The 68,831-nt window shown below is 42.1% G+C and overlaps 3 protein-coding genes across 3 annotated transcripts in view; all 3 read right to left on the minus strand.

Moving 5' to 3' along the window:
* Positions 1-22,196: 22,196 nt before the first annotated feature.
* hace1 (HECT domain and ankyrin repeat containing E3 ubiquitin protein ligase 1) lies at positions 22,197-46,717 on the minus strand. Its single transcript, XM_071902616.2, has 25 exons — positions 46,448-46,717; positions 45,449-45,503; positions 45,217-45,306; positions 44,415-44,519; positions 41,873-41,948; positions 41,578-41,709; positions 40,704-40,786; positions 40,188-40,284; positions 39,958-40,059; positions 39,505-39,611; positions 38,820-38,970; positions 36,917-36,991; positions 33,843-34,153; positions 32,385-32,453; positions 32,105-32,192; positions 29,732-29,843; positions 28,929-29,026; positions 28,575-28,662; positions 28,073-28,222; positions 27,519-27,715; positions 26,613-26,744; positions 25,776-25,874; positions 25,028-25,098; positions 24,783-24,896; positions 22,197-24,212 (listed from the first exon to the last, which is right to left on the minus strand). The coding sequence occupies exons 1-25, from the start codon at positions 46,536-46,538 to the stop codon at positions 24,110-24,112; spliced, it is 2,796 nt and encodes a 931-aa protein (XP_071758717.1). The 5' UTR covers positions 46,539-46,717; the 3' UTR covers positions 22,197-24,109.
* Positions 46,718-47,724: 1,007 nt separating this feature from the next.
* Positions 47,725-59,949, minus strand: LOC139914332 (popeye domain-containing protein 1-like). The gene is made up of 12 exons (XM_071902621.2): positions 59,444-59,949; positions 58,797-58,905; positions 58,321-58,593; positions 58,202-58,205; positions 56,019-56,046; positions 55,178-55,425; positions 54,367-54,491; positions 53,704-53,891; positions 52,823-52,931; positions 52,350-52,517; positions 51,961-52,102; positions 47,725-48,336 (listed from the first exon to the last, which is right to left on the minus strand). Exons 1-12 carry the CDS (start codon positions 59,947-59,949, stop codon positions 48,203-48,205), a joined length of 2,034 nt encoding a protein of 677 aa, XP_071758722.1. The 3' UTR covers positions 47,725-48,202.
* An 8,351-nt stretch (positions 59,950-68,300) lies between these two features.
* Positions 68,301-68,831, minus strand: part of LOC139914333 (syntaxin-12-like) — a 5,337-nt gene continuing 4,806 nt past the window's right edge. Inside the window, exon 9 of the mRNA XM_071902622.1 lies at positions 68,301-68,410. Coding sequence (XP_071758723.1) covers positions 68,318-68,410 — 93 coding nt within the window. The 3' untranslated portion in view covers positions 68,301-68,317. The remainder of the gene's footprint in view (positions 68,411-68,831) is intronic.

Raw genomic sequence — 68,831 nt, forward strand, 5'->3', positions numbered from 1 at the left:
GATGAAGGGAAGGGAAAGGGAGGGTGGGTCGAGAGATCTGAGACAAACGGGGCAGGATGGGTTGACCGGTATAAGTAGGCTAGGCAGGTGATTAGAGGTGTGGCTGAGGCGTGGCCCTGCTCCCGAACCTAAGTTAATGAATTAACTTCATATAATAAACTGAAATGATTCACTAAATTGAAAATACCATTCAAATTAAAGCTAACCTTGGGACGCAGCACTGGAGGGAGAGAAGTAGTTAAAAGAGGATGAAGCCAAAAACAGCTAATAAGGAGGCCATCTTCCCCTTCAGAGAAATGAGAAATCAGCATTCCAGGAAAGGACACTGTGATACACTCGAACACATGATCCTGCATCTTCAGCCTGAGTGACCAAGCATCCTAAAATAACTTTGATCTTAGTCCGTTTAAATGTTTCAGACTGGCTTGGAGAGCCTGTATAAATCTTGGGAGTGTGTAAATTTGTCATGAAGCTGAGCAGTGGCCCGGTCAATATCACCATAAGATATTGGCCCCTAAAAGTGTTATGTCCACCCATAGGTCCATGCCCTCTTCATAATATATTCATTATATCTTTGCTTGGAGTCCATGATGGGGAAAGAGAGAAACGGAAGAAAGGGATGACATCTCGTCGTTACAACTTGGAAGTGTTCATGTGTTTAAACTCGTTGGAATGCCCACATCCAAAGTCATTTTTATTTATGAATTCAACATTACCCATGAATGAACTGCAGCAGATATTGCTCGCTTTAAGTAGAGTTTATTGTATTATTGTGAATATAACTGATAATTTGGATTTTGATCATCTTGTACTGCCGTCATCGGTGGATTTGTTTCCATGTGTCAAGCGTCATATCTCAGATCCACCAATCATATTTTGACAAAACTTCAGGGCATGATGCATCTCACCACTGTCATCCAGCATTTTCACAATTACACCGATTTGCCCAGGATGGGCGCAGCAATTACAAAATTGAAAATTGAAAACTTCAATAACCAGTCAGTCAAATGCATTTCTAAAGGTACAGTCCACTGAGTGACAGCCCCTCTTCCTGTCTTTCTGTCACACACAATAAACAACCACAAGGTGACATACTTGTTAGTGATTGTCTCAGAGGGGAACTGCATCTTTGGTGGGGGATGATATGGTTAGCGTTGCCTTGTTAGTATATAATATATACTATATCAAGAGGGTGGAATAAATATGGGAAACACCAAACAATACATGAATAAGAATCAAGTAGCTACATGCATCTGATAAGGATTAGGGCCGCCCACACAACCTCCTGTCCCCGCTGTCATACTGCATCCTGAACTGTGTGTGTAGTGGGATATTGGACATTTCTTTCTCCAGTCCTTTGTGGGTTGCAGGAGGGTGGAAACGGATTCAATGAGGTTCAATGAGGTTTAGAATTGGAGACTGGGGAGACCATGGATGGAGTTTGACTTCTACACTGAGGCCTATTCTGTACTGTACTGTGTTGTGCTGTTTCCCTCTGACTGCAGATGGTGCATGGTGAGTGTTCGTATGGAGGGTGGCCACCCCCTACACCCCCCCCCCCCCAGCTCTCCCTGTATCCCCGACCCCCCACCCCCCCACACCCCCACCCAGCCGTCTGCCTCCTCTGCCACCGCGGTACCAGGCCAGCGGGGTGGAAAATTGCGTCTTGTCATTTAATCCCCCCCCCAAAAAAAAAAAATCTTTGTTTTCACAGGATTAATCTTTCTGCTTTGCTCCACTTAAGTTGAAAGCTCAGCAGAATGAAGCAGGCTGTATCTATATCTGCAATCTGTGGGGACGAGTTTGAGAACCCACGGAAAGATGAATAATGATCAGCTGCCTTTTTTCGCCGGCGTGTTACCGTTTGCTCCGCATAAGCCATAAATTACCCCCGCCAAAGGCCTCAAGGTATTCCAGTGAAATGCATCATTATTAGGAGAATAACAACCTCATTTACTTCCAACAGGTGGACACTGTGCCATCATGTTACCATCAACTGTTTCATTAACCCAGACATAAGCTTTGTTAAACAAATTGCAAAGGAATCTTGTGTTGATTAAATATGTAATGATACCTGCTTCATGCCAGGTGCAAGTATGAGATGGATTTTTGTATGAGTTTACATGAGATGAATATCCAGGCTATGGTACATTGACAAGCATAGGGATGAACAGCTTTCAAACACACACACATGATGACACATTATGACACAAAGTGGCATATACAAGAATGTTTTTAGTGGTTTGTTTCCCATTCAACTCTATACCCATAATGACCAGGGATGTAGTGGAGGGTAAACCCAGCAAAACTCGGTTAACCCACCTTTTTATTTGCGGAAAAGTTTAGTTTAGAGTTTAGCCATCTCTCTGTTTCCAGAACAGAGTATGGGAAAGTGAGTTCTGAAAGCCAGCTAATGAAATAATTGTTGAGTCATTGGCACTGATCAACAACCCTATCAAGATGAACCGCCCGTCAAAAGTTTGAGGACACCTGAATGTTTTTCATGCTCTTAAAGCCATTTTGATCTAAAGGCTTACGTTGATGCCTATGTATGAATTTTTTTCCAAAGCCTTTGCCTTTCCATCAAGGCAAAGGGCGGCTACTTTAAAGAATCTAAAACATAAGATTGTTTTTATTTGTTTACTGCATAATTCCATGTGTGTTATTTCATAGTTTTGATGTCTTTACTACTTTATTATTCTAAAATGTGGAAAATAGTAAAAATAAAGAAAAATGTGGTGTCCCCAAACTTTTGGCAGGCAGCGTATATTATGGTCATTTTGTGCTTTAAAAATCTGACTTAATGCACCTCTCACAGGACTCACAGAGTTTACTGACCCTTACGACTACATCCCCAATAATGATTTATTCTATGTGGTGGCACCCAAAGCATCCCAGTGCATCACTGTTGAGTTTAACCCTTTCCCTATGTTTGACCGCTAATCTGAGTCTGCAGGGGACGGCGCAGGTTCAAAAGTGCAGTCAGAAGGCAGAGGACCGTCGCTGACCGACATATCACCCATTCAGTCCCCCCCCATAGCCTCATTAAAAGTATGTATTTGATCCGGTCCGATAAGCCTGCAAAGCCGAAGCAACAAGCTGATCATAGGATCGATCACTTTGTAAGAGCGCGGCGCGGCTCATAAAAGACGCGCATTTAATGAAAGTACAAATAGATGTGGATGGAAGAGGGAACGCGCCGAGGCGTGAGACGTAGATCAGATGGGCTCATGATTTAAGCCGGGGAGAGTCGGGGAAAAGAGGGTTATACTTATTAACCTTTCTGAAATGGCTCATGAGCTCAGGCTTTATTGATGACCTGGGTTATGAAGTCACTGATTTCTCCAGGAAGTTGAAATGAAAGGTTAAACTATTCACATTAATTGCTCTGCGAGGTCGCCTATCGACAGCCCCCTAAGCTCCGGCTACTGCGGTGAGGAGAGGAAAGATAGGAGAAAGAGAGAGAGAGAGAGGAGAGGATGAAGGTGGCCGGGTATTTGATGTTGGTGCGAGTTATGAACAAACTGTTTTTTGATAGCGCCATGCTTTCTAAAGGGGCTATGAATAACTCAGAAGGTAGGGGCTGACGACAGCCGTCACAAACCTCAAGGGGATTCGATTTTTCCCATGAATAAAATCACCGCGGGAATTCGCGCTGGCAAACACAATGCATTTGCACATAAATGTGTAGCTCTTACCCACGGCGTCCGCGGCAAAACCTGCCACTCCCGACAACCTGCTCTTTGTCTGACCCACTAAATTAAACACCGCACACCGCTCATGTGTATGTATGTACTAGCCATGTTGAAATGGCTCAGAACACGCGGTCACGAAGAGGGGAGGAGAGTGTGAGTTCTTGAAGCCAATACCAATGCTGATATTTTGGGATTGAAGCTCCTGGAGCTTCAGTATCCTTCAATTTGACCATTTTCATGCCCAAAAATACCCAAGTATTCAGTGTTAAAGCCAGAATTTAAATCTTGTCAGGGTGGAAAAGCCTCTGAAACAGCATTTAGAGCATCATGGGACACTAAAACTCTCCACTGAAACCCAGGATGATAATAGCAATAACAGTGATGATGACAAAACATTCATGCATGCTTATGTGCAATGTGATCAATGAGGTCTTCCCATAGACAACTAGAAGGGCACTCAGAGAGCGCAGACCTCCGCCAAGGTTCGTGCTATTATTGGTTGTTCGTGAGTCGGATCCGGATCCGCTACAAAATTTAATGGGTTCGTCCTTGGCCCATGCTACACCCTTCCACGAAGTTTCATGAAAATCGGGCCAGTAGTTGTTCCGTAATCCTGCTAACAGACAAACAAACAAACGGCACCGAAAACATAACCTCCTTGGCGGAGGTAACCAGTGTAGTATTGATCAATTCGACAATAAATATGTAATCAATCAAACTGCATCATATCCATCATATCAGAGGTGACTGGCTGATATCTGATTTTTAATAAAAGGCCAATATCGGCCCCATATATCAGTCTAACGCTAATGGAGAGTTAGATTGTGAGGAAGAAAGAGAGAGAGAGACAGAAAAGAGGGAGATAAAGTGCTCGCAATTCAACGTGACCTCCGGTGGTGTCAAGTCAAAAAGATAATGGTGATTGAGGTGGGGGAGGCAGGTGGGAGTTGTGCACGTGTGTGTGTGTGTGTGTGAGAGAGAGAGTGCGTATGTGTGTGTGTGTGTGTGTGCAGTGGGGAGCAGTGATAAAGGGAAGGTAGGGGTGATTTGTCAAAGGATCGTTTATCTGCTTAGTTGAACAAAGAGCTCAGTTGGACAGAGAGTTCATATCCGGGCTGGGCAAACACCAAGCGCCTGATAGCCTGTTCTGAACCTCTGACAGAGACGCAGCAACAGTGTTTGGCATCACCGCTGTTGCAACACTCATATCAGTATTTCGTTTATTCTCTGAGGCTACCGGAGAACTACGCCATAGGTGATATTTGTAGTTGATGGGATGCAAGTTCCAACTTTCCCTCTGGGGACAGGTGATTGTGGCCTATCTCATAAAACAAGTTCAGATTCTATACAGTCCCATGGTGCATTATGTAATTAATGAATTTCAGCACTCTGGCTCCCTAGTTGATCAGTGGCTATGGAGAATGTGAAATAGCCTACTGTTCCCCATGAAACAGCTAATGTTAGGTCAGTATTTTGTAACGGTAGTAGCTAGCTTAGCATTGAATGTTAGCAATTGTAAAAGTACAACTTTACATTTCTGATGTCTATAGCTCTGTTCGAAACCATTCCCTATTACAGAAATAGTGCAGTATATAGTGTGTCCGCCATTTTGTACTAGTGTCCAAATTCTACGGTTAATTTGATTCACTATAAAATTCACTATAAAATACCCACAATGCACTGCAAATTGTAGTGAACAGACGATGTACCCTACAATTTCCCCTGTATACCACAATGCAATGCAATCGTGTCTTGCAGAAGAAGAGTAGCTAGCTAGTCGCTAGCTTGTGAGCTACGAGCTTGTTTGTCAAACCAGAACAGCTTGCTACTGCATTAGGAGACAGCACCTTAGTTGACAAAACCACACTTGCACATGATTAGAATTTCAACAATTTATTTGTAATTTAACATTCAAAACTTCCTAAAATCAATACCTGAGTACATTTCAACCCACTGTCATGATGCTTGGTTTGTTTATGAGATGCTGGGTGCGCCCTGGTGCGTCACACGACTATCTGCCGCATTTTTTTGAAGCAATGATGTTTAATGCAGTGTCCAAAACTTTGTTTGGTCGTTGCCCATATAGTTCACTATATGACACTGCATAGGGAATAGTGAGTGAGTGAACGAGTGAACCATTCCGAACGCAGCTGTAACCATTTACCACACCGTGAGATTTAAGCTCATGCAACGCTGAAAATGAAACTTAAGTGTAGTAAGTGTAGAGGATAATAAACGGGTTAAAAGTAAGTATCGAGGTTGAGAAATCTTGCTTGAGTTTCCTACATGGAATTCCAGCTTGAAGAGTTGTTTCATTGCATTTTCCCTAGTATGTTCATTTTCCAGCATCTCTCTGAGCCTTACCAAGAACAGGCTGTTTTTGTTGCTGTGTCTTTAAGGCTCATTAATATTAACGACCCTCTGTTCTGATTGGCTAACCGTTTCAAGAGTGAAACATGAGACACCACAGCCTGGCAGCTACAGGTAGGGAAAACTCTCTCAGTAAATAACAATGACAACCACTCAACTGCTTTGAAAAAAGAACACTTTGTTAGTCTATTATTTCTTACAAAAATGATAATGAGCGACCCTTTGTCATGCCACAAATTTACGGAAGACCAAACGGCTCGTTTAGAGGCTCGGTTTTACACTATATGGGACCTTTAACAAGTCATTTAGTGTATTATTGAGTCCTAAAATCATAATTATTATTTTTTTTTTAATCTGCCAATGCGGTGACATAATTTCACTTGTTTCCAATGTAAATTAACTTGTTTCAAGAATTTTGTAGAATCAAGTGTCATTTTCATGATAGTAGTGCAGTGATCTGCCTTATTCTGACTTGTTTCAACATACTGACACTCATTTCTAGAAAATTCTTGAAACAAGTAAAGCTGCATTGCGAACAAGCATTATCTCACCTCATTGGCAGAATTTTTCTCTTATTTTAAGAAAAATAAGATTTGAAGGCTGAATATGAGACTAAATGACTTGTTAAGATGGACATTTTTTGCAGTGTGTGGTTGCTCTGGCTGAATTTGTCAGTTAAAGACCTCTTTAAATGCTCTGACCTGCTAATGAGCAACACCAGCTCAGTCAGGAAACTCAAGCAGGCTGCAGTCTTTGGACGGACTACTTAAACCATGGTGGCCCTCACCCAGTCTGCTGCTTACCCCACTGCTGTGATCTGTTGCAGTGCCATCTATTTGGCACTGCATCTATGACAATTTTGCTGTTTTTGGTCACCCACCCATCCCGGCTACCGCCTGCTTAGATCTACTTTTATGTACGGGGGGATATATATATACGGGTTTGACCGATATGGGCTTTTGAAGGCCGGTACCAATATTTTTAGACTGAAGTCAACAGTAGCCAGCGTTTGTGCTGATATTCATATTCAGATTTTAATTTAAAAAACATACAAGTATACAGCATTTCCCCCAGAATCGTATTCTTGTCAGTAGGCTTGGGCGATATCCAAAATTTTAAATTGCGATACTGGCACTGGCCATCTGCTATTGGCTGGTCTTTTTGCCAGGTGATGTCACCACCTGTTGTACTCTATAGAAGGTGACATCACCTGGCACAAAGACCAGCCAATAGCAGAAGGCCAATTCAGTAGCTTACTTTTCACCATTAGGTGTCAGGCTTCAGCACAGATTTGGGTGGGGTTTAATTCATTCTTTAATGAAATTCTTTTAGGGTTAGCAGCTCTTTAAGGCAGACTGACCCACCACACCTATTTAATGGTATGGAAACTCTGGCCAATATCGGCACAATAAATCAGTCTAATCCTAGTATCTTCCTGAGTGGTAGCAGATGCTTAGTGCATAGGGTGTACATAAAAGTAGATGTATTCCCTGACAAAACCTCAAGTTGTTTTGCATAAAATAAATAGTTGGATTCCAGAGTTGCCCTGACTGAAATGTTCTCATTTGGTAATGTATTACAATAGCTTGGCTTTGATCCAGTCTCGTGTTTTTCTCGCTCTCTGCTGTAAAGTGATGAAATACCGGAGGGTGGCGGACTGTTCAGCTAAATTTCTGTATTTGAATATATTCATCTGGTCTGATAGAATCCTCTGCTTCTCTCTCGCTCTCTCTCTCTCTCTCTCTCTCTCTCTCTCTCTCACACAGACACACACACACACACTTCCTCATCTCATCTCATCTCATCTCCCTGTTGCTGTCTCGCTCAGCACTCACCAGGTAAGGTAGAAGCATGTTTTCTTTATTCACACTCCTGTTTACCAGACCAATATTGCTTTCTCAGATGTAGTCATTCTGTTTTTGTTTTTTCTCTCTCAAGGACAAGAGGCTGTCTTCTCCTCCTCCTCCTCTTCCTCCCTGTCTCGGGCTGCTACAGAGGGACGCTCCTGTGTTTTCCTCTGTACCTAATCTCTGGTTTTGATTGTTAACAAGCGCAGGAGTCAGTCTGCGGGGTGAAACACAGCGTCTCTCGCGGCCCGACCTGCGCGGCATCATTACACATCAAATAACACTCTTCACCAAGCACCAGGCTGCATTCAAAACACTTTTTGTATTTCTTTTCTCCCCCCATTTCCTGACCACTGTCTCTAAATTCTAACAGTAGCTGCCCCGGACTTAAGTAGAGTCCATCTTGACAGCTAGCGAAACTACTAACAAAAGTTTTGTGTGTTGATTTTATTTATTTATTTATTGTTTTTTGTTCATTCATTCTTTCACCAATTTATTTGTTTTTTGTTGGTTCATGTATTTATCTGTTTGTCTATTTGTTACATTCGTTGTTTGTTTATCTATTTTCATGTATTCATCTGCTATTTCTTTTTGTATTTATTCATCTGTTCGTTCAGTTATTCATTCATCTAGTTATCCATTCTTTTATTCATTTGGTTATTCATTCGTTCATTCATTCTTTTATCTAGTTATTCATTCACTCATTCATCCATTCATCTAGTTATCCATTCATTCATCTAGTTATTCATTCATTCATCTAGTTCTCCATTCATTAATTCATCTAGTTCTCCATTCATCTAGTTATTAATTCATTCATTCATCTAGTTCTCCATTCATTCATTCATTCATTCATCTAGTTCTCCATTCATCCATTCATATAGTTATTCATTCATTCATTCCTCTAGTTATTCATTCATTCATTCATCTAGTTCTCCATTCATTCATCTATTTGTTTGTTCCTTCATTTAATAATCTCTTTATTTACCCTTTCATTCATCCATTCCTATTTTTATTTATTTCTTCAGTCATTTGTGTATTTTTTGACAACCACCCTCAGCAAAGACATTTCTCAAACGACAGTTATTTTCCTTTCTTCCGGAATTCTCTCAAACTCAACAACAAGAAGCTTTGCACTATTATTCCAGAGCCCAAAAGAAAGCAGAAAGCCAGTGTGCTACAATAGAAAGCCATTACAGCTGGTTCCTCCGAGCTGCTGCCGCGGCTGTTGTTTCTCGGCAGGGAGTAATGTCAGCACTCCTGCTGGGTGGCGGCCGGGGGCAGGTGATTAGGGCCGAGGCGCGGCACGTCAAATCAAATCAGCTCTGAAAGGTGGCATTATGCGGCCTTAATGGAGATTAAAAGCCCTCTCCGTCAGCGCCCGCGCTGCTTGGCTTTACCTGCGTTCACCTGCTCCGTTTTTTACCTCTGACCAGCAAAACGCTAAAAGCCTCCGACCGCTGTTCCACATCAAGGCTGCACTCTGAAGAAGGGTAATTTTACTTCTATTATAGCCATGGAGAACAGTACAGGCTTTTATACCGAGCCTGCGAATGCGTGTGTTTGTGTGCGTAAAATGACCACTTTGCCATTTCTTCTGGCTCTCCTAGGATACAAAAGGCAACAAATGCGATATCAGGAATAGTGTCAGACTCATCCAGGATAAGAAAGACTCTTGGCTGGTTTACTGTGAGACTGAGATCATTAATACAGCATCGCTAATAAGGCCTTGAGACAGCGCCGCTTTGATCCCCGGGACCTGCAATCCCTCTACACCGCATATCCTTCAATAGAGGGATTTAATGACCGGCCCGCTTGGCTAATTTCCCGAATGCAACATTGATGTAGGTATTATTTCTGTGTAAACTGTGAGGGTTAGATGTCAATCAGGGGTGGATGTGGGAGTGTGTGATCATTAGAGCGCTCTCTCTTCGGGACGCGTTCGGAGACTAATCAGAATAATCACTTTAATGATGCCGCTTTTCGAAAGCCACGCCGCGGAGCCCCGGGGAGCCTCTCGTCTTCCTGTGCGGTCCGGCTTTATTCTGCCATAATGAGATGAGGAGGACCGGATGAAGCCAAAATCAGCCAAAATACCCACCCGAAAAATCAGAGAGATATCATCCTTTAAGGTGCGTCAGCTTGATTAATACGTTTTTTTTTTATGTATTTGTGTGGATTTCTACGCATAAAAAACATAAATGAAGTTCTAAAAAACGTTGTAGCTGACTTTCATATTCACTAGGGTTCAACCAATTTAGAAGTAGGGACACTAAAACTCTCCACTCAAACCTAGGATACTAATAATACTGCTAATAAAACTACTACATATTCATGTGTACTTGTGTGGAATGCGATCAATTCAGGTTAAGGGCTTCCCATAGACAACCAGTGTAGTACTGATCAATTCTACAATAAATATGTAATCAATCAAACTGCATTATATCCATCATATCAGAGGTGGAGACACTGACTGGATCGGATTTTTAATAAAAACGACTTAATATATGCGCGATATGTATATTAGTCTAACCCCGGTCACTTCTCGTGTGTTGGTGCTCTGCAGTCATTACCCAGAATGCTTTGTCTGGAGGATAAGGGGCAGACGAGGCCTTTTAATTATCCAGTGGTGGCACGCATCAATCATGTGTCCTGGAGACCTTGCGAGCCACGGAACGGCAGATGAGGAAAATCCGTTTGACCTGTCCGGGACTAAATTAATTATCCAATTACTCCTCTCCGAGTGACTGTGCTGCCTAGATAACTTCAGAGCTATTTACAACTGACTGCCTCGCCAAGATAACAAAAGGGCCAGTCGCCGCGTAATCACTTCACATGGTAAACGATCGGCCGCGAAACTCCTGAGACTGCCAAAAACTCCTCAGACTTCCGAAAAAGTCATCAGCATATTTTCCCTTTCCCTCTCGGGGAAACGGATGATAAGGTAATGAGCAAAAATACCAAAAAAAAGTATGAAAATAAGATGAGCCTCCAGAGGTGATTTAACGCGACAAAATACACTTATTTAGTCACTTATTTACTTTCATTACTCATGTCCATCTTGAGTCCATCTTCGGGCTTTCGCAGCCAGCTCTTGCAGGATGTTTCATTACCATTGCAGCCATCAATTTTATCTTTATCTCGCACAAAGGCCCGCGGGAGGAAATGTGTGGCTGCGGCGGGAGCTCTGAGCGCTGTCGTTCACGTCTAAAGCCCAATTATACCCTCCGTCCACTCATCACCTGGGCGAGGGGAAGAGCGGTGATGTTTTAATCCGGAGTTTCGCCGCGGCCAAGGACAGCGGCCAGCAGGAAGATCTATCAGAGGTCTATAACAATCTCGATGGGTCAAAGAGCTCCGCCGGATATCGCCACTCGGCATGGGACAATACGTCTCTCCCCCCCCCCCCCCCCCCCCCTCACCGGGAGTAAGCATATTTCTCTCAGGAAAACAAGAAAGGGGGAAGCGGGAGAAAGCTCCATACATCTCTTTTTATTGCTTGGAAACAAGTGTCAAGGGCTGCTGTCTGTTATCTTTCTCCGAGTTGGGAGGCTCAATCACTTTCTTACATATGTTAATGGGAATCCATGTCCTTGCCGCCCGTCTCCCTGTGTCGTCTTTATTTCTCTTTCTCTCCCTCTCTCTCTCTCGCCCACATTTCAAAAGCGAACCAGCCTACCTCGAGTGACATTTAAACTGGAAAAGTTCCAATTTTGCCGGTGAAGAATCGCTAGGAAAAAAAAAAGCATGGGCTCTGCATACTAAAGACGGAAGTATTTTAGGCGAGAGAAACGGTGGAATGATGAAAGTAAAATAAGAGCCAAGCGGCCATCGCATCAAAGCTGGACTGATGCCAATCAAACGAGAGGAAGGAAAACTTAAAAAAAAATAAAATAAAATAGAGAAATGCAGTAGTGTATGGGCCCTCAAAGGTCTGCACAGTATGTGATTCGTTGACGTGAAAGTTAGAAAGAGGGAATGGTAGGATCAATATGGCATGTCAGTGGCCCAGAGGCCTAGCCGAAGACACCCTGGGGCCCGGCTCTGGAGATGGGTGGGTGGGGTGGTGGGGGGGGGGGGGGTGTGCAGAGCGTGGCGAAACAGCAACCCGGCGCGCTCGCAAGTGTTCAGCATCGGAGCCAATGTCAAACAGAGGTGGCGGGAGTTCAAACACAGAAACACGATTATTGCTTTGGCCCGCTGACCCCGCGACTCAAGTCTGGCACTGATGTGTATTCATGAATGTGAAGCAAAGAGAGGCAAGGCCAGGGTGTGGGAGAATCCTCCGCTCACACACCTACACACACGCACACACACATTATAGAGTAGTTAATCTGCTCTTTGATGGGCTGCCCCTTTCATGGCGCTCTTAGGAAGGGAAAAAAACACACACACAAAAAAAACCTCGACCCTGACCGTAACCCTGACCTCTCCTTTGAGACCAGAGGCATGGAGGGAGGTGGAGGGAGATACATGCATAAAAAACAACCCAAGGCATTAACTGCCCCTCTCTGCCCTCCAGCGTCCACATAATATCCTCTTCCTCGAGGTTGCCACCAGAAGAAACAGTGTATAACCACTGGTTGGCCTAAAGACCTTGTGTTTCATGGATTGGTGCACCAGCATTAACATATAGTATGCTGTGACTGACTATTCTGCTGAGGGCTTTGTTCAAGGTTTGTGTGGTGCCTGTTAAAGTAATAATCCATGACAGTGAATGAATGTCCGTTTTGCTCCTCTCTATCACCAATTGATATAAGACAATAGTGATTCAACCTAGCCAACCTAGCCAGTTCATGAAAGCTTTTGGATTTGCTGTTCTAAACACCTGGTTTGTTGGTCTGGTTGGTCTTGCCTGGGAAAAATCCTCTGGCGCACAGGAAGTGACGCGTTTTACGTTTCCGCTTTGTCTGGAATAAACAGAAGAAGAACTGTCACTGCCCGATGTGTCTGGTTGCCCGATCCGCATCACACCAGATAGATAGATATACTGAACAAAAATATAAACGCAACACTTTTGTTTTTGCTCCCATTTTTCATGAGTTGAAATAAAAGATCTAAGACTTTTTCTATGCACATAAAAGGCTTATTTCTCTCAAATTTTGTTCACAAATTTGTTTAAATCTGTGTTAGTGAGCACTTCTCCTTTGCCAAGATAATCCATCCACCTGACAGGTGTGGCATATCAAGATGCTGATTAAACAGCATGATTATTGCACAGGTGTGCCTTGGGCTGGTCACAATAAAAGGCCACTCTAAAATGTGCAGTTTTATCTTGAAAAAAATATATTTATTAGGCACTGAACTATGGATCTCACATGACTAGGGCTACAGATATGCATTTTTTGAAAACCAGTGACCACCATTTGCCTCATGCAGCGCGACACATCTCCTTCGCATAGAGTTGATCAGGTTGTTGATTGTGGCCTGTGGAGTGTCGGTCCACTCCTCTTCAATGGCTGTGAGAAGTTGCTGGACATTGGCAGGAATCGGAACACGCTGTCGTACACGCCGATCCAGAGCATCCCAAATATGCTCAATGGGTGACATGTCTGGTGAATATGCAAGCCATGCAAGAACTGGGATGTTTTCAGCTTCCAGGAATTGTGTACAGATCCTTGCAACATGGGGCTGTGCATTATCATGCTGCAACATGAAGTGATGGCGGTGGATGAATGGAACGACAATGGGCCTCAGGATCTCGTCACGGTATCTCTGTGCATACAAATTGCCATCAATAAAATGCACCTGTGTTCGTTGTCCGTAGCTTATGCCTGCCCATACCATAACCCCACCGCCACCATGGGGCACTCTGTTCACAACGTTGACATCAGCAAACCGCTCGCCCACACAATGCCTTACACGCTGTCTGCCATCTGCCCGGTACAGTGAAAACCGGGATTCATCTGTGAAGAGAACACTTCTCCAAAGTGCCAGACGCCATCGAAGGTGAGCATTTGCCCACTCAAGTCGGTTACGACGACGAACTGCAGTCAGGTCAAGACCCTGGTGAGGACGACGAGCACGCAGATGAGCTTCCCTGAGAGTTTCTGACAGTTTGTGCAGAAATTCTTTGGTTTTGCAAACCAACTGTTGCATCAGCTGTCCGGGTGGCTGGTCTCAGACGATCTCGCAGGTGAAGAAGCCGGATGTTGAGGTCCTGGGCTGGCGTGGTTACACGTGGTCTGCGGTTGTGAGGCCGGTTGGATGTACTGCCAAATTCTCGGAAACGACATTGGAGACGGCTTATGGTAGTGAAATGAACATTCAATTCACGGGCAACAGCTCTGGTGGACATTCCTGGACATTTTAGAGTGGTTACACGTGGTCTGCGGTTGTGAGGCCGGTTGGATGTACTGCTGGATGGGAATCGAGAACCGGTTCCAGTTGAGAACCGGTGCCAAATTGTCTGATCCATCGGAATCGTATGCCTCCGAGGTTATCAATTCCTTTTATCGATGCCGGCATGTTTTTGTGACAGTTGCGCATGCGCATTGCAAAAACTCATGCGTCATGACATCAAACTCTGCGTCTATGCTGCTGGAAACTTGCAACAAGGAGTCATGGCGGAAAGGAAGAAACAGTCCAAAGCGTGGCTTCATTTCACGAAGAAAGATGACAACAGTGCTACTTGTAACATCTGTAAAATTATGATTTCTGTGTTCACACATAGCGTTTTTTGATATGGAGAAATTGTGAGGAGAAATAAAAAGCGGATCACAGCAACGTCACCTGACTGAGCAGCTGCTAGCTCACTAACCAGCTGGTTAGCACTTCTAGCAGACGAAACAGTGTTGTGCAACAAGCAAAGGCTTACCAGATATTTCCAATACATGTCCAGTATAATCCATACTGCCTTTATGATCGCTGTTGCGGTAACGGAAATTCACTTATTACAACGTCCCATTTCTCCACCGGCACTTTCACTTTCTCCATATTTGTTGTTGCTATGGGAAACGGCCAGCGTCTCTGTCATCGCGATTGGTTGGCTGGGAAAAAGCAGTTCACGTCACCCGGCGCTTTCCTGAAAAGTTGAATATTTCTCAACTTTTGTTAAGGGTGGAAACACCAGCAATATGTTGAAACATCTTAGGGTAACCATCTAACCATCTTATTTGTTTTCCAAGTTATATCATTTTAAGAAAAGGAGCATTGTAATTTATTTTAACATGTTCAAATGTTATTAGGCAGACATTCTACACTGTGTTCAGACACAGACACATCAAGAGATAACAGCTGCGTTGACGCTGAAAACCTGTGTAGGCCTACTTTTTTTTCCACACAGAAAATTGATCGGGAATCAATAAGGGAATCGATAAGGAACCGGACCGATAAGCAGAATCGATAATGGCATTGGTATCAATAAAATCTGATCAATTCCCATCCCTATAGATAGATAGATATGAAATTCAAGGAAAAAGACGTCACAGTACTGGACACACTGCTTGATTGACAGGTGATCTCTGGGAAATGCAGTGCAGAAACACCACAGCAATGAGCACCAAAGATGGAGACAAAGTAACAAGGAACTCAAGGATAACAGGTGTAAGTAATGCTTCAAGTCTCATCAACAATGCAGGATGGATAGGAAGGGGACAGTCCTGTCAAGTCAGCATCAGAATGACTAAATAAGAGAGATTTTTCCCCCACAAAATGTCCCCATGTCACATCTTTAAATATAGATGTGAATAGTTAATGCATGTGGGTCAGAGGATTGGAGCGATATAGAGGAAAGTAATTGCGCAATCCATTTGGATGAAACGTTATGGGATTTTATGTTTAAATAATGGAGTCAGAGGCAGCATGCAATAAGGTTTGTACAGATAAACACCTACAAAACCAACCTGTATGGGAACTGATGTAGCCATAGAAAAATGGCAGATTGGAAGTTTTATCTATACAGAAGTTTCTCTGAGGCAGATAAACCTCAATGGGTGGAGCCAAACATTTTTGGCTAAGTAACGTTAGACTGAAGCCCAGTGAAAAAGGCAAGGGGTCGGCACGGTCACTTCTCATTGACATCAATTGAAAACCACACAAAGGACAAATAAAAACAATTCCTTACAGTTACGAATTGATTTCGCACTTCGCCTTCACACAGAGTTCAAATTTGGTGAAGTTTGACCTGCAAATTTGTGCTTGTTTGGCTGTGTTGACCTCTGAGGAAAAAAATTACATACAAACATAATATTATAATATACAGTTGATGTTACATTAATGGTTTTCCTGCTGTAATGTAGCCTACAGTTGATGTTAGCTTGCTAACCCACATAGCATAGCATCAGAGTCGTTTGGTTTCTGTTTAGCTACGTTAACTTGCTAACCAAATAGTATAGAATTGGAGTCGAATGATAGCTAGTTAGCTAACCAGCTACTAAATAATGAATAAAGATTGATGCAAGGTTGTTCACAAACTGCAATTTATTGTAGAAACCATGGTAGCTATATTCTAGCGATCTCCTCTGCTAAAGTTTGAAATGCCCACTTGACTCAAAGCTTACGTCACATGCTTTTTCGTCGTGATGAGCAAAGAGAAAACGCTGAGCGAATTCAGACGTGACCGCCCCTTAAGAGAGGAGGTAGCTAATATTATGAAGCCTAGCGCTCTTGCTACTAACTGAAAAAAAAATTATCTAGGTTAGCTAGTTAGCCTAGCTGACCTTCCAAGTTATCTATCTGCTGACCTTGCCATGGTCATCAATGAGAGAAAAAAAGAAGACATTGCCATTTGTATTTTTTATTTAGATTTTGACCACAGTTCCTTCTTTGCCATTCAAATTTGCCAGTTAGCTAACTTGCCTCAACTGTGGGTCTTTGGCTCTGCCCATTGAGGTTTAACTGAACCAGTGATATTATTTCTGCCTCTGGAGCAGCTCTGCCTCAGAGAAATGTTTGTAGAACTGAAGCTCCAATCTGCAGAAAAATAAAGTCTTTCTCAACTCTTGCACACAAAGAAGAGTGCCTTGGCTTCCTTTTAACAAGCATTCTTTTACCCTTGACTCCAATAAGCACCTTTTTTTCAGACAGACTTTAATGGTTTGGTGAAGCATAAAGCCAAGTCACGCTCAGGTTTCTTCTGTCAACCTGCAGCAACTGACTTCTCTAAACATCATGATTAAAAAAAAATGAAGGGAGAGAAAGAGACCGTGTTTATTATGGAGAGGTTAAAACAACAGTTTGGGCTCCTGGATGCCAACAGGAGACACACTCTGGTGAATGTGAACATACAGAGAGGCAAGTGCTATTCAGGCAAGCTGACAGATTCTGAATATTCAGTACCGTTGGAAATGCTGCGTTCTGGCAAGCCTTGTTCCTCTTGTTACCTTGTAGGGCTCCGACACCAGCCCCCTCCCCACCCAACCTCCCTACCCCCACCCCACACACACACACACACCCCTCATCTCCGTGGCCTGGTTGGCGCGGCTCTGAGTGAATTAATGAGTGAAAGCAGCTCCTGTAACGAGGATGCCAGAGCACGTTAAGGCTGCAGTCCAATCCCGGTAACCGGTGGTGAGAGCTGCAGTCTGCTTCGATGAGGAGCACTTGCAGGGGCCGCCGACCAGGGGAGCTGAGGAGGAAGACGGGGGGGAGGGAGGAGGGTGGCGGGTGGGTGAGGGGTTGGAAGGGATCAAGCCAATACATCTGCTGCAGACACACCATCTTTGCGCAAAGCATAACAGGGACTAAAGGACTTTGTGCACTCGTAACATAAAGGGTTCTGTATTGTACCAGAGAATGGGGCTCTAGGCTTGGACCATAGCAGCACTCTTAATGGTGCTACAGTATGAGGAACCCTTTTAGAAATGTTCTATACAGCTAGGGATCCCAAAATAGATGTACACTGGGCCCCATGGACCCCCAATTGATAAGATTTTGTCCCAGGAATTGTAGAATTGTAGAACTTTCTACACTGTGTACATGGTGAGGAAACAGAGTGAAACCTAGGATAGTCAACCTATACATTTTCTAATTGGGATAATTTCTAGTGAACTAAATTAAAGTGAAATTAAACTATTCTTTATTTTGCTGGGAAACCCCTGGGACCCCCTCAGGGTCCCCGTACCCAACTTTGAAAAACTTTACTTTATGGTACCAAATGGTTCTACATAGGGCCCTTATGGTGCTATAAAGAACCCTTTAAGAATGAATGAAATGCTCCGAATCATAATTATTAAAAGAGCTTTTTAAGAACCACACTAGCTGCTATTCTGATTTGCGAGTTTTTTTGTTTTAACAAATCAGAGAGTTCTTTGCGTCATATGGTTCTATACAGAACCTCTACTAATGTGAATGGGAGACCACTAAATCAAATTTGTAATACTCCAAAATGCGTTAACTGTTAGATGCAGCAATCTTTATTTTTCCTAACTGAAATGTATAGTATTTATGCCAATCCTGGAAATTGTATAGCACTGTATACTATATAAATTCTTGCTTTGTTCAGTGTACGCCTGTAGTGTAGCTACATACTGTTGCCATGGGATGACCCCGGCAATGACACCAGCCAGGTGACCATGATCAATGCATGCAAATTGAAATCAACGGTGAGCTTCCTGCTGACTTTCTAAGTGCATCTTAGCCTCCTAAATGCTTACTAAGCTCCCATGTATTCCCACAACGCACGCACCCCAGCGTCTTTCACCCATAATCCAATCAAAGGGACCAAAGGGACAAGGTGAGGTCTGATACTATTCTTTCACCCCCTAGCGCGGACTGAGCTTCCAGCAGCAGTAATTACTAGGGCAGGAAGGGTGCAATGGTCTGAGACTTGTGATACCATTATCAAACATGACCACCATCTTGGCTGGAGATCAAGACTCCAATGACTGCAGCTGTGCTCTAAAGTTACTGGAGTTTTTCACAGCGTTCTTGTCATAGTGTTCCCATGTCTTCTTATCAGGTTTATAATAATCGGAGACATTTTCATATAAATAAATGTCACTTTACCACTCTCTATCACCGATTGATGTAACGCAACAGTGATTCAACCTATATCCAGTTCATGAAAGCTTTTCCATTGTCTGTTCTAAACACCTGGTGTCTGGTAGCTCTTTCCTGGGAAAAATTCTCTGGCACACGGTTTGTTTTCAGTAAGTAGAAGAAGAACTGGGTAGTTAGCATGAGCAGCGATAGCCACCATGGCTGAACAGACAAAGAAAAGAGCGCCACCTACAGGAATGATGCAGGTTCCTCCCTGACCACAGCCATATAAAAACATTCTGTAAAACCTGCAATTAAATTTTAGTTTCTTTGCACATTTTATTGCAAGATTATATATTTTATATTCATTTAAAGGCCTAATGTATCCCAGGATTCCCTTACCATTGAATAGGTGTGGTGGGTCACCCTGCCTTAAAGAGCTGCTAACCCTAAAAGAATTTCTTTAGTCTGGGTTTCAATGGAGAGCTTTGGTGTCCCATGATGGTCCAAATGCTTTTTCAGAGGCTTTTCCACCCTGGTGATAATATATAATTCTGGGGGAAACACTGAATACTTGGAATTTTTTGTCCTGAAAAGGGTAACATTTAAAGATATTGAATATAGGCACAAAATATTGTCAGCAGCTAAAATCAGCAGCTTCAATACGAAAATATTGGTATCTGTTTCGGCCTTCAATACGGCACATGGGCCGACTCCTAGTTAACAGTGCTCTGTGTATGTGCTTATGTGAATTTTCAGCCGTTAGGTCATTGCCTTTGTGAAATATGCCTGAGTCTCGCCACTGGAACAAGGGAGTTACAACGTACATGACCACATTTTCAGCCTCATTGCGTTGTGCCATTCCAAGCGTAGGGGACATATGTGTGCAATGATTGTCTGGTGTGAGCGTGACTCTGAGCATGTGGGATGAATAGCGAGTACATATGTGTGTGTGAAAAAGAAGGGGGGGGGGGAGTGTGTAAAATTAAGTGTGTGTGTTGGGGAGCTGGGCAGAAAAAGACAAAGTCGGAAGATGGGAAACAAGGACGAAAACAGGAGGAGATATTGTAGAAATGAAACAGAGTGTTGTACAGGGAGCGCAGCAGGCCGAGTGTGTTTCTGTGTGTGTGAGAACGAGGCTGAACAGATGTAATCAGCGCGTGTGGATGCAGGGGTAATAACTCCACAGGGAAAGCCGGAGAAGTGAATCTATCTCTGTCATGAGGACACGGAGCAATCAGGAAAAACCTCAGCCAGCAGATGAAGAACCGGGAGTTCAAAGGTCGGGGCGCTACGCATTTCAGGAAGTGGATCACCTGCGTGGGATTCACAGTGGGAGGGCAGAGTGAGCAGTCACACATGATTAGATTGTGTATTGTTTAAAAAAATACACCAAGGATACACAAGAATATGGAAAATCCACAGCATTTTCATGTAAATAAATATCTGTTTTGCTGCTCTCTATGGCCAATTCATAGCGATTCAACCTATATCCAGTTCATGAAAGCTTTTACATTTGCTGTTCTAAACACCCGGTGTCTGGTAGGTCTTTCCTGGGAAAAATCCTCTGCTGCCAAGGAAGTGATGCGTTATATATTATATAGTTCCCAGTCGGAAATTCAATTCAAGATCCATTCCGGCCGAGTTCTCCGACATAAACACAGCTGACGCCGCAGCAGTATGGCAGCACACACGGTGAAAAGTAAACTGTATTCCCTTTGCATCAATTTGTACTCTTAACTTACAAATAATGTAATTTTTGTGTTATGAAAACGTGTTGTAACAACTTTGTAGTTTCCATTTGTAACGTAATTGGGTTTACTTGCTTCATTACTAGATAGAAGTCTTTGCTAGTACGAACTAGCCTGCTAAAATTACTAGAACATTGTCAGATAGCTAACGTTAACGTTGCATCCATGTTTTCCCGCGCAGACGCACTAGAACTAGACGCATTTCGATCAGAAGTCGGGAATACCAACTCGACACTATCGACTTCCGACTTCCAATGGATTGCAGCATTAACAAAATTAGCACTGACTAGTTAGCATGAGCAGCAATAGCCACCATGGCTGAACAGACAAAGAAAAGAGCGCCACCTACAGGAACTCAAACTGCATTAACAGAAAATCCAAGGAAAAAGACGTCACAGTACTGGACACACTGTTTGATTGGCAGGTGATCTCTGCAGTGCAGTGCAGAAACACCACAGCAATGATGAGGGGAAAAAAAAATGAGAAGCTCATGGAGTATCAGTTTGAGATATGATTGTGTTGATGGCTGGCTGTGACAAAGATAGAAATCCAGCCATAATCCTTAGACCTCGGTGAAAGCCTCACTTTTGTTCCCGTCTAACCCATTTTCTCTCTGCTTTCTGGCCTGCCAACAGGAAGCACGTAGCATTTCTAAAGCTGTGGCCATGGGAATACCAGATTACCAATGTTGTGAGGAAGTCGTTGCCATGGCAAGCATCTTGTGTTTAAAGGAGAGTGCTGTCCATTATTGGTGAGGAGGAAGCGTTGCCATGGGGACCAGGTAGTGTGTGGTAAAGAACAGGGCTAGACAGATATTTGCTTTTGCTAATATATTGGCCTTTCGGATATCGTCCAGTCAGATGATATGGAGGTTCCTCCCTGACCACAGCTTTTGCAGGTCAATATCTTGGTCTACTTTGTTTTTGGGCTATTTTTTTTTTTTAACAGATTCCACACAAGTGTTCATGAATACGTTTCATTATTATTTCCATTTCGGATGTCTGAGCAGAGAAAACGTTCAGTGTGGTGTGGGAGGATTTTACTGAACAGTCTGTAAAAGCTGCAGTGAAAGCTGCCTCACCCTGCCTTAAGGAGCTGCTAACCCACCTAAATTAATTTCATTAGTCTGGCTTTCAATGGAGAGTTTTAGTGTCTCATGATGGTCTAAACACTGTTTCAGAGGCTCAAAACTCTGGGGGGAAATCACTGAATCCTTGTAAGGTTTTGAAATTTTTGGGCATGAAAACAGTCAAATTTAAAGATTCTATATTGGTCTAGTAGTAGCGGTGAAGAATAAGGTGGACGTTGCAGACAGTGTATTATGCCGTTAGGACAGAGCTGCAGCAGATGTTGTGGTTGCGTGGATGCTGGTTAGGGGCCATTTAGCACCAGTAGACCTGCTGCTCTAAATTGGTGACCCAACACAGCACATGCTGAGGCCGCATATGTCTATCCAGGCAAGCACACAGCTCTTTATACATACACACCAGAGGGGCTGCACATGTGCTCGTACCTTCCCCTCGCTCATCGCTCACGTACAAACCTGCGTCGCTCTCACACATTTTCACACCGGCTCGTCGGCAATATTATTCACTCGGATTGTCAAAAACAGGTTTATTGGATAAAATCTCTAAGCACAACATATGATATTTATGGTAAAATACATAATTTTGATATTGAAGACATTTGCAGAAATATGTATAAAGGCTCTGTTTTCAATAAACATTAACATCTGATTACAAAAGCAAAACAGGCGAGGCATTCAAAACAATACTGATAGATAATATGAAATATGAATGATTATTTACAGTCCCGTTACAAAAGGAAAGAGGAGTCAATTAACTCAACGGTTAAGGTAGCATTTCCTTTGATACATTCGTGACATATGATCCCTGTCCCTTTTTTTTTAGAATAAAAACACACATTTTCAGCATGTTTGTGTAGGCGAATAATAAAAAAAAAAAAAGGTATTCAAAAGGAACCCAGCTATGCTTTTTGGCACCGCCGACCAAACGTTTGTCATGTAAATATGCGGTATTGCTCCTCCAGCCCTGAAAGTGTACTGAACAGGGAGAAAATACAACACGGGTATGAAAAGAATACCATCACTAGAGAGGATTGCTATTCATGACTACAAGGCCACAGACACAGAAGCACAGCAAGGACTCATCAGTTCAAAATATAACAGAGAAAATACAAAAAAAGCAGTGAAAGGCCAGAGAATCTCACACAAAGTAAACCACATGAGGCATGCATTTAACGCTGAGGTGGGAGGGGGGGGTGGGAGGGGGGGGTGGGGTGGGGGTGGGGGTGGGGGGGGGGTGGGGGGGTGGGGGGGTAGTGCTATGTAGCCAAATGTAAAACAGCATGGCCATATGTCCAAATACCTACATCAAAGCAATTTAGTCTACCGTTTCTTTTTGGACACACACGTGTACCAGCATACCTGGTTTTAAGTCACAGGAGGATGAAGACAAGAGTTCACACCCTCACATGCATTCATATGCACACACACACACACATACACACACACACATACACATCTTTTAGCACAGCTGAGCAGACTGGCATGGTTTAGCGGATCTTATGCCTTCAGTCTGTTGTTGATCAGTCGCGTTGGTCGGCCATGGCAACCTGTTTTGGCAGTTCAGACTAGAGTTAGACCGATATATGGAGCCAATAATGGCCTTTTATTAATATATTCATATGAAGGACGACAAGGCCTGTGAAAACCTCTGCTTGAGAGCTGGTCACAGAAACAACACGTAAATGTGCATCTTAAATTTAGGTAAAAACTAAATACCACACATTTAGAGTTCAAATAATATATCTGTTTGCTGATATATGCTGGGCTTTTATTAAAAATCAGATCTGGTCCAGTCAGTATCATCCACCTCTGATATGATGGATATGATGCAGTTTGATTTATTACATATTTATTGTAAAGCTGATCAACACTACACTGGTTATTTATGGGAAGCTGTTAACCTGAATTGATTCTAATGAAAACATTTTGATCGGATCCTATACAAGTATGCATGAATATATTTTGTTATCCTGGATTTCAATGTTGAGTTTTAGTGTCTTATGGTCTAAATGTTGCTAACGGCTTTCCCACCCAGACAAGAATAAAAGTCTGGGGGGAAACACTGAAGACTTATGACAAATTACTTCCATCGAAAAAACAATACTGGTATAATACTGGCACTGGTATCGGTCAAACCCTAGTTCAGAGTGGTCAGAGGCTGAGCCCACAACACAACCTGGCCGTCTCCTTCCCATCTGCTGTGCCTCTCCAGCAAAGTCTTTAAGAATTAATATTTCCCTCTACTGTCCATATGTTTCGTTCAGCAAAAGCAGCGCCTTATCGAAAAAAGGGGGAAGAGGGGTCTGTGGAGGAGGGAGTGTTGCATGAGTTCCCTGTTCTGACGAGTGATTCCCAACGGCGGCGAATGCAGAGACCTCCTCCCCCCCCCACCCCCGCCAATACACGAATCATGCTGAGCAGGAGCGAGAATTGAAATGATGGTCACGCCATGGTGTACCCGTAGCTCCCACAATGCAGTGCTACCAGCAGGCGGTCTCTCAGGACTTCCTGGCTGGGGTATTCTGGGAGTTTCAGCATGTTGATGCTGTGGAGGGAAGAAAGGGGGAGAGGGGGGGGGGACATGGTCAACACGGTGGAGCGCCGTGGTCGACAGCGGATTGATGCCGTGTTATGACAGCTCATATCCAGCTGATGAAGGAGTGCCGGCTTCCGCGGCGGTCTCATTGCTACCCAAAAGAAAGACCTGCTGTGATAAGAATTACCTGTCGCTCACTCCGCCATGCAGAGACCTCTCCCTGTTTTCAAAACTCTGCCCGCATCTAGCACTTCAGAGCACAGGAACGCCACCACCCAGCGGCGAGCGCACAGAGGAAACACACTGCCCTCTAGTGCTTTCTAATGTTTTTCACCTGAGAACTACTGGGTCTATGTGATGTGTGTGTGTATTCATCTCCAAATCTTTAGGGAAGATGACAGGGAGAAAGAAAGAGATTTTGATCGTTCGAATGTGTTTGGTTTCCTCTAAAGAATCGTTCTAGTATTTTGGCAATGCGGCTCATCTAGCATTCATGCCAGCACAGCAGGATGAACTGAACTGAGAGAAAGAGAGACAGAAAGAGAAAAGAAGGAGACAGAGAGAGAGTGTGTTCCTCACCAGGTACTGGAGGTAGGCAGTAAGTTGGAGGTGTATGGCACTGCAGCGATGGTGAACTTTTGTAACCCGCTGCCACCCATCAGATAGGCAAAGCCGCCATGGGGGACCCTGGAGCTGACAGAGAGGGAATACAGAGGAAGAAGTAAGCATTTACCGTGTTTTACCCAGATTAATGCCACAGTCACGGTCTGTGATGGCTACTAATGCATTTTGAAAAATGGAAAACCGCAATGAAGCAGACGAACCTTCCGGTGACAAACTGAAGCAGCAGAACGCGCTCCTCCTGGGTAAGGCTCTCCACCACCTCCCAGAACCACTACAAGACAACAGGAGAGATGTTGAACTGCTGAACTGAACTGTTGAACAGTTTTACAGTAAAAGAAGACCTGGGAATTAATGCGGTTGGGGAATCTTTGACCAAGTTCAGGCACACATCTTGCCATCTTCTTCATCATCGATGCCAGACAAGTTGGCTAGTTATTTTGAATCTTGCCGTGTTTTCCCCTTTAGTTGGGTTAGTTTTGGTCGTATGAGAACACAGCAATCACCTTCTGGTTTGGACCAAACCGATTGAACCAAGACCTTGTTGATTGGGCGGTTTCAAAACCAACTCTGAAGAGCTTTGTTTGGACTGAGAACATGCTCCAACCGTCATCCCACACTGCCAGAGGAGGAATTACGGGTTTAACATGCCATCAGTATGTGGCTAAGGAGGAGTTTTACCCAGAATAATCCGTTCCCGCACCAAATTTCTGACCAGTGAAGGAAATGAAGCTCCCACGTGGCTTGGGTTGGTACATCAAGGTTTGCTTGAAATTTTGCAGTGTGAAACGTAACCGAATGAACACGTAAATGCAACAAAGCAACAACTCCTCCCCTGATTCGTGTTTGAAAACACCCTTAGACAATCTGAAAGGCCAACAGCATCGATGTCTATTCGAAATGTGTCAATGACAGTTTCGTCCAGGTCTACGCGGTAGAAGGTCACCCCACCTGGATGACCGGTTCTTGAAGGTCATAGCCACTTGTGTACTCGGTGTTCTTGTTCCAGTCCTGCACATCAATCTCTGGCATCCCTGACAGCAGTAGCTCCTGCACACACACAACAAAAGGACAGACAAAGAATCGCTGTGAAAACCTTGACTTAAGAGTTGGACAATGAAAAGATTTCAAAAACATAAAAGGTGCGTCTTAAAATTAGGCACAACCCACACCCCATACATTTGGTTTGATATATTAGGCCGATATTGATCAAATTTACAGATATTGAACGTTGACACAAAATATTGGCTACGGACCTTTAAAAACATCGGTCCAACGATACACACATACACAGACCAGGAAAAAAACATACTAAAATTGAGAGGGAACTGGTCATGTTTTGTTCATGGTTATGTTTTTTTCCAAATTGAATGAACCGGGATGGGATACGCGTTTGTTGTACTGTAAAAACGCGGCTCTTCCCCACTCTGTGAGTCATCAGTTGGCATGCAATGACAGACCGAGGCATGTCCAACAAACCCAGGGTGGGATAATCGTCATGGTACACTATTGATCCAGACACAAGTGAGGACAAGGAATCTGCCGACATGCACAGAAAAAAAAATCCATCTGATGGAGCCGGAGAAGAGGGAGGGGCTTCAAGGTGACCCCGACATCCTGGTTCCACCCCTAGCCCAGACATGGCAAATCAATCCCTGCATCAGACCCAACCAGGCGGGCGCGGCGGGAGAGAACAAGGAGAATACAAACTGCAAAAAAGACGAGCGAGGATGAGAGAGAAAAATAAGGGAGAGGTCAGAAGAGGACGACAGAAGGGAGAGGACTAACCAATTCATATTCATCAAAAAGCTGGATGAGCGAGGGGGGGATGAAGGTGTGGAATCCATGCAAGAAGGCATTTATCTGAGGCTGGATGGCTCGTGTCATCCTCAGCTCCGTCACCAGCTGGACATACTCCGCCTGAGAGATGAGACCGAGAGAGAGAGATCAAAGTATTAAAGAAATATTGATAGACAAGGGAGGGCGGGAAAGAGAGAGAGGAAAAAAAAGAACAAGAGAAAGCGAGAGAGCTCATACATTAGTACCTTTTCTATTCGGTGAGCTAGTGTTTGGTCGGTCCAGCCCAGTTTGACCGGCTGACTCTTTCTACCTTATAAGACATTGCCATCTGCAGGGCAGTTGCAGTACTACACGCTCTAATTAAGGCTCTCAGTCAGAAACCTGGAGGAGAGAGATCAATCGCTCATCGGGGACCAACTATGGATGAATATACTAGAGAGGAACTTAAGCCAGTCATTACTACCTCATTCAGCCATATTGCTGCAGCATGACAAGACAAAAAATACTAGGGAACTTTTAGTATATCAACAACTGTGTGGGGCTCAACAAACATAACAAAACAAAAGTAATAAGAGTCATTTATTTTTGGATTGTAACTATAATATTACTGAAATTAAAAGAGCAATTTGTTACACTACTCATTACTGGGAAAAATAACATTACTGAAATGCTTTACCACCCAACACTCATCATTAAGCATTGTCTCTCCACCAACAAGTCCTTATATCATGCTGACAACTGGCGGCATAATTTTTATTTTTTATTTTATTTACTTTATTTAAGTGTACAACATAATAGTAAAAGAAGGAAAAAGATGCAGCAAACTCAGGTATCACACAAACAAAACATGAATACATTTCATATTTGCCTCTATATGCGATTCTATTGGCTGACCTTGTTGTCCTGGGTGACCAGGATGCTGGTGCCTCCAGGCTTGAGCGGCACTTCCTCCATCGCCCCGAACACGTCCGTCTCCACGGAGAAGGTGAGCTCCAGACCCAGATCGCTGATGTCGTTGTCCAGGATCCACTGGAGGTTCTTGGCATACTCTGGATCGATGGATGACACGTCCTGGTAGTTTACCGGGATCCCTGGAAGACACACACAAACGCATATGCAAATACAGAATGTAAATACAGATACACAGATACACAATGCTGGGGTCTCGTAAAAATAATGTGACCTGATCTTTAATTATTGGACTTATCAAGAACCCGTCCTTTACCTGAAGTGCCTTAAACTAGCCATGGCTCTCGATAGGGGAGGCAGGATTCATATGGGTTTGCATTTCAATATAATGTATCCGTATAAGTGGTTGTGCATTTCTACGCACAAAATACATAACTATAAATACATAACATATAAAAAAAACATTCGTAAGACAACTAGGGTTCGACCAATATCATCAGTCTAACCCTGATATTCACATATGCTTCTGTGCCTTATACCTAGTATGTGTTTGTAGAAGGAGCGGGTGAAGTAGATGTTGACCAGCTGTCGGTGGTACAACGCCAGACCCAGGATCTGACCAGCAAAGCGGAAGTAGTTGAGATGATCCGGGTTCACCGAAGAGTTGCTGTTTGGCTGAAATGTGGTACCTACACACCGCACACAAACAAAAACACAAACAAATGTGTTCTTAACTAGTATGAACACCTGAGAAGGTCAGTTGTTTTGAACGTTCTGACTCCCCCCACCAGCAAACTCTCTAACCTGGTGGCATGACACATTATCAAAACTCTGTCCAATAAATGAGCTACTTGGGAGTCCATGTGACTTTTGTTTACAAGCCCTGATTCATTTGTAATTGGACAATGTGTACCTATACAAACCAAATACAATAATACAACGAAGTAAACTTTTCCACTACGGTTCAGACAAAAGAATACAAACCGTAGGTGTGATTGCACCCTAATTCTACATGGTAAAGTTGTGATTAAAATACCGTACCATCAGCTGACTGAGTGAAGAGGGCGTAGTCTGGGTTGATGATCTCATTGGACAGGATGTCAAACCACTCCCGAACAACACCCTGGCCCTGCAACACCAAGTCAAAGTTCAACAGTAGTTGGAAACCTCTGGGCATGATGTGATGAAACGGCCCGCGACTTAAAGTTTTCCAAGCAGCAATAAAGCATCTGAAGCACATATCACCGCAACACAATTCTCTGCCATGGATAAAGAGCATGAGGCATGGAATTGGATTACTGTTGATCCATCGGCTGATAGCCGAGAGCGGCCAATGGAAAAGCGGTTCTGTTACTGAGAACTACTGCATTAGCGTTAGAAGAACGTGAAACCCACCATCCCTTCCTCGCCGTGGAACCGGACAGCGATGCCCTGTTTGAGCTTCTCATTGGTGGATTTGGAAACCATCTCACAGCTACTCCTAAATATGGAATCTGTTGATGAGATGGGCAAAATATATTGGATATACTGTATAACAAAGTAAGAGGAAAACACTGGCTTTATATGTTGAAGAACAAGGAGTAGAAGACGGACAGAGCTAGATGCATTCAGTTCTCTCTGGTATGGACAGAACATCAGGCCAAACTCCATTCAAAAATCTGTCACCTTGCTTATTGGCAAACATCCACACCTCACAGAACATGATGTTTTACGAATCACCACTTCAATTTGGCATACTAGCGCTCTACCAACACTTAATTTCAAGAAAATCTCAATAAATCGGAAAGATGGAGGTTCCTCCTTTCTTTACAGCTTGGGGTGTCAGTCTGTAAAACCTGCAATAAAACCTGCCTCACCCTGCCTTAAGGAGCTGCCAACCCACCTAAAAGAATTATCATTAGTCTGGCTTTGAGTTTTGAGGTCCCATGATGGTTTCAAGGTTTTTCCATCCCTGACAAGAATAAAATTCTGGGGAAACACAGAACACTTGTCATGTTTAATGATACTGAATATCAGCTTCAGCTTCCGGCAGCTTCAACTCAAGTATCGGCCTTAAGAAACTCATATCGATCCAATACTCTGTGTACGTTTGACAATAAGCAAGGCAACATTAAATGAACAGAGTTTTGAATGGACTTTGGCATGACGTTCTCTCCAAACAAGAGAAACGGGAGCCGAGATGAGGACAGAGCCGGTACCTCTGTGGATGAGCAGAATGTCGTTCTCGTTGACCGGACGATGAACCATGTCTGAATCCGGCTGCCCGGCCAGCAGATGCTCGTAGAACCACTCACAGCGGTCCTTGAAGGGCTGAAGGAGAAAACAAGACTTCCTCAACTCACCCAGCACAGCACTTTCCAAAACTAATTACTGCTTCGCTTCGCTTTCAACTTCTCAGACTGTGGATTTTTAAGTCTCAACCGACGGCTCCAAAAGCCTTCACTGTTGAAATACTCGCCTGTAATACAGAGATGAGGCTGGTGTCTATTTGCATAATATATGCCTTTGTTCTCTAAGCGATGTAGGTAGAGTGAAGGATGAGCGGAGAGAGAGAGCGTGGAAGAGAGAGAAAGGCTTTTTCCCTCAGGGCTCCGGGGCGTACCGAGAGAGGAATCAGGAGATGAAATCAAATTCACCAGGTTAAAGTCTGTAATTAAAACAAGGGCCTACTCCCAGGCGGGCCATAATCCACGGGTAACGAGGCTCGAACGCTGCAGCTCAAATATGAATACTGAAGAGTGAGTGAACACCACACAACTTGGAGCAGCACTTAAAATTTATGAAGCCATATAAACGGAACTTAAGACAAGTGTTATCGCCGTGGTTGTAACACTGTTAAATGATCCTGCGGCGGAGACACGGGCGTTTCAAAGTCACTTTCCGCAAAGTCCCCAAAGACAGAAATATAAAGAGAGCGAGGGAGCGACAGCAACTTGTCAAGTTGGAAGGCAATGCAGGAATGTCTTTTAACCTTTTAGTTATCCAGGAAAAGTCAACTGGACACATATGCTCATTTCCAGCAACCTCCTGCTTCACAATGATACAGCTACACTGGAAGACAACAACTACAGTCTTCTACTGGTGGCCACTGAGCAGCTCTACTGGAGCAGTTAGGGGTGCAATGCCTTGCTCAAGGGCATGTCAATGATAATTGTAGAGGAAGGGGAGAGCACTACTCATTCAGCTCCTTCACCCAGTCCAGGGATTCAAACCGGCGACCTTCCAATCACATGTCAGCCTCTCTAACCTCTAGTCCAGGTGTGTCAAACTCAAGGCCCGCAGGCCAAATACGGCCCGGCACCTCGTTTTATGTGGCCCGCGAGAGCTTGCAAAGAATATAATTTGCGCAATACAATTCTATGCTGCGTTAAGGAAGTACGGTGTCCATAAACTACATGTCCCAGAATGCATCCCGATTTTGTTATCCGCGCACTGAAGGCGTCTAGCTGCTAGCTGTGCTACCAAGCACAGATCACGCATCAGTGATGACAACCTCCACGCTGTTTTACGGATTGCTTCCGCAGAAGACCTAAAGCCAGACATCGACGGACTGAACTCAGGGAAACGGCATCAGTCATCTGGCCAGAAAACAAACAGGTAAGCATTTTAAAACCTTCACGTATACAATATCATGAAATGTATATCATTTTCAATCAAGCTAGGTACAATGTAATATGTGTGCATTCTAATGGTTGTGCTTGTGTTTTGTATGTTTTGTATTTGTTATTATGTGCAGGGATTGATCCATGGATTAGGATGGTGTGTGATATCCAGGCTGATCACTTGGAGAGATCTACTTGGTGTGTCCAGGCAGCATCACTCTCACATCCCACTTCGTCCACATCATGTCTGAGTAACCTGAACCAGAACCTGGTTACACAAACTGAAACAACCCTTATTGTTATTTTGACTTTATTACTTAGACTACTTTGTATATTTCATTTTTTAAAATAAATTGTATAATAGTTGTACACTTGAATGTCTATTTGCCATTATTTTTCCTAGAATTCTGCTTTCAGAGCTAGTTATTAATTATTAAGTTATTACTAAAACCAATAATAATCGAATGCAGAGGCAATTATGTAATATGATAACAAGTAGATACATTTATATAGTTTTACATTTACAACCGGCCCTTTGAGGGCAACCATAATGCTGATGTGGCCCGGGATGAAATTGAGTTTGACACCCCTGCTCTAGTCTACTGCCGCCCGCAAAATGTTGTCGCATAACCAGCACACATCTAACACATAAGAACTAAGGATTCAAATGTGAGAGTTGACCAGTGATGTATATTGTATTGTATAGTGTGCAGCTATTAGAGGAGTGATGTAGTTTGATAGTGTTCAGCTATAGAGGAGTGATGTAGTTTGATAGTGTTCAAGTATAGAGAATTGAAGTGTCTCAACGCTGAGTGATCTGAGTTGATGTCTTTAGACCATGATGTAATAAACAATGCATCTCCACTGTGCAGGGTCCAAATTTGCACTTCCATCTCTGATTTCACTATTCAGTCACTGCATAGATAAAAATAAAAAATAAAAAAATAAATAGACAATCCCGCATCTCACCTGGCCTTTGATGATATGCATGAAGCGCGACATCAACTCTGGACACTCCAAAAGGAAGTGGAAGTGGTTAAAGATGATCTTTGGATTCCTGAGAGAGGGAGATAGATAGATAGAGAGAGAGAAGAAAAGCGCAAGAGAAACAAGAGAGGGGAAGAGACAGAGAAGAAAAAGAGAAAATGAGAGAGAACAAATTGAGAGGAAAGGAGTTGCTGGATCAATAGAGAGTCTCTAGGTACTGTGTGAGGAGGCTGATATCTGGCAGAGGGCCATATTGACTTACCTGGTTACAAAACATTTCAGCACCTCGTCATGCTTGCAGACAAACTCAATGAAGCGAGGGGACGTCATTCTGGATGAGGGAAGAGAGGGGAGGTGAAGACCGAGGAAGACAGAGTGAGAAAGGGAAAAAAGGAGATGGGAGAGCAACAACAGCTCTGCTACAGCAGCTGTTTTCCAATGAGATGGCGCTTGCTGATTTATCTCTCGACCGACACAATTTCTACGCTAAACATTATGTCAGCTTATAATGGAAGACAATCACTTATCCGGAATGCTGATGAAAGCCAGGCCTGGAGAGGGGAAAGAACAACAAAAAAACAAGCCATCTAATTTCAGCTGGCATGCCAATAACAGGGCCTCTATTCGGTGTTAATTAAGGATCTCTTTAATGATCTAATTGCATGTAATTATGGACCTGGGAAAGGGGGTAGGGGAAGGTGGGGGGTTACACAAAGAGATGAATGTCTGAGCAAACAGGAGGTAGATGAGGCAGGGGTAGTCACAGTGGGAGCTGGCGGAGGAAAAGTTGCCTAAGTACTCTCAAACTAGATGATAAGCGAGCAATAGGGGGACTATGGAAACTAGGGTTAGACCGATATATCAGTTTGCCGATATTGGCAAATCAGCCAGTCAGACATCATGCAGTTTGATTGATTGCATATTTATGGTAGAATTGATCAATACTACAAAGGTTGTCTATAGGAAGCCCTTTACCTGAAATTATTCTGATGTGACATTTTGGTCGGATTCCATTCAAGAATGCAGGAAAATATTATTATTATTATCAGTAGTGGTAGTAATAGCAGTTAGTAGCAGTAGTAGTATTATCCTAGGAGCCAATGGAGAGTTTTAGTGTCTCATGGTCTAAATGCTGTTTCAGAGGCTTCTGACCTTGACAAGAATTACGTTCTGAATGAAACACTGAATTTTTTGTCATGAAAATGGCCAAACCTAAAGTGAAATTCAATGATAGTTTATTTTCTTTGCCCATTTTATATATTAATTTCAGTGCTTATTCATTTCATGGTTTCAGCAGAGAATTTTAAAGTCGTGGTCTGAATGCTGTTTCAGAGGCTTTTCCACCCTGCCAAGAATACAATTCCAGGGAAACACTGAATCCTTGTAATTTTTCAGATTTTTTGGCATGAAAATGGTAAAATTTAAATATTAGCTATTTGCAGCTTCAATCCAAATATATCTGCATTCATATCGGCCGAAACCTAGTGCGAACCAATTTCTTATGCAAGCTACCTATGAGTGCTGTCTCACTCCAGGGAACAACAAAATCATCAGTTCATGAAATATAAAAGATGGGATTTTACATTTGGAGGATTTTTAGTGGTATGCTTTGATTATTCCTTCATAGCTTATACTACTTAATGCCCTGTATTGTTAATGGTGCTTCTTTATTTTCTATACAATCGATGTTAGAGATCAGAAATGAAGGGTGAGGACGGACCCTTGTGGCATCTGACAGGAGCAGCACATGTAAAAGGCCTGGATCACAGCACTGAGGCGATTGGCTGTCATGGAGATGACGTCCTCCCCGTCGGCGTACACCTCTGGTGTTTCCATGACGACCTGCGGGTCCAGCGAGGAGGGGAGCATGGACGTGGAGGCGGACGGGTCGGCCTCCCGCTGTTTAAGGAGGAGGGAGGCGATCTCGCTGCCTGAGGAGGAAGGGGACGAGGGGTTCTTCCTGTTCCTGTCCAGCTCGGTGGAGATCAACACCAGCCACTCGTCCAGCGAGTGCCACAGCAGCTCCAGTGGCTGGAACGGTCAGTCAGAGGAAACGAAGGAAGAGGGAGGAACGGGAAGTGAGAGACAGAGAAAAAAAAGGGACTGATCCATGAAGGCTTAACAGAAGAGGAAACGTCTTTTGCCCTTCAGGGTATCTGCAGGTTTCCGAAAGCCAAATTTAAGACTTTTTAAGACCTTTTTAAATGTTATCTGGAATTTAATTGAAGGCCAATTTAACAGAAACAAAAATCTGCCAGAAACAGCCCATTTCCAATTGAACACAGCTTATGAAAGTTCTGAAACTACTGAACTTTTCAGGCTTTTCAAGGACCTGAGGATACCCTGTCCGCTGCATCAGCTCAGATGTAAGCTCTTAAGCAAGGGTCTATGTAGTACCAGAAAACGTCTCTTTAGGCTTATGCCATAGCAAACCCTGTATGGTGCTGTAAAGAACCCTTTTAGAAAGGCTCTCTATAATGGCTCTACATAGGCAGGGGTGGACAAATCAGTAGCCAGGATGCCCGGGATGTTCATACACACACACACAAAAAAACCTCTGAATTATTTCAAGCACATAACTACAATGACGCACAATGAAAAACTCTGTCTTGATTTGTTCTCCTGGCAGTGATTTGTGACTCTACTGATGAAGTCGTTTTTGATTGGCTCTGACAGAGCAGGAACCTTATGTCTATAACTCCCGCGGGGCACAGCAGGGTCTCGCATCGCGCGCACTTCACCTAGATTACACACACAGTAGTGAGAAACTATGGACACCAATAACAAGGCAGAAGCTGGATAAGGTTGGTCTTGTATGCTTAATGCCGCAAAGCAAGAATAAAGTTTAACACTGGCTGAACGTTGTTTCATCACAGCTTAATAACATCTACTCTATTACTAGATGGTAGCAGTTGACCCATCGTGAAGACCGGCAGTCTTATTAGTGCCACACTGGGAACACCGTTATTTTGTCATCCAAAAAATAAAAGCACATATTCAGAGCTTCCATGTTTAAGTTAGGCTACTAAATGATAAACGCACATACGGACAACATACTGGCGGTTGCCGCAAAAGGTGGCAACACCTCAAACTTAGTCATAGTCATAGTCATAGTCAATATAGTCATCTCCGATCACATCACCCTGCCATAGCAGGCAAAATGGGACCTGCGGAAAAAGGAGAGACGTTTAAAACTGTACAGCTGTGAGTAATTGTTGTATGAGAAATATTTTGATGAAATATAATGATAATTAAACCTTCAGTGTGGGTATTCTAGTGTTAAATAAGACCTGCTTGTTTGCAAATCACAGCTGTGACTCAGACTTTGATAGTGCTTAGACCGCCATCTAGTGGTGGAAGACTGATGTTACTGTATTAAGACTGATCATTTATTATCAGCATATTAAGATTATACGACCACAAACCTGGTCTGGGCTACCAGGTTTTAACTCTTGGTAGCCCAGTGGACTACCAACTAAATTTATGATTTGTTCACCCCTGATAGGACTTGAAGAATGCATGAAATGTTTCACATCAGTAGTATTAAAATAACTTTTTAAGAACAACAGTGGGGTCCTTATTCTGACTTGCCATTTTTACATTTTAACCGATCAGAGAGTTCTTTAAGTCCTTACAGTTCTATATAGAGGAGGGATGTGCAACCAAGTGCCAAGGAGGACCAAGAGTCTGCAGGTTTTCACTCCAACCAAACACTGCTGTTGCCGATTTCACCGATTAGGTCTTTCTCAATCAGCGTTCTAGTGCATTCTTGTGTCCTTCACGAAACACATGACGTAAGATCTAACAGCTGGAGTACGGTTCCAAAACAAAAGAATGCCGAGGACGGAGGACAAGTTTACTTGCCAACTAAGAATGCATTGGATGGTGACTTGACCAACGAGAACGAATGGGAAGCCCCAAGATTTATTCTGACAGTTACGCATCATGTCCAAACAGTGATACAGCCTGTAGCAAAAACCTGCCAGACACCAGCCCCTGAGGACTGGAATCGAGGACCGACAGTACCATCTAGGTACTTAATTATGACAGTGGGCAAAAAGAGTGGGGGAGAGTGGGAGAGTTTTGGGGTTGGTCTGGGTTGGTGAGAAGAGGAATGGGGAGTGTTCGTGGGCATGTGCACACGCTGATAGGCTGGGGTGGTAATTTTTTTTTTTTTTACCAAATGACGTGTCTTAGAGCTATTTTCCCTGAACACGGTTGGATCTCCAACTGAACACCAGCTTCTAATTTTAACCACTAGAAGGCAAACTAACCCCGGTTTAGTGAGATAAATACGGCAATGACACATTTGGGCTCAAATAACTACAATAACTCATAACTACATAGTACTAAATACCAGTTTACAACTCAAAAAAGTGCTGACTCTTGGCCCTCCATGGCACATGGACCAAAGAACCCTTAAAGAACCCTCCTTTTTCTGTCTGTACTGTTTCACTGACTCAGCTATTCATGCAAATCAAGCTGTCGCACAATCCCACCCCCAGGGAGACGAAAGCTCCGTCCACACCCACACAAACAGAGTTGACAGTACCGATCATTTTTCAAATGGTATTTGTTAGTATGTCAAAAAATATCATTAAGCAAATCATATATCAGATTCTCATTCAGTGCAAGATGAAATTTAATAGCCCAACTCCCTTGAAGATAATGAAAAAGATTTTTGAGCTTGCAGGTTACATAGATCATGTTTCCCAGATCACAACAACATTTTTTGTGACAGTGAAAGGTTTGTAATCAACTCCCTACAAATGTTAAATGTCCTATACAACTCACATCTAGGACACCAAAATCTCTGCAGCAACACTGGTCCTTCCGTGCCCTCTCCACATGCAGCTGTCCTGCACGCATCTGCATCCAATGGAGTGAATTCTTATTGGTATTGTTTTCGTTGGAAAGACAAGTGAGTTCAGTACAGTCCTAACAAGGTGCCAATGTTGGCAACTCTCTTCTAAGGAAAGCAGCTATTAGCTGCTCAAAATGTCGCCAGATGACATGTCATCCACTAATTTGCATATGTATGTATTTGCTACAGCCCCCAGCTCTTAGCAGTGGGAAAGGCTACGCTCTGTATGGGAAGTGCTGTGATCATCAGACCTCTAGGAATTAGACGAGCAAGTAACGTAAATTGGCATCAGCTGTACCAATTTGTCGCCAAATACTGGGAATCAACACATTAGTCATTTTTGAGAAATGCCAGGGGGGTCTGACGATACGCTAAATTTAGCAATAAAGTTGCCAAGTTGGCAACAGCATAAGGTGGTGTGCATTTTTCAAGTTTTTGGGTGTTGAAGTACAATTATTTAAAGGTGCTATGTGTAGCATTTTAGCATCAATAAATCATTACCACATTAATTTTAAGATGCGAGTACAATTACTGTAAACAAATGAGACTTGCTGAGAAGATTGGTGGCCTCTACTGGCTTCTACACAGTATTTTACATTGTGTGCCACCGAGTCAGATTTGGCAGGAAATCTGCTGGATTGCTTGGCACAAAGGATGATGATTTACGGCACAAAATAGGAAGAGGCCGCGGTTTTTCCAGCGGAAACAGAGCTAAAGCTTTCAAATAGTGCTGGGCAGTTTGCGTCTTTTTGGTGATTCATTCATTTCAAACCATTACCTCTATATGAATTGAACTTTCAAGTTGTTTCTTAGATTGAGATATCTGGTCAGTCTCCACCATGGTCTCATATGTTCACAGTAACTATACCATGGTATCACTATTAATTTGACAATGCCAAAGTTTAAAATGCTATACGTAGCACCTTTGACTATGTTTAGACCAAAAGATGTATCTTTCTATTGCACTATTCTACTGTTTCTAAAGAGCTCTGATGGTGTAGCATTTCTCTCACTGTAACAGAGTGAGGTTAGTGACATAAGCCTACATCATTCCCTTTTTTCTTTACCCTAATTTGACATCTGAACTCCCCATCTCACTCTATGCTCTTTGTTGGGGAAGCATGTCAATCAACCTGAATTATAATGAATTGTGCCATGGGCATATAGAGCCCCAAATATGACACAACAAAATAAATAAATGTGCCATAGTGATATATATATATGACTTTTATAAATAAGTATAGAAATACACATAAATGAGTAAAAAGGTTAATGATTAATGATCAAAGGTTAATAAAGGTTAATAATTACGTAATTAAATTAACTTTTTTTATCTCTAAATAATTAAATAATACCCAAATCATTATTAGGAAGGTTTATCCAATGATTATCATTTTTACAATTATGTGAGTATATTTAATATCGTTTTGATTTCATAATAACAGGTTTTATTTCTATATGGATTTTTGCTATGGCAATTTTCATTTCATGATACTTTTCCCAGTTGCTTCCTTTTTCACCTTTTCACTTTTTTGATTTTATTTTTTTATTTATTCATTTTTTAATGACACTGGTCACGATACCTGTCAATGAACATGAATGAAGAAGAATCAAGAGTTATATATTGCAGTACTTAAATTATTCTCCACATCTCAAGTGAAGAGATTAAGAACCAACACAGTCTACCATCCCAGTACCATCCTCACTGGTCCTTAAAACACAACATATCATCGACCCTGTAGTGGCATTACGACAAAAAACAATACCCCCATAATCCTAGTATACAGTATATAGACGTGCATTCCTATAAGTCTACACCAAGTTCCAACTAACCTTAAAGACCTGGCTGCGAGGAGTCTTGTTCCCGTTGTATCCCATGTCATTCCCGTTGTTAGGCGATGAAGGCCCCAGGCGGAAAACATGGCAGAAGATACGAACAATTCTGAGCAGACTCTTCATCTGAGCTTCATAGCTGCTGGAGAGGCTGAAGAAGGAAAGGAGAAAATGGTTGATCAAGTGTCAAACATGACTTAGTACTCCTGAGCTATTAGAAAGTATTATTATTTATCAAATTGTAAGGCAATCCTGGTGTATTTCTTGAAATTTAACAAAGTCAAAGAATAATGAGCTGCAAGGGGCACTCTAGATAAAATGAAGCTCAAATCAGGTATTCAGTATGGAATTGTAGAAAACCAAATTAAGTTATGATTTGCAGAGATACACATGTACTTCAGTGCATTAATTGAATATCAAGACATTTTGCTAAAATAAGATTAGGTGAAACTTTTATGACCCTCGTGGGGAAACTGGGTCATTGCAGCAGCAAATAGTATTGAAAATAGAGAGGTATTAGATATAGCACAACTGACAATTTCAACACTAGAACTTAACTAGAAATATAAGAATGAAAAGTATGAAATACATGGATTAGAGCATGTATGCAATACGTATTTTAAGAAAAATATACAAACTATATGACACATAGGCAGTTACAGAGATGTGAATCAAACACGTATACCTGAGGAGCTTGTGTCCATTGGTGGTTGCCACTTCAGCAAGACTGGTCAGGATCCTCTGGTAATGACTGTCGCTCTGCTGAGAAACATGCTCTAGAACCTGCCTGAGCTGCATACACACAAACACACACGTTTGCAGTACTATACTTGTGAGAAGAACCTTCCACTGATTACATTCATTCCCTATTCCTTAAATCTTTTCTAACCTAAAACTATCCCTAAATCGAATCTTATATCTAAATCAAGTCCTAATCCTAAAATCACCCCTTGTAGAAGTGAGGAGCGGCAAATTGACCTTACTTTGGGACAATTTTCCTCATCTTTCTATCCTTGTGAGGACATTTTGTCCTCATTAGGACAGAAGTACAAGAACACACACACGGCCATAATTTTAAGTGTATGAGCATGGCTTATAAACCACTGAACAGTAAGTGAAACAGACAAAATGGTCATACCATATTCTCTTTAATGTCATCATTCTGTGTCATCTGGATGAGAGTCTGGAACAGTCTACCGTGGTGCTGGATGAGAATCTCGCATGTCTCACCGTATCCACCCTGGACACAAACAGGAGGAATATTAATGACAGGAGTTCAACAAATAATGAACAAGACAGAGGAAAAAGGGCAAAGTGCATGAAAACTGAAAAGACAGTAAAATTGAATGGCCATTTAGTAATGCTCACTTGCACACAGAGATCAAGAGGAGTGACTCCATTCTTGTCAGCAAGGTACTTGGCACTTCGAGAAAGCAGGATCTGTGCCGTGTCTCTTTGGCCGTGACTGCAGAATGACACAAGTTTCAACACTGTGGTCACTACAAAGTCAAGGTAGTAGGGTAATAACAAGGCAATAAGGGCAAGTAGTGGTTCATTATGTCTGTAGTGCTAAATAAAGGTGCACTGATCTAGAGAATCGGGATTGGCGTTCCCAAGTACTAATCGAATCGAAGTTCATAGGCATAGCAACCTACCTATTCTGAATATGCCGTTTTATCTGTTAACCTATTCTGAATACGCTGCTTTACCTGCTAACTTATTCTGAATAAGCTTTTTTTATCTGTCGATTCTTACCAAATGGTATCAGTGCACCTCTAGTGCTCAACAATAAGAGGAAGTGTAAAAGAGGCGAGGGTAGCACAGAGTACAGTACGAATCACCGACATTCCGATTACATCGCTGAATGACTATGCTTGGCATCACCTGCAGGCAAAGTAGAGAGGCGTAGCTCCAGAGACGTTTGGCCGGTTGATGTCGGCTCCACTGTCCAGGAGACACAACACCGTCTGACCGGAGCAAAAACAGAATAAACACAAACTAAACTGACATACAAATATTTCATTGATGCACTGTATAAAGGGGGAACGAGCAGACGGCATAAATTTTCAACCACAAAGATTTTAATAATCACTTCTTATACAAGGTCTCCAAAACGTTTGCAATCATGGGGATAAGTAACACAGTGGTGAATGACACTGACAGGCCGATATTTATTAAAAAGCCAATATCGGCCTGATATATTGGCAAAAGCGATATATTCTTGAAACCCTAACAGACACCAAAATCATCCATGTGTCCCCTACTATCACTCAACATAGTGTATGCTAAAGTGTTAGCATGGAGCCTACTATCACTCAACATAGTGCATGCTAAAGTGGTAGCATGGAGCCTACTATCACTCAACATAGTGTATGCTAAAGTGTTAGCATGGAGCCTACTATCACTCAACATAGTGTATGCTAAAGTGTTAGCATGGAGCCTACTATCACTCAACATAGTGTACGCTGAAGTGTTAGCATGGAGCCTACTATCATTCAACATAGTGTACGCTGAAGTGTTAGCATGGAGCCCACTATCATTCAACATAGTGTACGCTAAAGTGTTAGCATGGAACAGCGGAGCAAATGATCTACCGGGGACACATGGATGATTTTGGTGTCTATGTTCTCATCACTTAACGGCTAAGAATGCGTTTGCGAACGTGTCTAGAAGTTGATGATGGCCAGCTATACGCAAAGCAAAAAATTAGGATTAAATGATATTTTTTCATTTGTATAGACATTTTCAATCAGCTTACAGTCTTGTGTCCATTCTGACAGGCTACATGTAAAGCGGTTTGCCCCATGGCATCCTCCACATCCACATTGGACACATGCTGGACCAGGTCATGGAGGAGCTCCGTCCGCCCGTTCACTGCCAACCAATGAATCTAGAGCAGAGGTATACATGTTTAGTCTACAAAGTCTAGCAAAGTCAAGTAGATAAAAAATCAATTAACTTGATTAGTAATGATGATTCTGGTATAATGACTGTGGCCATATTAGACATTCAATATGCCATTAACCCCAGCCAGAGGATTATAGGCTACTCACAGCAGTCAGTCCCTCATTGTTGCAGATGTTGACATCAGCGTTATATTCCAGTAGTCTGCCCATACACTTCTTCTGTCTGGAGTGGACAGTGAAGGGAAGCACTTAGTAAGTCGATGGAAAAAATGTCTATGGAAATTCCCGCACACACGGCATCATCTCTACATTCATTTTTTCCTTGCCAACTTTTTAGCTGTATGACTTTTTTCAAGACACATCGCCCACATAGTGACACAGTGCTTATACACAAGTGTCCACAAGTACAAAATTGCATGATCATTCATAACTGTGCCAAGGGTTACATCTGACGGCTCATAATGTATTGTACATTCAATAGGAAATCACTAATTCTGTCAAAATACATAATAAACCTAACCCATATATCATCACCATACAGTGTATTCTTTATTCTGACATTAAACTTGCTTTCAAACTAAGATCTGGCCAAACTAAAAGGCCCAACTTCATAGTAAACAGTAAGAGCATTCAGACATTGCCGAGGCAGAAAATATGTGCCTTCATGTTGAGCTTTGATAGAAGCTGGGCTTTTGAGTGTAGTAAGAACTTTATTTGAAAGCAAATTAAGTTTACTTTCTTCTATGGACGTGGAAGTTCAGGGTGACTAATTCCCTGCACCACAACAGAGAAAGCAGTGGCATGTGTGCTATTTTCTATTTTCCAAGCATTTAATAAGTGGCTTCTATTTCAGTGGCTGTTTGCCGTCTTCATCATCAACATCCGTTGATTATATAAGCCTCTGTTGTTAGTTCTAAAATCGCAGCCTGACGCCAATTTTTGCTACTACTCCCATGTTCTCACAGACACTCTACTGTAGCTTATTAGTGCCTCCTTGATGGCATTTTGGGTATGCGAGTCTCAAACAGCCTCTTAACATTTGATTATTTAACTGAGACATAACAACTGAGATGTAACACCCCAAACAGGATCATATCCATACAGTACAGCCAAATTTAAGTGATAGTTTACAGCATGAAATATAATCACAAATAGCACTCTGACATACAGCAACAGTATACAAACAATATCAATACAATACGTGTAGTAACTGCGACAAAAACAATATAATTATAGAGGCTTTGCAGTTGTGTTACAAATCTCCTAGCAACCATGGCACAGGGCTGTCTTGGACGTCCAGTGAAGAACTGGCTGCGCGCAAATAAGACATCTGAGTTGTGGGTGTAGGTCCATGCAGTAACATTCTAACTGAAAAATGAACAGTCTGAGAGATATGTTTCCAAATGTAGGTTACTGTGACACAGTAAACTGTCTTGTCTTTAGCCCTAGTCTCCAGTCTAAAACACCCTATGTGGTAGTAGCTTGAGAAGAGTCAGCTCAGTGAACCTGAACAAACTGTTGGTTTTTGGCATTGTTAGCTAGTTAACGCGCCAGCAAGCTAATTTAGCAAAATGACTGAAAAGAAAAGCAAATGTCAACATGCAACTACTAGCCACTGCTAGCTAATAGTCATGTGTAAATCAGATGTGTCAACAACAAGACATTGATGGTTAGCTAACCCGATATTGTGGCTAGCTAGCTAACAAGCCGACATTATCTAAAAACAGAATTTACTATATGTGTCAGTTATGAAATCATCAGTTACTGAAATTAACCATGGATCTTTTTCAGTTGGTGTTCTTGTGTCCTCCATGATGCGTTTGATGTAATATCTATTAATAGTACAGAGTCGGTTGAAACAGTTGGTAAAGTGTGTAAACTGTGTGTCTTCGTTGATCACGCAAGCGATGTCAAGCACACAGTCTGTCTCAAATTGTTTGGATGCTTCTCTGTTCTCATATTCATGAGAAGTTCATTCTCTCCAAGACAACTAGGGAAGAACGTTCTCCACAAAGACAAAAGCATAGACTTGGTATTCTTCGATTTGATCACCCAGCTGTTCACAGCCACTGTTGGCAAGAGCTGTTGACCTCCAACATGGCTGCCGGAGGGCGCAAGTACATCACCTGAAAGCCTCTCTTAACAAAAGGCCAAGACTGATTACTGTACTGTAGACTACAGCGCTGCTCGGACGTGATGTGTCATTCTCACAATGAATCTAGGCTTTCCGTACGTTCTCGTCGGTCAAGTCACCATCCGATGCATCCTCGACTGGCAAGTAAACTTTCATGATCTTTATCTTTCCTCCTTCCTCTTGTTCTTTTGTTTTGGAATCGTACTTTGGTGGTTAAATATTATGTAAAACGCGTCACGGAGGACACAAGAACACAAAAGAATGCATATTGAAAAAGAGTCCAACTCTCCCATGAGTCCACCAAAATGGCACCAGCATAGAAGTATTCCAGCCGTGGTTGCTTGGGAAACTTATGACGCAACTGCAAAGACACTAAAGGAGGTGACAACCAAGGCGATAAAAAAATTCACTCTTTTACATGTGACCAAGCATCACAAGACTTTTGATTAAAGGGGACTTTGCCGCAAACTACGCCAGTAAAGTCATGTAATAGGGAATATAATGTGAAATAAAAGTCTGATGTTGAGCCATAAAGTAAAAATGCATGTCTTGTACCCGTTCCTGGCGGCTAGGTGGAGAGGGGTGCAGCCTGAGATATCCTGGTAGTTGGGGTTGGCTCCTCTCTTCAGCAGCAGAACCAGGCATTCCACTGACCCACAGCTATATATAGACAAAATACAGCACTTACTTGCAGAACACACAGAAAAGACAATTGTCCCACATACACAAAATAGCCTTTGCACATTTTTGGGAACTGTGTTTAAAGCCACAAAGAAACAGCATTTCGATGGTGTCTTGCTTCAGTAATTTGATGGTTGAAACAGGATGCTGGGGTGGGACTGTTCAAAAGTGGGCAGGTTGGACCACAATAAACATGACAAGTGACTCACTGCTTTGTACATAAACTTGAGCTTCACAAATTCAGGATTCTTCAAAATGAATAAACTGCAGCTACTGGGTGTCTTAGGAAAGGGAAACAGAGTTTTCACCACTGTCACTGTGAAAGTTGTCAAGTTGCAGGTTTTATATGATGGGAGGGGCAGAGGGTGGGTTGTTCAAAAACCTGTAATGGTGTTGTTGGTTGGAATTTTTATGTACACCTACTGGTACGCCATGTCACCACTAAAAATATTCAATTTTCCAGGACGTAAAAGTTATGGGATTTTTATAGAAAATACAATAGAGTGCTGTTGTGCAAATTTTATGTGAAATAGGTGCATGTTATGACATTTTTCATTTCATTGTGAGTTGAACAGGTTGTTTTTTTTTTACATATCTTTCAGACTGAGATGAAAAAGCCTTTATAGGAGGTTAGGGAATTAAGTGCTTAATAAGAATAAACTGAACAGTATCTTACTTGGCAGCAATGTGTAGCAGACTTCTCTTTACCCGTCCAAAGGCATAGTTCACATCAAACTTGGAGTTCATCAGCAACTCTGACACCGACCTTAGAATGGCACAAATAAATTATTTCCTCATGAAGCCACATCACAGATTCACAAACTCAACACATGCATTGTATCCTAAGATCTAGGATCACGCTGTGACAACACTATCCACACATGTTTTAAATGCTGGTCTTATCCTACCTGTGCTGGTCAGCCATCACCATTGGCATAAGTGTGTATACTGCAGTCTCATTATCTGTGGTGGGAGAAAAATGACAGTAAAATATGGGGCTGCAAAGAATATACAAAGCAATACTCAAACACCAAACTTATACAAGACAACTTGGAAGGGTTTCTACTATGTTATAAACTATTTAACCTAGTTCAGCAGCACAACTGTTCCTAAAGGCAACTTTAGGAACAGTTGTTGTGTTTAGGAACTAGGAGTCCCAGTTCCTGGTGTCAAATCTGTTAGAATAAGCCACCACTGAAATGCCCTCTGCTTTGACACTTATGCTCGACTGTCAAAGTTCACATATTGTCAAACTCATACCAAGCAGAGTGGTAGGATGTCTACTATCTCATAAAAAAAAAGTCTATTTTGATCTATTTCACTGGCTAGCTTTCTAAGGGCCATAAACCCCTATAGTTCCTAGTGTCAAATCAGTCATAACAACCCACCACTGAAAAGAACTGTTTCCCATATATGATAGACTGTCAAAGTTTACAGATTCTCAAACATATAGCAGACAACTTGGGAAGATGTCTACTGTCTAAAAAAAAAAGTCTATTTTAAAACATTTCAGTGGCACAGTTAGGATATAGAATGACAGCACCAGTTTCTGGTGTCAAGTCAGTCTGAATAACCCACCACTGAAATTACCTCTGCTTGCTATATAGTGTATGCTAGGCTGTCAAAGTTGACACGTTCACTTACCTTTTACCAGACAGTGTCACAGCGTCTACTATGTCATAAAAAGTGTATTTTAACCCATTTGGCACTGTGCCTAAAGGCTATAGAAAAGAATAGGAGTAGCACTGTGAGTATAATGATACTGACAGAGGCCGAGGCAGCGAAAGATAACATTTGCCCATTACACTTCACTATGACTGGACACTAACTGTATGAGCTCGCTGTACTAGCATATTAGCAACACCGTTGTTATGCTGTTCGGCGTCGATAAAGCCATTATGCTGTACCTTCCGGGAGTTCCACGGTCCTGGCCCGGCGGAGGGAGCGGGTCAGCCGATTGAGCTGTACGTTGAGCTGCTCCATCGCCCGTTCCATCATAGGTGAACGGTCTACCGGGATGAAACGAGGGAGCAAAGCCTCGACTGTCGGGTTATTTGTCCTTAATGAGGATATCTTGTTCCTGGGCGTCGTCCATCGGTGCTGGGCGAACGGGGAGCCGTTTCTCAGCCACACTGATTTACAGTAGTCATTTTCCTGCCACCCTACTCTCGCTTCAATACACTCCTGCTGAGGTTCCTCATTCTTCCTGTTTTCCTGACGTTCGAACGCTATGCCGTGTGGGTAGTGTAGTTTTTAAAGGGCGTGGCGCTTTAAAGCTGTTATAAAAACGTGGTACACAAATCAAAAATACTATATTATAATTACTATCACTATAATAATAACAATAATAATAATAATTATTATTATTATTATTATTATTATTATTATTAGTATTATTATCATATGGAGTCGTAGTTCATAATGTGACATTGCAAAAACTGTCCAACACACATTTATATCCAGGGATGTAGTGCATCTTTTTATTTGGAGAATTCTTTTTTTAAGCTTAATTTTTATGACCTAAATTATTCTGAGAATACATCATAGTAAGTAATATCAAATTGATGTACGTTATATGAGGAAAGGGTCTTTTAAGTCATTTTCTGAAAATTGATTTTTGTTTAAATTGCTGCTTGTTTGCCTCAAGATGATCACTGACTGGAAGTCATAGTTTACCCTCCTTTTTCTTTACTACCACATCTGTGTCAAACAGCTAATGATGAATCTTAGTATAAGATTATTTAAATAGTTGTAATGGATAGAACAGATTTTCTTATTGAAATCCAAAATGTTTTTGTGTTTTAAAATTAATCTGTTAAATGTTGTAAAAATGCAACTGTCTCAGGTACCCAAGGACTGCCACAGTGACTCAATATATTAGAATTAGATCATCATCATGCTGATTGACTGACTGGTTGACTGCTTGATTGACTGATTTTTCTTCAACTGTGAATAATCTCTGTGTGGGCTGACGGTTTATTGGAGATAAGCTCAAACAGCAGTGATTTCAATGAACCAAACATACATACATATAGAGCCTCAGGGGGGCACTCTAGACCTACAAACACTAGAATGCCAAATGGTGTTCTGGCAAAAGAATCCAACACTAGAGTCCAATGGATGGTCTCTCACATTTATTTAATGGGGTGCAACAGTGAAGTCACAATAAAAACTGATCCCACACCTTTTACACAAATCAAACAGTGAACAGCAGCACAAGACATTTCACTCCAAGTGCTTATTAAATAGACAAAGTGCACTCGCTTGTATCTCAACCCATATTAAAAAAGAATACATTGTTAAATCTGAGAACTGCTCCAATGAAATCTGAAGGAAAATCCTCAATAACAAATATTCTGTTGTGTGCAGTGTAACACTATAAGAGTTTGTGGCAAGATAAAAATTAACAAATGCATTACTCTATATGTAATCAAAAATATATTAAGAAATGTATTGGCTTCAACACACGATCACAAAAAAGAGAAGAAACTGACCAGTTCTGTTTTCCAGGAACAGATAAAACCTTTGTCTCAAGTCATTTTTAGAGTTATCTCTCCAGGATTACAAGACTATAGGATCACTATGAGGAGGTTTTAGGTTGCTAAACAATCCTACATGATGACATTATTTGATGTCGTTGCAATTGTAAGTGTCCCTGCTGGCTACACCTCCTCAGTGGAAGTGCTGGGAATATGGCGGGAGTTGGAGGGAGGAGAGTCCGCTTCAAAAACGTCATCCTCCATGCCTTCTTCGATGGGTTTCATCATCGACGAGGCCTTGGTGCCGGGCGATTTTTCTGCAAAGAAAAAATGGTGTTAAAGCAATATTCCACTTAGTTTTAACATGGGGGTTATTTGGCACTTGACTGCCATGAAAACCATAATACTAACTAATCACCAAGATCAGATGCAGCTGGACGAGTTTGTAGCGTTAGGATTTTTACTTCCCATTCATTTGAATGAGGCCACGAAAATAGCCTGAAAACTGACATTTAACACGTTGGTGAACAGATTCAACAACAGATCCTGCTTTTAAGACAACAAAGCATCCTGGGTCCTTCATCATGTTGCATTTCTATTCTTGGTTTACACTAAAATTTGTATTTAAAAATAAAAGTAGATCCGATCTCCCAAACAGGAACCATCTCTCCTAAATGATATCCCTCCGCTATTTTCTCTTCTATCAATAAAAATGCGATTTGGCAAAATTATGTTCTAAAACGTTGGACCAACAGTCAATTGAAAATCACAGTAGCAGGATCTGTTCACAAACGTGTTAAATGTCAGTTTTCAGGCTATTTTCGTGGCTTCATTCAAATGAATGGGAAGTAAAAATCCGAATGCTACAAACTCGTCCAGCTGCATCCGATCTTGGTGATTAGTTTATATTCTGGTTTTCACGGTGGTCAAGTGCCGAATAACCCTCATGTTAAAACTAAGTGGAATATTGCTTTAAGGTTGAATCAGCTCATGGGTTTTTATATGTACATAGCTTTATTTGTGATGTGCTCATGTGAACAACAAATGCACCATCCAGGCTCCACAGCAGAGGTAGTCACAGGTCACAAACTACACAAATCTTCATCCATATAACAAACAATCCAAACTAGAAGAGGTTATTATCCAATATGCGTACATAGACACACACACATTTACCCCAGACCCCAGCAAAGTAAGAGTGGACCGGATAGAGACAGCTAGAGGATGGGGATGAGTGAAAGCACTGTGAATGCTTATCCAGGCTCCAGCTGTAGCATACGCAATTATCCCTAACAGCTGCTGTATTTTTACTACAAAATGGGCCAGAGACTGCATTAGACTCTAAGAGCCATTCTCCCAAATAGAAATGGAGCCGTTCATCCGGACTAAAAGGCATGTCGAACAGCAATACTCCACTAAAAGTGCTTGAAGTCCATGCCTAGGCTACACCAGATCCAAATATTTGATTTTACAAAGTGTCTCATCCAAATGCATGTGCAGCATTCACTCTGTATTGTAGCATGTATGGTATGAACGAGTGCTGTATCTACAGTAGGGTTCAACCCATAATTGGATTGAAGCTGCCGATAACCTTTATTTAGTGCCGATATGCAGTCTTTTTCAATTTGCTCATTTTCATGCCGAAATATGAAAAAAAACAATCAAGTATTGAATGTTTCCCCTAGAAATTAATTCTTGTCAGGGTGGAAAAGCCTCTGAAACAGCATTTAGACCATGGCACTCTCCATTGAAACCCAGGATATTTATACGAATACTAATAAAACATGCATACTCATGCATACTAATGTAGAATTTGATCAAAATGTCTCATTTTAACCAATTCAGGTTAAGGGCTTCCCATAGACAATATGTAATCAATCAAACTGCATCATATCAGAGGCGGGCAAAACTGACTGGCCGATATTTTGAATTTTAATAAAACGCCAATATCGGCACGATATACCAGCAAACCGCTACTGGTCTAAACCTAATCTACACCCATATAAATTAAGTGCTAAACTCAGATGTTAAAATGGCAGGCCAGGTTACAAGGGGAACACACTTTTAGAACAGGCAAAATAGAGAGCTTTCGGGGGTTAATTCCACTAGAGGTGGTTTGAAGGAACTATGTAATGATTTGGTTACGTAGTGAATTGAATAGGGAGTCAGGACAGTCAATTTGGGTTGGGGGAGAGGGGGGTAACAATGGTAGGGTGAGATAAAAGAGATGGTCTTACACCCCTGTCAGGGAATGGCTCAATCTGAGGGAGTGGGCTGAGTCACAGCTGGAGGAGGGATAGGAGGAAAATCGTCAGAGAAAGGCTGACACAACTGCTAAAAAAAAACCATGCACCCTATTAGGAAACAAACCACTGCTCCCACAGACGTGAAAAAATGAGATATGATCACAGAGATTATACAGAGGGCTTTCAGGTGATGTGATACACCATTTGGCGGCCATATTGGAGGTCTCAGCTCTTGGGCAACAGTGGCTGAGAACAGGTAATTGTTTAAACCACAAAACTGGAATGATTTTGTTTCTATGGTTTAAACACATAACGTGGCCATCCCAACAGAATTCAATACATATGGTAAATTTGTGTGTTGATTTTGACTGGGAACTGATCATTTGTGTTTAGATAATAGCTTGTTAGCTAGCTATCCATAGTATCTGGTCAGCTACCTATCACTGTCTTGTTGTTAACACATCTGATTTACATTAGCTAATGTATTTAGTAGAAGCTAGCGTTAGTAGTGGCTAGTAGTTGCATGTTAATATTAACAATGGTTGCTTAATTAGCCTGCTGGCTAGTTAGCTAGCTAACAGTTTGTTCAGGTTAACTGAGCTGACTCTTCTCAAGCTACAACTCAGAGTGTTTTGGAGTAGAGACTAGAGCTAAAGACAAGACAGTTTACTGTGTCACAGTACCCTACATTTAGAAACAAATCTACTTTAGACTATTCATTTTTACTTATGGACACTACAACAATCTTTTTCAGGTAGCTATCTCTCTTTTTCAGCCCGGTTGTTATATATTTAGCCATTATATAGCCAATTGAGAATATTCAACCTCCATGATGGCACGAGACGTGGTTGTCAGACTTGTGATGCAACTGCAAAACCGCTATTCATCATATCAGAATAAGTCTTTCACAACAATATACTGTACACCAGCGATGCATCATCAGGCAAACAACCACCAATAGAAACATAAATCAAGTTTAAGAAAAGCTTTAATATTTTGAATTTGATCCTACTTATGATGATACATGCTATGAATTTAGCCCATTAATGTAAATGTCAGCCTATAGGTGGGTAGTCTATTCCACAAACAAAAATGTGGCTCAACTGACTTTATGTGGTTTCACCTGCTTGACACTGTCCTGTTTTTACTGTAGGAACCACATTTGTTGCTAGACAGGGCTAAAACCCGATTAAGATTTTAATGTTATCTAACGCTAGAAAGAAGATAAGGGATGCATGAAGGGGAACGGAAAAGGTTGTCATGACATACTTGCCAAGGACACACTGAAATGTACACCTTTTGCATCTCACAACTTATTCATTCAGTGTTGTGGGAGAGAGACATCACCAGGGGAAATAATGTGTAACATAGTTCTAAAAGAACTATACAACGTTGAAAAACATAGTTTAGGCTCAAGAAAACTACTGACATGCTAGTTAAGTAACTAAGTCACAAGATAGGGGAACGGCCACTAGAATCTTTGTTTCTTTCAAAAAAAGAATGAATAAAATCTTTAAAGAGACTCATTACACCTTGATCCAAGATCAGTACTCCTACTCTGATAGGCTTTGTAAATGCAGGTCCAAATTCTCACAGGATCACACCAAGTTTCTGGGTAATTGTCCTGTTGTCAGCTTAGTGGTCATCTACAGGCTACAACCATGGCAGAACAACTTGTTGGTTGTTGTTACTTACGGAGCGAGGAGCCAGCGGATCCTCCACGTAGGATCTGGTTCAGCACATCATCAGTGTCACTGGTGCTCGCCATGCTATTCCTCATCTGCATCATAGAAAGCTGGGAGCACAGGCTGGGCTGGCGGTCCATCTTCTTCACTGCCTGGGATAGATCCACCACCACCACCATCATCATCATCATCATCATCATCATCATCATGTCATCATCGTTACCAATATCATTAGCCTCATCATTATTATCACCGTCATCGTGCATCAATCAGAAAATGTAGCTTTTCTAGTTTTGTTCTTAATCTTGCATGTCTTAATGATCTAAGGGTTGAGATGTTTTCTGTGTAGGGATCATGTGGGACATTTTTGCCATAATCTGATAACAGAGCTGAGCTCACCTTGTCACTGAGTGTGGGGTCGTTGAGAGAGTACAGTTTGTTGGTGATGTCTTTGCCAATGAGGTACCTGAACACCTCATTGAGGAAAGTGTCTGACTCCAGGAAGAAGGTGAGCCTCTCTCGGGACCAACACAGGAACTTACAGTTCTCCTCTGCCATGATGGTCACCTGTTAGTCAACCAATATAGGGGCACATCACATGGGTGAGGTTTTCAAGGAATTTGGGATAAAGTCCTCTGGAGCAAAACAGTGGAGATATCTACACTGAGAGTACAAAATAGTAGGCCCATCTGCTCCTTCCATGAAATGAGCAGGAGAATCTAGTTTGAATGCTCTGATCCATTTCGAAGAAAGATTTGAGACAGTTGAGACATGGATTGGGCTTCAGCTCAAAGTTAGGAAGGTGGTCCTAATATTTTGTACAATTGGTGTATTTTGTACATGAGCTTTATCGTATCTGATCCTCCTATTACCTGGAACTTCTCTCCTCTGTGCATCTCAGTCGACCTGAACTCTGGAGAGTCAATGAAGGCATTGGTGTAGATGTTGTGGAGGAAATGGCCTCGATACGATACCTTCATCCTGTCACACAGCAACTTAAAAGTCAAAACCCCAGTGAATCTCAAAAACACAACTACATACAGTACATACTAGGGTTCGAATTACAATACCGATATATTTTGGACTAAAGCAGCCAATAGCTTATATTTTGTGGCAGTATTCAATATCTTTAAATTTGACCATTTTCATGGCAATAAATTCCCCCAAAAATTGTAAGTGTTCAGTGTTTCCCCCAGAATTTTATTGTTGTCAGGGTGAAAAAGCATCTGAAACAGCATTGAGACCATGGGACACTAAAACTGTACGGAAGCGAATTAGGGTCACGTGAAAAAAATATTTGAGTTGATTGATTATTTGAGATTAATCTCAGAATTCTAAGAATAAAGTCAGAATTCTGAGATTAAAGTCAGAATTCTGAGATTAAAGTCAGAATTCTGAGATTAAAGTCAAAATTCTGAGATTAATCTCAGGACTCAGGATACAATTTTTCATGTGGCCATCTTCCGTACCAAGATGATAACACAGAAAAAGAAGAAGAAGAAGAAGATATTCATGCATATACATGAGGAATCTGATCAAAAAATCTCATTAGAATCAATTCAGATTAAGGGTTTCCCATAGACAGCGTTGTATTGATCAATTATACAATAAAATAAATTGTATCAGCATTAGGGGTGGACGACACTAACTGGCCGATAAAGACCAATAAAAGTCCAATATCGACCCGATACAGCAGTCTAACCCGGATACATACAACACAACAACTGCGTATTGAGAGTCAAATAGTACGTACTTTCCTTTGAGGAGAATGCTGAGGCGCTCGTCCACGGAGGTCTTGTCCTCAGCGGCGTAGGCCTGGCCTTTCTTCAGGGTCTGGATGGTGCAGAACTGGCCTGTGAGCCTCTGGAACAGAGCCTCTCGCACATGGAGGGGCTCAAACATCCGCTTGTACACCGACCTCAGTTCCCTGTCGATCTTGATCTGACAGAGCAGAATGACAGCCTTGCAGTCAGACCTTATTATTGACGTAGTTTGGTAAGACCAGACTTCAATCATGTGGCCTGTAGTCCACGTGAAAACAACATATTCAAAGAGTTCTAAGAAAAGGAGCGGTGAGGAGGGTAGACAGGTTTCCTATCTCATTATGAAAAGTCGTGGTCTCATTCTGTCAGCCCGTCGGAGGCCCCTTACTTACCGAAAGTCCCCCAGTGGCACCCATGGATTTTATAAAAACCTGCATCTCATTATGGTAAAGAAGGACCAAACCCAGGAGAATATGCCGCTTCGTTCTGGAGACAGGCATGAAAAACTAAAACCATGATCCTCAACGGAGAAAAAAAACACACCACTCCTTGAGTATTTCAATTTGGTGAAACACTTGAGTGCCCTGAATGTAAAGTGACTGCGAGACTCCAAATGAGGTCACAGCGAGGCATCGGGATGCGGCAGAACTCACCGGCCTGCGCTTGTACAGAAGGAAGAAGAAGTGCATGAAGTTGACCACCAGGAAGACCGCGTTCCACACCATCACGTCCAGGTTGCACCTGTATAGTGTCGCCCACGCAATGAAGAGACTGCATCCTGTCGGGATTGAAAAACGACAATTTAAACTTTTTTTTAGTAAAACATATGACTAAATACTGCATGTTAACACGTTTATTTAATGTCCAACTTCACATAAATCAAATGCCTGATTACTTTAAATAGAAAAAAGAAGTCCACCCACTGGTGTTCTAGGTACTCTTAAAGTGAAAAAGAGGGGGGCGAAGGAGTGTCCAATAATTTAAAAAGCTATTATTAGCATGGCAAGTTAAAAAAAAAAAAAAGCCAACATATGAGTGGATTTTTCCATTAGCCTTTCACTCCTTCCATCATCTGCCGTTGCCAGAAACTCTGAAAGCTTTAGCTCATTTTGCTCTGGAAGAACAGCGCCCTCTTCCTGTTTTGTGCCGTAAAGCAATCCAGCAGATTTCCCGCCAAATCTGAACTGGTGGCTCACAATGTAAAATGCAGAATGTAGAAGCTGCCAATCTTCTCAGCAACAGTCTCATTTGTTTACAGTAATTTTACTAATATTACAATGAATGTGGTAATAATTTGCTGCAGAGCACCTTTAATTAGACTGAAGATAGGCTGGGGCCCAAGGACACACACACACACACATCAAGAGGCTGTGATAAATTTAGCATTCCACACTACTCCCAGCTTCTATCAGCTTTGATCCCCAGCGCAGGAATGCCATCAGCAGGCGGCGCTGCGAGGCTGACCTGTCATCAGGAGGAGGCGCAGCAGGATCATGTGCAGAGCCAGGGTGGTGGGGATGATCAGACCCAGCAGCAGGGACAGGTTCCCCAGGTGGAAGAGGAGGTGGTGGGCTTCCTCCCACTCCTGGCAGGCAGTGGCGTTGGGCTCCAGAACCAGCCCTCCTCCCCCGACGGACTCCGCCGGAGTGGCCGAGGGGAAGGGAGCCAGGGTGGTGAAGAGGAGGGTGGAGATCTCGGGGGCAGAAGACATCCTGTGGCAGGGTCACCTACACACACACACACACACACACATGCACACAGAGAGAGAGAGAATAATAGGGCAGGGATTGAGGAAATGTGCCTAAAGAAAACCACTCACTGATGAATTAGGCTTGAGAACGCAGCCTTTTGGTCCCAAGGGATTTCTATTCATCTTTGCAACTGACAGTAGGCTATGTGATTATTTATTGGCATAATACTGCAATGTCAACAATGTCACATCAACATCAGCCCAGAATAGGCCTGCGCATGGAACACCCCCATGTAAACATGAGCTGTATCTGGCCTAATCAAAGACTAGCCTATTTGTTAAACTACATGTGGATGTAGAATTAGATCACAACACTGTCTAACACAAACATTCAATGCTTTTATCTGTCAAACTACACACAGCATAATATATTCCCACTATAACAGTATCAGCTGCTGCGTTTTTCTAGTTCAGGCTGATGTCCAACAAACGAGCGCAATGGGAGGGCAAAAATAGACGTGGAGATACACATGTAGGCCTACAACAGTGGAATTTCTTAGAGCTACAACTTTCTAACTGCTCATCAAAACTACCGAGAGGAAAATGTTTACTTACCGATTCAGCAGCACCCGATTAACTGAGTCTTTGAGCCGACAAAAGAAGGAAAAGATGGCAATAAAAGTGTTGAGGCACTAAGGTTATGAATGTAGGCTGGTTCCTCGGATGGGGGGCTGCACAGTGTGAGTCGCACATTCCAGAGAGCTGACAGGCAGCGACTAAAATGGGCAAGAAGCGCAGAGCAGCGCATCTGCAGTGAGCGAGAGTCCCGGCAGGGGGAGATAGAGCCCCGATACGCTCAGTTCTCTTGTATGGCGACAGCGGCACACCAAACTCCATTACAAAATCTGACAATTTCATTTTTCCTTGCTTTTCGGCGAAGCTACACATCTGGTAAAACGTGACTTAAGAGAATCTACGAATATATAGAGTCTTCTGGTAAATTCGGCATAAAAGTAATCCACCATGCACGAGTCAATTTCAATAAAATTGCATTTACAACTGTTCACACTGCTCGCTGCCGTTCATCAAGGTGTAACTGGTGAAAGAACATTGTGGAAATACAGAGCGAATCAACTCTAAAAGTTGAAATTTTACAGATGTAACCGCTGCTTGGTGAATGTGTTGTATGCCGGAGTGAAGAATGACTCCTCACGAATCGGTAAATGTGTCGTGTGTGTGTTTGTGTATTTACCGATAAGAAAGGCTGCATTAAACATTGCTTTTGAACAGTTTGGCGCGACTCCCTCTTCCCACGAAGAACGGAACGTATCGGGGCTGAGAGATATAAAACTATAATTGGATGTAACACCTCTCTTAAAAAAAATAAAGGTTAATAAGTAATTTAGTTGTTTAGTAATAACATTTAACGGATACTTGAAACTTTCTGAAATGATGTGTGGTTTAGAGTTAAATGGAAAACATTTGCATGGTAGAATATTTGGGACAGACCAGACGAGATCGGCGCCGACAGCCACAACTTCAGCACCATGGACAGTGTATCATTATATTGCACATAATATGAATGTTACTCCAAGAAAAAAAGTATGCACAGCAAAAATAACCTTTATCATCCCATATTTACAATACAATATAGACTACAATTACACATCCACATTTTACATTTGCACAAAAACAGTACATTAAAAAATAGGCAACAATCAAGTCAATATTGACCTCACAAACTTCCACAATTAAGACATCTACAGCCACCTTTTGAGTTGACTTTATGATGTACATTCATTATATACATCCAAGTAGGATCAAACTGATGTTAGATAAACATGGGTTGTTTTAAGTTTCCCTTCAGTTTCCCCTTTAGGAATAAATTAACGTTTTTCTGAAAATCGAATTGACGTGTTTATATCTGTTTTCCATTTAGCACTACATCACTGAATACAGCACACACTTTTGGCATGTCTGTAAATCATGTCTCTCTCTGAGGCGTCAATTCTAGTCTATGACAAAATATCATTTTCCATTTAAACCTCAAAACTCGCTGACATCCACAAAATTCCTGTGAACAAAGGGGAGCAATGATTGATGACTGAGAAGATATTTGGTCAATGTGATAAATTATTAGACTAAGGTCACCAAACTATCAGCTCAGAGGGAACATATAGTCCTGAATGTCAGATTGGAGTTTTAGTTCTACAAATATTTCTCAGAGACAGAGCTGCTCTGGAGGTAGAAATAATCTTTAATCTAATAGTGGCAATTACTTTTTTCATTCATTTGGCATTCATGATGTTGTAAGGTCAGCAACTTGCTTACTAGCTAGACTACTACTACTATAGGTAAGCTAGTTAGTTATAGCTATCTATAGATAGCTAAGCTAGAATGGCTAGTTTGAACTTGGAAGGTCAGCTAGGCTAACTAGCTAACCTAGATAACTTAGTATGGCTGGATTGCTTTTTTTTTTTTTTTAAGTTAGCAATTTAACAAAAGCACTGGGATTCATAATATTAGCTTCCTCATCCCTTACCTTTGGACTTTTTCATTGGGCTTCAGTCTAACATTACTTAGCCAAAGAAAATTGGCTCGGGCTCTGCCCACTGAGGTTTAACTCAACCAATCAGATAATTTCTGCCTTTTGTTTAACGCCAGTGCTCCCCTAATGTGATTTTTTTTTTTTTTTTTTTCAATTAGATTTGTCTTCCAAATAAATGTTTGGCAAATTTGTGCTTGATCTTTGCTCTCCATTCTAATGTTAAAAACCACAAAATCAAATGTGGACTCACTGGGCTGTAAGGTATGGAGAGTGCCATACCCAAGTGACGCCCATGCAGACACCCAGCGAGTAAGAGTAAACTCTAAAAAGTGTTACAGTGTATTTGCATGCAGCAGTCTCTGGTCAGGCAGTCCTTCCGCCCTGCACCGGCACTTGCAGAAAGGCATCTGTCCTTTCTAATTCGGGCCCCGGCATGTGGCAGTAGCTGGGTAACCGGAGATCATACCGGTGCCCGCGGCTGTCGAAAGCCTTGTCGTTGAGGGAGTACAGCTTCTCCGCGATGTCGTTGCGCACAACCAGGGCGAAGATCTTGGCTATGTAGCGGTGCTTGGCGAAAAGCAGATAGAGTTTCTTCCTCCTCCACGACACGTATCTACAGCGGTTATCAGCACGCAGCGTGACCTATTGAGAAGACACACAAAGGAAGGAATGGTTATCTATAGAAAAAAAAAAGAATTAAAAAGACAATTAGGGATATTTCATGGGTGTCTCTTGAGAATATCTTCTCAGTCAAGTCTCCACTTTGTCCCCAGACATTTAGTGGATACAAGCAGCAGCATAACTTAGGGGTTAGTGATTTTTATTTATTTATTTTTTGTATTAACCTGAAATACACCCTCCTCTGATGGTCTGAGGGAGTCCCATTCAGGGGAATCCAGAAACTGGAAAGGGTGGATGTAATGCAGAAACTCCCCATTCACCGTCACGCGGATTCTGTGGGAAAACGGAGGGAAAGTTGCCATTAACTGATGCTCTTCACAACGGGAAAAACTGTAACGATTATGCTCTTGTATGGAGAGAACGTCATGCCAAACTCCCAAAATATATAAAAAATGTACCAGTGTATCCAAACACACACCTCGTAAAACATTGCATAAGACCTTTAACGAACCAGAGCCACTCTTCGGCATACAAATTATCCACCAAAAAACGCACTTATTTCAATAAAATTTAAAATGTAAGAATTGGTTCGTCTGTTATTCCCCCACAATCTTCTATCAAAATACACCGTGGTGGGCGGTAGCGGGCGGTGAACCAATTCTAAAAGTTCTGATTTTAATGAAATGTGCTTATTGGTGGATTACTTGTATGCCGAATTTACCAGAAGGCCCTCACGATTCGCAAGATGTCTTAAGTATTGTTCTACGTTTGCCGATAAGTAAAGCAATGTTAAATTCCCAGAGTTTTGAAAGGAGTTTCGCGCGGTAACGTTGTCTTCGCACAAGAGGCAATCAGAGCTGATATGTGGCACCTGCCGGACAGGAGCACCGACAGCTTATCGATAGCGGTTTTCCCCTCCATGGCGAAGCAGTGGTCTTTCTCTATGGTGTGGATGTCCCCCTCACAGCAGGCGACTATCTTCCTGAAATGGGTGAGCGACACGCCGAGTTTTTTGAACATGCAGCTGTAAAGGTCCTGGAAGTCCTTTTCAAAAGTAACGTTCCTCAGCCTGTAGGAAATATGCAGCACTTGACCGACGCACACCCCGAACAGAGCGAAACTCCACAGAAACGTGTCCGTGGTGCACGAGTCCGACCATGCCCAGATAGTGGTGCAGAAAAACCCGAGAGTCAGGAAGGTGAACAGGTAGAGAAGCCCGTAAAACCCGCTGCCGCCCATGAACCCCAAGACGAGGAAGATGTTGGCGAGGTGGAAAACGGAGCCCTCGGAGCCGTCTCTCCATTCCTCACATAACGGGTAATCCACCGCCGCTGTCTCCGCGGTGAAGTTCATGGCTTCGAAATCAGGAGGCTCCATGTCTACAAAAGTGATCGAAAACAACAACAAAAACACTACCGGTACATCTTACCCAAGGAGGGCTACCGTCTCCCAAATCCTGTGGGATGTTCAGAAAAAAGTGCCAAGACCGGGCTAAAAAAAAGAGCCTAAACACGTCAAATGACTTCTGAAAACTAGCTGCGTCAAACCCGACAGAGTTAGCTCGGATAAGACCGGAAATTGCTTTCAAAATAAACATCCACAATGGGCCACTTGAGTAAAAAAAAAAAAAAATAGTTGAGTACTGGGGTGTAGGCTACAGAACAACAAAATTGTACCAAACGTGTTGGAATCATTAGGTTAACCTTGGAATGAAACTGTAGCTGCAAACAGTTTGGTGTACATTTTGTGTCGGTGTAATTTTATTATTTTTTGGCAACCCTAATGGTTGCTATGTATGGTGCATCTGTGCATACATCTGTGTGGCTATGAATAAATGCTCTAAAAAGGACATTTTGGGAGACACAAACACAATTGTATTTTCAAGTAGCATACTTCAGATTCCGACCTACATGCATTGCATTGCAAAATATGTTTGGCAATTAGGATTAATAACAAAAGTTCCCCTTTTCATTCTGGCTGGCTTAACATTAGTTTCATGACTTTTTCAACCATTGTCAAGCCAGCCAGAATTGCAAAAATGGGACTCATGGCAACGGTTTTACGGAATAGTGAAGCTTTTATTGTGAAGGTTAAATCGCTTTATTTCCGGCCTGCCTGTCTCTAGCTTGACGAAGCTTTAAAATATGATCCACACGTGACAATACAAATGACAGCAGTGATCCCCTCGGTCCTGGAGTCCTACCAGCTATTCACTGATAAATTCTATGGATAATTTAGATGCATAGTAGAAAACGTAAAAGTAAACAAGAGAGATGGCAAAGTAACAGAGCTGTGTGTGTGTGTGTGTGTGTGTGTGTGTGTGTGTCTGGACTGTGACGTCCCCTCATTAATCAGAACTGGGGAGGGCTATAGGGGTGAGTGATGGGCTAAAATAGAAGCAGCCCTCCCACTGTGTTACCTGGCCAATCAAGGTGACTTTGACTCTGCTGGATGAGAGAAATGGAGTGTGGGTGAAATATCTGGGACAGCAGCGGAGGACAGAGAACCCCTGGGCCCGTTTCACATATCGTAGACAGACACGGGGAGTCGTAACTTGCCGCCGCTGGTCTCACTGGGTCTGGCCCTGTTTGGGTTAATAAGGACAATGGAAAGCAATGGAAATGGAAACGTGTAGGGGGGGGGGATCAGATGCCAGCGTTGGTGCTATTTTTGTTGGGGGTGAAAGATGGGGGGTGGAAGATTGAGGTTTGTGTGTGTGTGGGGGGGGTGTATGCATGCATGTTTGGCAAAATGTATATAGATAATATGAAGGATGTAAGTTTTATCCCTGCTGCGCCATCCAGAGGGATCATCAGACACCTAACACCGGCTATTTATAGAGCAATTCCACCCTGGAGAGTCTGTGTGTGTGTGTGTGACTGTGGGTGTGTACAAGAAAGCAAGTGTGTGTACATATACAGTATGCATACCTTCCTTCATGTTTGGGTATGAGTCCTTAGGCCGACATGACAAAGTGCCAATTAGCACTAATGTTGGTGTGTGTATGTAGGGAATAGTTGTTGTTGGAAAGAGCATGCATCCAAACACACACACACACACACACACACACACACACCGTACCCATACACATTCCTCAGAGACAAACAGCAATAATTAATCTCTTTCAGAGGATGTACTTTGGCGTTAGCTGTCATTGCTCTGTTATTTTTGGCCGTCCCTGGACAGATTAATTTTGTCGGCAGAGTTGTTGCCAGAGGGTCTCCGGTTCGATCTTGCTGGATTACATTTAACCTGGCATTAACATACATTTTTAGAATATATCGCTATGTTCTTTAAAGGTGCAATGTGTATCATTATAACACCAATAACCCATTGCCACATTGATTTTGAGACATTAGTATAATTACCATAAACAAACAAGACCATCGCTGAGGAGATTGGCAGCCTCTACACTGCATTTTACATTGTGTGACACCAGGTCGGATTTGGCGGGAAATCTGCTGGATCGCTTTACGGCACAAAACAGGAAGAGGCCGCTGTTCTTCCAGAGCAAACGGAGCTAAAGCTTTCAGGAAAAATCACTTTCAACATGTTTATCCTCTTCAGTAAAGTCAAACATACCACCGGTGTGAGATAGAGGTGACCAATTGTCTCCACCATGGACTCATTTGTTTAGTAATTACACCAAGTTATCACAATTAAACTGACAATGATACGTTGATGTTTAAAATGCTACATGTAGCACCTTTTAAAATTGACAGTAAATGCCTTGTCTTGCTCGTTCCCCATCCACCAGTATCCTGAAAATAATTTTTATAATAAGAGTGTTGCTATCTGAGCTGCTTGCTGCCTGTTTGATTTGAGTTATTTCTGTTTCTGTAGTGTCTCTATGTGAATTGTGGGTAATGTGGCCAAATGCATCTCTGACCACTTCTGAAGATGGTTTGAATGATCAGATCTTCAAGTTGGCTTGGCTGCATTTACACCTCGATTTCATTTTTTACAGTCCAATCACGTTAATTCCAGGTGTAAATGGGGTAAATCACTCTGGTTAACGGCGTATGCTAAATGCCTAAAAATGTAAATGCATATGAGTGTGCACACATACCGGATAAGAGTGGCGAAAGACTTGTTCAGACTTGTGACAGTCTCCCTTTAGTCTGTACCAGACGTGTCTATTAGCCACCAGCCCAACAGTTTATTATGTTCTCACACTCTCGGTCTTTCTTTGGGAGTCAGGACGGGGAACAGAATAATTTGCTCATTAATTGACAGGAGGGATGGAGATTCCTCCCGGCTTGCTTTGATTGACCCCAGCTTTCTCATCCGGTGATAGATTCTCACCCCTGGCATACCAATGAGCTGCACTGCAGCCTGCGAGGCGGCCCATAACACAGCCGTCTATGCACTCCGTAGATGTGGCTTGACAGGCCTGTTGTACCTTGTTAGAAGAACAGGGACTTACAGGGAGCTACAGGGTAGAGAAAGCGTGACATACATGGCGGTTGGAACGGGGGGGTTAGGTCGACCCGAGGCGTGGGCGGAGGAGACAGACAGATATGAGGCTGAAATCGGAGAGTAGGAGGCAGCTAACAGGAAAGTGGTGGCACACTAACCATTATTCCGCCTTTAAAAGCTTTTTGTTACTGAGACTGCGATGACAAATGGCTTAGGATAAGTGCACAGAAGGGGCATATTTGCAGTCTGAAACAAGTGCAATATCAAACAATAGCCTTTCCTCCCTCCTCTCCCTCGACCAACCCCATCAAACATCCATCAACAGGCATAAAAACCCAAACTAGGAGGAGAATAGAAGTCGCTCTTTTCATTTCCCCACAGTCGAGAGACGTTCCGTTGCCTCCCCTAATAGATAGAGGGGAAGTCATTGTTGTTCCCATTTGCTGACTGTCCGTCAGCGGGGCAGATCAGTGCTGATGATTTGCGTCCAAATCTTTATAGCAGAGGAAATGAAAGAAGAGCGGGGAAGCTGGGACCCGACCGCCAACAAAAGGGAATATGGAAAGCGCTCTCCCTCTTTTTATTCTCCCTGCATAATGAGAGAGGAACAGACAGGCGATTTCTATCTGACCTTTTCTCTTGGTTACCCCAGAGACATCTATTCTTTCCAATGAACAGATACTTTCTCCGCTCCGAAGGCCGAGGGAAAAGAGGAGAGAAAAGGCTAACATTGTTACATGCACCTCTTCATATGCACCTTAAAAGCACAAAGATGACAGCAGCCACAACCCAACATGCTGCGTGGCATATATTTTCTCATACACAAAAAAATCACTGCTTCATTAAATTTTGTTTAAAGGTGCTACATGTAGCATTTTAACATCAATAAATCATTACCATTTTAACTTTGAGACAGTAGTATAATTACCATAAACAAAGAAGACCATCACTGAGAAGACTGTCAGCCTCTACCAGCCTCTAAACTGCATTTTACATTGTGTGCCACCAGGTCGGATTTGGTGGGAAATCTGCTGGACTGCTTTACGGCACAGAACAGAAAGAGGGCGCTGTTCTTCCAGAGCAAACGGAGCTAACCGTGTTGAACTTGGTTGATGTGTCTATTCTGACTGATTGTGGGTCGTGCAAGAGGATCTGATTGCATCTACAGTGTATGTAGCGGTCAGGAGCAGCTACAAAGTTTTGAACAGGCAAATCATGTATTTTTGCTGCTTTTGGTATCACCTTTCTTTATCTTACGTTATTTTAACAAGCTAGCACAGCTATCTGGCAAGCATTAATTAGCATAGTTTCTGAGACGTTCTTGTAATCTTTCAAGTAAAAGTTGAGAGAACTGGGAAGCTTTGAATGGCTGGAATCAAATTCTCATACATTTTGCACTTGGAAGGTGGAACTATAGTTCATGAAACAAAATCAAAACAGTAGAGAAACAAGCAAGCGTGAAAATCTGATTGGCTGTTGACGGCCGATGACTGTGGCCAACTTTTCTTGGACGACAAGCTAAGAAGCCAAACTAAGTTTTCCTGGTCGCTTAACTCTATAGGAAATTAATAGACTTCCGGTGAGTTCTTGATCATGTTGCTCGCAGTGCAAATAGTTTAAAACCAATGGGGAAAATTACTTCCAACATGTTTAGTCTCTTCAGTAAAACCAAAGAGGAAACCTAAAGACGCAAAGATCCTCTTTGCTACAAGAAGCGACAGGATTCAAGGGAAATGTGTCTTTAATTTGGAGAAACACTAGCACTAACAATACCACTGGTGTGAGATAGAGGCTACCAATCATCTCCACCATCATTTGTTTACAGTAACTATGCCAATACCTATATCGCAATTATTTGACAAAGAAATATTGATGTTTAAAAATGCTACATGTAGCACCTTAAAATCTGGCCATTAAAATGTGACGCAAATTGTATAAAGAGCTTGTCAAAGATATTCTGAATTTTTCGAAATGTATGCTCAGACTGGCAGTAAAAGCCTCAGCTGAGACAGTGTTGATTTGGGAAAAAAGCCCCAACCACTCAGAGCAGTCTGAGAGCACATCTTCATAAGTAGAGGCCTTAACATCGGCTCTTTATTAGTCACTATGGGGTCCCTCTTCTGCAATCATCCAGAGGTCCTTAGAATTAGCGTTAGACCAATATATGCATTTTTGAAGGCTGATACCAAAACTGGCAATAGCTGATATTTTGTGCCTATATTTAAAGTTGACTATTTTCATGCCAAAAAATGTTCAAAAATGACAAGTATTCAGTGTTTCTCTCTTTGAATGTTATGAAAACAGCGTTCAGACCATCATGGAACACTAAAACTCTCCTTTGAAAGCCAGACTAATGAAATTGTTTTAGGTGTGTTAGCATCTCCTTAAGGCAGGGTGAGACGGGTACTAGCAGTGTGATCAGAGAGGACCCTCCATCATGTCAGAGGTGGACGACACTGACTGGCTGATATCTGATATTTCATAAAAGGCCAATATCAGCCCAATATATATCGGTCTAACCCTGCTCAGATTGTCAGCAGGGAGGACCAGAGATCAGGCCGAACACTGAGTCATGGCAGCGGGGGTGCAGGGAGAACCTAAGACCTCGTGGAGATGTTGAGGACCACTCAGTGCTCCTCCACAGCGGCAAAACATCACGTTACCACGACAACCCCCGATGCTACACTCATTATATCCCTATTAGACTTTCTTATTAGTTACTTATCAGCTATGCCGTCCACTTTCATGCCGCCAAGTGTCTCGTCATTATTGCTGCACAGGATAGAGGAAAACCTACAGTAACACAATGGACACAGAGCAGATAAATCCAGACTACAGTTAGCTGCTGTTGTAACTCCCTGTAGAGCTGTTCTAACCAGCATATTAAAGGATAAGGCCGGTGTTTTTTAATGCATTGCTTACCGTCAACAAATCCTATGAAAATAACAAAATCAGCAATGATTTTGTTTTGCCAGCAAGTCTCGTCCATGTAGCCGGTGCCCAATGCAGCCATGTCCCAGCAGCCATAGAACTCCATTGTATTAAAAAAACTATTAAAAACACGTCAAAGAGCCATGCCGTTGCTCTGGGCAGCATATTTCATCATCACAATGCACCGGGCCAGCCAACTTTTTCCCCAAACAACTTAATAAGCCGGCTGTAAACACTGTGCGATCTCAGGAAAGTAGTTCTGTAGCACCGAAAATAGTTCCCGGCGTAATGAAGAATTTGTTTCCATTTGATTTGGTAATAACTACAACAGTCTGACTTTTTGTGGTAACAGTTAGCGATTTTTAAAATTGAAACTATGTCTTTGTGAGCGGTATTTCAAGGTTTTTAGCTTACAATTGGAGCCAATGACTTCCGGGTTGACGGCTAAAAACGGTACGTGGGAAGTCAGAAAGTAACGGGAGTAGAGCAAACACATTGTTGATTTTGTTATTTTCATAGGATTTGTTGACGGTAAGCAATGCATTAAAAAACACCGGCTTTATCCTTTAAATCCAGATAGTTACTACTGTGTCTTAACCAACCATCTACCTCTGAGCTTTTAACATGAGTCTCCACAGTTCAGGCTAAAGACTACACTATTAGTATAGTATACAGTGTAAGGCTGATGTAGCTTTCACCTGCCGAATCAGTGTGCTCCTTTAAAACACGTTTAACAGCACTTTTTTAGGCTTTTATATTTTCAAAGATAATTTTTTGGGGTATTTTTGCCTATAAGTATGTGTTTCTAACACCAGTAGTCAGTAGTAGTAGTAGTAGTAGCAGTAAATTAATGGTAACAATAGTAGTAGTAGCAGAAGTAGTAGTAGTAGCAAGATAAGATTAAGATAAGATTGCACTTTTCTTAAGAAGTAGTAGTAGTAGTAGTAGTAGTAGTAGTAGTAGTAGTAGTAGTAGTAGTAGTAGTAGTAGTAGTAGTAGTAGTAGTGTGGAAATGAGGTCAGTAGTAATATCGGTGAGCCAGTGTCAGTATGAGATCCTGCTGTAGCACTGCTGTCTCTCATCATGGTTAGCACGTCCTCTAGTGGGCAAAATGACACATGACACCAGCAGCACTTGATCAGGTGGAAATTTATTCAAATCTCATTCAAGTGGGCATATCCAGTGAAAACAAATGGACAGACGTTTGGCCAGGTGCTGCCAGTTGTAATTTCTATCAACATCTTCACGAGTAAGACATTCACACTCCTTAGAGCCAGAGAACATTTATATGTATTTATATACAAAAATTGTGCAACGTTGCATTTGATAAAACATAATCTTACAATAGTGCTAAAGGTTATTTTGCTAGAAAGGTTAATTTCTGATGTGTTAGAATGTAGGGTATATAAGTAGGTAAGTATATATTACTAGTGCAGTTAACTGTACAATCTAGCAGTCTATCCATTTACACATTTATGTACACACATACTGCACACGCGCACACACACACACACACACAAAGAGAGAGAGAGAAAAAGCTAATAAATGCATTCCCCTTGAGATGAATATTTAGTCAAGCATGGCATCATACAACTAATGAGTTAGAGCCTATAGGATGCTGTGGACCAGTAACACACCAGTTGTGTGACTGGAAACCAGTGAATGATTCAGAGGCTGAAGCTAGTATTATCATAACTTTGAAATCACATCCACACCAAAACACACAGGCTCTGCTATATTGGCCTTTTACTGAAAATCAGATCTGGTCCAGTCAGTGTCGATATGATGGATATGATGCAGTTTGATTGATTATATATTTATTGTAGAATTGATCAATAGTACACTGGTTATCTATGGGAAGCCTTTAACTTGAACTGATTATAATGAGACAATATTGATCAGATCAAGTAAGCATTCATGTTTTTTTATTATTATTATTGTTATTGTCATTATTATTATTATTATTATTATTATTATTAGTAGTAGTAGTAGTAGTAGTAATAGTAGTAGTATAATTATCTTGGGTTTCAATAGAGAATTCTAGTGTCCCATGCTCCAAATGCTGTTTCAGATGCTTTTCCCACCCTGATAAGAATAACATTTTGGGGAAACACTGAATATATATATTTGTAAGTTTTTTGGACTTTCTTGCCATGACTTAACTTAATACACATTGAATATCAGTGCAAAATATCGGCTATTGGCCCACTTCAATCCTAACATCGGTATCAACTTTCAAAAACCCATATCGGTTGAACCCTACTGCTGTTCCCACTCATTTATTTCTAACACATACACACTCACTCACAGCCACACAGAGACAGACACACTAATACTCATTGGAAGCCATTTGAAGTCAGTAACCGGCCCCTTAAAGCCTTCCTCCATGCTTCTCTCATTTGATGGCCTGCCAGATGATGATGACCAGGATGATGAGCACCAGCGACATCACCATGGCCAGGATGCACATCCTCTTACGGGACTTCCTCTGCACAGCATTGGACAAAAAATATTAAAGAATAAGTTTAGAGATATTTTGACAAACCCCATTTGGACTCATTGTTAGCAGTAAGAGGCAACGGAGCTCGCTGTTTCAACTGACATGACTCTGGAGCCAATATTCTCTGTGGGTCCAAGTACTTATCCTTTAAGGCAAAGTAACACATCTAATAGTGAACAAAACTAATGTAACCCTGCCTTATGACTGAAACTTTATTGATCCCTGTGGGGGAAATAAAAAAATATGGGCAATATGAAAATGTCTAAAAAATCTTAAATATATTCAATAAGAAAATAAATAAATGTATATTTTCTTTGTCTGTTCAGCCATGGTGGCTATCACTGCTCATGCTAACTACCTAGTTCTTCTTCGGATTATTCCAAACAAACCAGAAACATAAACGCATCAC

The sequence above is a fragment of the Centroberyx gerrardi genome, chromosome 12, assembly GCF_048128805.1.
Source record: "Centroberyx gerrardi isolate f3 chromosome 12, fCenGer3.hap1.cur.20231027, whole genome shotgun sequence".
Lineage (NCBI taxonomy): Eukaryota > Metazoa > Chordata > Actinopteri > Beryciformes > Berycidae > Centroberyx > Centroberyx gerrardi.

Excerpts from the sequence above, each read along its gene's own strand:
- hace1 (XM_071902616.2), bottom strand. The coding sequence starts at position 46,538 with ATGATGGAACGGGCGATGGAGCAGCTCAACGTACAGCTCAATCGGCTG. Across the intron at positions 32,454-33,842 it reads TCCTGTCAGATGCCACAAGG|AATGACGTCCCCTCGCTTCA; the intron begins GTCCGTCCTCAC and ends TCCCTCATCCAG. Across the intron at positions 26,745-27,518 it reads TGGTCACCCAGGACAACAAG|GCGGAGTATGTCCAGCTGGT; the intron begins GTCAGCCAATAG and ends CTCATCTCTCAG.
- LOC139914332 (XM_071902621.2), bottom strand. The coding sequence starts at position 59,949 with ATGGAGCCTCCTGATTTCGAAGCCATGAACTTCACCGCGGAGACAGCG. Across the intron at positions 52,932-53,703 it reads AGCATTCTCCTCAAAGGAAA|GATGAAGGTATCGTATCGAG; the intron begins GTACGTACTATT and ends GCTGTGTGACAG. Across the intron at positions 52,518-52,822 it reads ACAGAGGAGAGAAGTTCCAG|GTGACCATCATGGCAGAGGA; the intron begins GTAATAGGAGGA and ends GTTGACTAACAG.